This window comes from Mustelus asterias, chromosome 3 (genome assembly GCF_964213995.1).
Source record: "Mustelus asterias chromosome 3, sMusAst1.hap1.1, whole genome shotgun sequence".
NCBI lineage: Eukaryota > Metazoa > Chordata > Chondrichthyes > Carcharhiniformes > Triakidae > Mustelus > Mustelus asterias.
Window position 1 is genome coordinate 96,803,722 of NC_135803.1, and position 72,089 is coordinate 96,875,810.

At 45.9% G+C, this 72,089-nt stretch overlaps 1 pseudogene; it reads left to right on the forward strand.

Annotated features, from left to right (window-relative positions):
* The first annotated feature begins 36,601 nt into the window (after positions 1 to 36,601).
* LOC144491849 (uncharacterized) lies at positions 36,602 to 44,234 on the forward strand (annotated as a pseudogene).
* The last annotated feature ends 27,855 nt before the right edge of the window (positions 44,235 to 72,089 follow it).

The window sequence follows — 72,089 nt, forward strand, 5'->3', positions numbered from 1 at the left end:
ACTTCATAGGAGGAACAGACTTGGGAACTGCTGGATCTCTCAACCTCTGGATTTTGGGCTCAGACTAAGAAAAGCAAGTGATCGCACCATTAAAATGACAGTTAATTTGATGCAAAAATAATTGTGCTTTCTTCTGCTTTCATAGCTGCCATGGTGACAACACAGCAGAGGGATCTAATGGAAATGCCAGAGATTTAATGGAAATGAGTACATCGCAGCACTGAAGCTGCAACAGAGGAGGTCGCAGCAGGATTTGGCAGAGGCCTGTGACGTTGAAGGAAGAACACTCAACCTCCAGGTGGTGAAGAGCTTTGGCATTGGCAGAGAAAGATCCCACACCTCCTTATCAACTTCTTACAGGTAATGATGTCACTGATGAATTGTTTGAGGTTGTAACAGGGATGGCTGAACGTTGAATTCACTGCAAGGACCCAAGATACAGCTTTAAATTATGTCTCCCAGCAGCACCAGAATATCTGAAGACACATGCAGATTTTGCAGCAAGCGTTTTGAGCATGAGACAGCAAAAAATGACGTTTTGTTACAGCGCAATGAGCTTCAGCAGATCATCAATAAAGTGGTGACAGCTGCTGCTACTGCACCCTCTGACCAGGAGCCGCCCCGTTCAGGGACTGTTGCTGGTGGGCAAGATCCAGCTCCATCAGGGACGCAGGAGTATATGTCCCGTGGACGGGGAAAGGGTCGGGGGTTGACACACAAGGAATTAGTGTCCCTCTCCTCTCCCTCCAACACTGCTACCTCTACCACCACCTCCTCTTGTTCCATTTTAAGTGTTCTGTGTAATTTCTGATTTTTAAAATATTTTTTATCATTAATAAATTTGTCTTGTTTACTTCAATTATGTTATTCAGTTATAGTTAAATGTTGTTTTGATGTTGCAATAAGACATTAAACTTTAGCAGCTGTAGCATGAGATTTTGTTTGACAACTACATCAATTTTTCCAAAGCTCTTGCAATATACCTTTCCACTTTAACGCAACGGTTTTGTTGTCCTGTTTTTGTAAACAAGGTGAGGGAGGGAAGATTTGATCATATCCATTATACATTTTACGAGCTCATTGCACAAAAACAGCAGCTGCCAGGCAATCTCGAGCTGCCCTTATGTCACCTGGAGCCTGGGCTTTCCTCACCTGCATCAGGAGGTATGTCTGTGTCAGATCTTGGGTACCAGCAAACTTAGGCATACTTAAGTCGATTCTTAATAAAAACAGCACGAGACACCATGCATCCAATGCAAGCAAGGCCTTTAATTACTTGTGCACAAGGAAAACTGCCCTCCTCCATCGAAATGGCAAGAGTGGTTCTGACATTACAGAAAAACAATTTAGCAGTTACAGCCAATCAGGAAACAAGCATTTTATTCACATCCTTCATTGACATGCATATTTGCCAATTAAATCCTGGCTTTTCGCCCTCTCTCATTTAATTGAAAAATTGACTTCTGCTTATGGAAAAAATCTGGTCTTGCTCACTTCTGGTGAAGGTCAAAAAGCAGAATATTATGAGACCTATGCAAGTGAATTTTAGCCTGAAAGCAGATAGGCTCCCTTGTAGGTCTGCAACTGATGCCTTCTCTGTAACAACTAGTGAGAATGTTATGATTTTTTAAAATCAGAGCATTTTAACTTTCACATCTGCATCAGGCTCCATGTTGTCATTTTCTGGGTGAATGCTGAGTCCATGCTGGAGGGTGAAGTTGTGCAATGCACAACAATCTTTGACTATCCTAGTGCATACCATAACATGCCCCGACATGTCCAGACATTAAAACAGTGACTTCAAAACACCAACCGCCCCTGGCGTGTTGCTAATATGAGCACGGTTGTAATGTTCCTGTGGAATGGTCTAATAAGCCACTTTCTCAGTTGGTATCCCTTATCATCCAACCATCCTGTGATGGTGTTTGGGCCTGGTCAGTTTGAAAGAACAAATGTGTACCCCAGGTGCGTTTACACTGAGGATCCTCATTTATGAATCACACACTTGATGAATGAAACAATGTCATCTCTTGGTGCCTTCAATGCGATGTGTTCCATCAACAGCTTTGATTACCTTTGAGAAACCAGCGATCCTGTGGAATGCCATGGATCTCTCCATCTTCACGGGACGTGTCAAAAACAATAAGCTCCGAGGCCCTACAATAAATGGCATTAATTACCTGGTGAATACAGCTTCATAGAATCATAGAAACCCTACAGTGCAGAAAGAGGCCATTTGGCCTATCGAGTCTGCACCGACCACAATCCCACCCAGGCCCTACTCTCTTATCCCTTTCCGTAGCATTCTGTGGAAGCCCACAAAATGGACTCCACTGATGTCTCCTGGCCCGCTGTGCTGCCCCCCCCCCCCCCCCCCCATGGTGTTTGGTCCTGTTCTCAAGAAACAGCAAAATCAGGTTTTGCAATGTACTTCGCTGTTTAACAATTTCCCTGGTGTTGGGCAGCTTCAACAAATCAAACGCTGGGCATATATGATGTTTCATCATGAGTAATGCCAGAGAACTTTGGGTTGTCGAAAATGCTGTATTCCTGTATGTTATTAGGAATTGGCTTAGTCATTTAGACAATGATCCTTGCGGAAGAGTTACCTTCATTGACTGAACAACCTTGCAGGATGATAAGGAGTGTTTTGGATATGTAGGATTCTGTTCTCCTTTAGATAATTTGTGAATTCTTGCGAAATGGACTGTGGCCCATTGATGCGCCACAGGATAACAGAATCTTGTAAAAATCCCACCCAGTATTTCTATTCTCTCTGAGGGCGTTGTCTTCATAATGGCGACTTGAGGCCATTTTGAATGCGCCTCTACAACAAATAACATTAGTCTTTTGAATTGTCCGACATCATCTTTATGAATTCCTTGCCATGGCCTTTCTGGCCATTCCCATGGGTAAATTGGCACTAGTGGCAGTAGGTTTCAAGCCAAATACATACCCTACTTTCTCCTCGATTTCAATATCGAGCTGATTTCTAGAAATTAGACACTTCAACCAGTTTGTAATAAAACTTTTTACCCTGGTGCTCTTACAAGATACTGTGTCTTTGTTACAATACTTTTGGTACCAAGCTTCAATAAAACACCTTCATTAAAACTTATTTAACTTAAAGAAACACTAGCACGTTTATCTGAGACTCAAACTACCTGTGAGATTGAAGTCGCCAGGCTCGATCCATCGGGTACAAATCTTGGTCTTCGCTTCCATGTTGTGAAGATTGGTCTCGAGTCTGTGCTGATTCTTCGCTGGATCCTTGCTATGTCTCTGCCACCAACAATAAGTCTTTGCTGGGGGTGGTTTCCAGGTGTCTCTTCTTAACCTCTCTTTGTGCCCTTCTCGAAGGTTCTCTGGCTTCAGAGAACCTCAGCCAATGAGGTTACCAGGTGGGCGATATGGAAGATGCCAGGGCCGCTTAGGTGTCCATCCTCCTTTCCATATAAGGTAACAGCAGGAATCCAAGGTGCCAGAGTGGGACTGAAACTGGGGAATATACAAACACAGTCCTTATTTAGTCAGGGCTGAGTACCTCCGGTTCCAGTCTCCAGAGCAAGTCCAGGCGTTCCTTGCTTGCCTCTGAGTGGAGGGAGGAGATGCAGTGTGATGGGCGCTGGCGGAGGGGTGAAGGTGGGAGGGGGGGTGTTGTGGGAAAAATCCACTAGTAGTCAGACTTCGAGATTCAGAAAATACGATTTATTTAACGGAGCTCCGGGAGATAAGGCACAAGTTCGTAGAACACCTTTTCTCACGAGAATGTCGGGAGCGGTCCATTTTTATACCCTTTACGCAATGGGTAAACTGGTGATTCGAACATTATCACATCGTTTAAGCAAGTACAAACAGATATAGACATTTAACAGTATTGTTCTTATGAATGGGTACATTTCCTCATGTCTGTATCTATCAATGGTTAGTTTCAGCTCATTCAGGTGTTAATTGGTTTCCTCGCATTCATATTTTCCCGCTCTCCCCAAGACTAATCTATCCTCTTTGTTTCGGGTTTTCCTTATCTTAAAAGATGTCTTGACCCTTGGCTTGGCTTCCTGAGGTGTTTGTTTGCTATGAGTCACTGTCTGTGATTTGGAAATGGCTTGTCTGTTAGGTTTTGATTTAAAGTGATTTCTGATAAGTGGGAGCCAGTGTCTGCTTTTTGGCTTCTTTCCCAGTTAACTCTTTATGTGCCAAGCAGCCATTTTAAAGTGTGCTCTCCTTGTATTTTTCCCTTTACAGGGGGGGGGGCAGGGAGAGGGAGGGCAGAGGCGGGGGGGAGGGCCAAGGAGGAGGGGGGGTGAAGGCAGAGAGATGGGTACGAGGGGGAAGGGAGGGAGGGGGAGCTTTTAGTGTATAGGTGCAAATTATTACCTTATCTCTCCACAATGAAGTCACTTATATACACCATTAGTTTTCCCCTAGTCACTTAGGTAAATATTTGTTTTCCTAATTCACTTATTGTCGTTGGATTAGAGATCAGGGATAATGCTCAGGGGACCCAGGTTCGAATCCCACCACGGCAAAAGTTGTTGACTTTCTTCAAAGGAAGAAGTTGATCATTAGTTTGGAGGGTGAGAGGGGAAGGAGTTAAAAATCTAATCCCAAAAGTAGTTGTGGTCTAAAGTTGGCGATGGTGTAGAAAAATCTGCTTTCAAAAGTTTGAATTTGAACACGATCCGTCACATTCTCAAGTGCTTTCTTTCTTAGTGAGGGTCTCTTACAAAGACCCCAACAATAGCAACTTCTCAAAAAAAAGTTCAGAAACTTTTCTGAACGTTTTATTAAAAAATCCATGTATCCAAAATCCCAACTCCTATAACATTTTCTTTTAACTCAATACTAAACAAATGATTTTTATATAAACTGATTTTTCTTAAGTGTAGAAGAATCATAGAATCACTACAGTGCAAAAGGAAGCCATTCAGCCCATCAAGTCTGCACCGACAACAATCCACCTAGGCCCTATCGCTGTAACCCCACATATTTACCCTGCTAATCGCGATCAAAGAGTCACACAGCACGGAAACAGACCCTTGTCCATGCCTCAGGATTTTTTAAAAAATTCTTTCATGGGATGTGAGCTTCTCTGGCAAGGCCAGCATTTGTTGCCAATCCCCAATTGCCCTTGAACTGAACTTGTTGGGTCCTTTCAAAGAGCAGTTAGAGTCAGCCAGATCACTGCGAGTCTGGAGACCAGGTAAGGACGGCAGATTTCCTTCACTGAAAGAACATTAGTGAACCAGTCATAGTTTCACCATTGCGTAGATTTATTTTCTATTCACGAAATCCAATTTTATCAGCTGCTGTGGTAGGATTTGAACCTGTGTCCCCAGAGCATTAGTCTGGGTCTCGGGATTACTAGCCCAGTGACTAGCTCCACTACACCACTGTCATCCCACATTGTGCATCATAAACCAATCTTGAAACCTTTGCTGGGGCATACTGGAGAGCTCTAGACTGAGGCATCAAAGTCTCACATTCAATATTCCAATGGCCTGCTCATTGGTGCTCCTGGTGATGACATGGCTGCTTATTGTTCTTGCACTCTGACTCAGATTGTGGGTTCCTAAAGAGAGCGGGTGGGGATATCATTAGCCCTTAGCAGCAACCATCGTCAGATCTGCAAAGGTGGCTGAAATGGAAGTGGAAATTGCAAGCTCCTTAATATAAAGGAGTCAAAGGATTGTGAGGATAAAGCACCTGGACATTGATCAAGTGGAAGGAATTGCGATTTAGGAAGGTGTCCATATGTGGAGCTGGGATCTTTATTGCAATATGGATGTCCTGCACCTTGTGGGAAGCATGCAATTTAGGCAGAGACTATGGCTCAGTGTCTTGAGATGCAGAATTCTTGGATAAACTGCCCTAAACTTCCTTAATGGCTTCCTGTCTGCTGCTGTCTGATACACAACAGTCAGGTCTCCTGATGAGCCCCGGAAAATAAGTATAGAAGTTCAATGTGACAATTACCTCACAGCCACTGGCAAGATATTGGGGGGTTGGTAGAGGGGCAAGGGTTGTAGCTCCAGTCACTGCTGTATTGTGCACAGCTCAACCTCAGGTTTTCTCCAACACTGGTTTTTTCTGTCTTGTTGAGATATGTCATCCTGTCCTTTTGTCTCCAACAGGTAGAATCTTGTTAGACTCACTCTCCGCCAAGAAGGTTTCTTGTAGACTGTAACAACAACAAAATGGTTTGAGGAAACACTGGTAGATGCACCTGATCTTGCTCAGAATTCTGGTCCCCATTAGGGAAAAGAGGAAGCAATTCACATCGGAACCAAATATTGAACCTATTCAGAGTGCAGAGAAAAATCTAAGTGAAGATTATTTTGCAGTTCCTGGCGTAACAATACAATCAGCAAACAATTTGGAAGTATCAAATTAGAACTACGTTTGGTTTCCTCCATGATTTTCATAGTATCAAATTATGGAACGTGTGTTGGCAGTTTCAAAATCAATAGTTTTAGTGTAACTAGCCCATTTTCAAATTAATTTAGGATATATGTATTGCGATGAAAGGTTAAAATGCCATTTTCTGCAAACACAGATAAACCATTTCAGGAACTAAACCAGTTACTGCATTATTGGAAACCAGCCAGGTCAATCATATTAAAAGCTTTAAAATTGGGATAATTAAAGAATAAGCAAATAATCAATAGATGTATCAGTAAGACTGGTAATATAACATGTAATTTATGATATTACACATTGTTAATACTTGATTTTAAGTATTCTAGTCATTAGTTATGAGAATTGTAAAATGCTATATTTCCAGACTGCTTGGGAAGGAAGACGAGATGGAATTTGAGATCTTATTGGCCTTGAGTGAATTAATCAGATTGCCTTATTTATAATTGACGGACAGTTAAGTTAACCAATTGTTGTTCGACACTTAAATTATATCTCTCATCTTAAGAGGTCAAGATGATGTGTGTAATAGGCTAGCTCTGATTTCATCACTATAAGCCAATTGGCTATTTCCAACGACTTGGAAAAGGTGGGCTTACAAAATCTTATAAAAGGTACGAAATAAATAAAACAGGTTATCCCACCTTTTCAAAACCATAATTTCACACCTTGGCCTGACCAACCAAGAAGGGTGGGTGAGAAGTCTGTTGAATTATTAAAGTGGGGGAGGAGAGGGGGGATCTGGGGCCTGAACTTGGGAATCCCGGCATTGCTGGCTTTATCCCTGCCCAGCAATCAGGCTTAGACTTTGTCTACACTGCAGTCAGGATCAATGGGTTATTTGAAGTGCAGTCAACCATGAAGGGAAATCAAAATAAACACAAGTGAATGGAGGATGATAGAAATCCATTGAGCTGACATCTTTTGCCAGGCACTAAGTTGAATCTGTTACAGATCAAAGGCTTCAAGTGCAATGGAGAGGGCTTCAACAATCACTACTTGCTGGGAAGCCTCAGCAATTTCAAACCAAAGCGGTGTGCATAATACATTGGGGTTAAGTGTACAGATTTGAAATCACAAATACAGGGGGCAATTTTACCAAAGAAATTCGAAGTGTCAAAAAAGTCTGAAAATGGGTGTATTTTACACTGGTTTTTTGTGCTACAATCTTCCCACACTCGCCTGTTTTTCTGACAGCAGGGAGTCACACTGCAGCCGGGGGGGGGGGGGGGGGGGGGTGGAGAGGAGGCAGAGCTAAACTCACTGGGGAAACCGGCTTCAGAGCACCCGGGCACCACTGTGCAAGATGTTCCGATCCTTCAGTGAATTGGGAAACCTCCTCCCATCCCCCCCACATCGGAGAACGCCCTGCCCCTCCGCATCATCAGGGGCATGTACTCCCCCCACACCTACATGGGATGAACCCAATGAGTTCCCTGGCTGACCAACAATGCCCCACCTTAATCATAGCCCCACCTCCAAGCAGACCACACCCCTTGACAGGCTGGCACTGCCCAGCCATGCCCCTGACCACCCTGAGGCTTCTATGGTTTCCAATCTCGCCAGTGTGGCCACCTTGTCTGGTCTCTGCTTGTGAGGACCTCACACGGCGAGGTGGTTAAACATCCGTGAGGTAAGCACCTTTTCTGGGTGCAAAGCCCATCCCACCAGCAGAACAGGGCCAGGGACACTGCGTGTAGCGTCAAGCCAGGCGTAAACCTGATTTCTGACCTCTCACGCAATCTTACTGGCTCACCATGCCAGTTGATCAGCGCAGCGAGCTAGTAAGTCAGCTCACAACCTTCCTATCTGACAGAGACGTCAAAGGGGTCTGCGCTCACCTACAACTTCTGACAGGGAGAAAGGAAATCGCTCCTTCTTAAATGAATGCTGTAATGATTTAAAAATCTGGGGAAGGGGTTGCATGGAAGTAATGATCTGGCCACTTCAAAATTTGCACAGTTGGCAGGCAGAAACACATATTGATCAGAGTACTGTCTGAAATCACCAGGCAGGGTGATGTTCCTGTCTGCCAGGGCTAGAAGGGGCAGTCCAGCCATAACACCCCCATCCCGGTGGCAGTGGGACAAATGGCCACCGGACCTACCTCCTCGAGCCCTCACGGGGTTTAAGGCATCAGGTCAGCACGATGGTGGTGGGAGAAGCAGAGGGGGGGGGGGGGGGCGGGGAGGGTGAATTATGGTATAGAATATTAAAATGACACAAAATGGATACTAGCTCGGTTAGCCACATTCCTGAACACAATTAGCTGGGTTAATCACAAGCTTGTGTACAACAGCAGAGACAGTTACCACAGATTCTGGTAGCTGGTACCAGCATACGGTCCCTGGTCTCGGATGGAAACCAGACACAAGATTAGGGAGGGTGTTCATAGAAAATGATAAGGAGGCCCACCAGACAAGGGGTATTGGAAATTCAAGACTCCAAATGGGAGAAAGGAAGATAATATTAATGAGGTACCATGAGTTGTGTCCATGAGACCACAAACTGATCATGCACAAGGCACCTTACATAATGCCTTTTTCATTGATTATGTGACTAATGTATGTAATCTATAATCAATATTATTGGGGTCCAGCCATGATGGACTGTGTAGATGTTTGGAAAATGTATAAGAATGGCTGTTTTTCCTTTGTTCGTCAGAGAGGGGCACTGGGCTTTACCAGACACTATCTCCCTGCTGGCGAAATAAACAATTTGATGCAAGGACCAGCCCTGAGCATTGAGTGATTTCTTTTGAGACTCTCTCCCGCTAAGTTTGGTGCCAAGACTCAGATTCCTCAGTCGACCAATACTAGAGAACCAGGTGAATAGATTTACTCATTATAAGTACAGACTTATCCCGGGAAACGGGTGGTGTTCGGCGACTGACGAACTCGGAACCTGTGAACAGGGTCTGGCCAGCAGTCAAACGGCAGTGTGTAGTTCGTTATGAGACGTAGGCGTTGTCGGGTATTGTTTGAAGATTCTTAAGACTATTATAAGCTTGCGAGAATAAGGAACTGACTTGTGATCCGACAATCAGCCAAAAGACGTGTCTACTACAATTGGCGCTGACATTAAGAGCGGATCTGAGTAGATTCCCAACAGTTCTAGTTTCGCCCAATCATGACAAGAAAGCGAGCTCAAATGGGGGCCAGAAGGCTCTTTGACCCACCACCTAGCGGAGAAAAATAAGAAAGTTATTGATAAAATGATCCAATCAGGATGGAAGCCCCATGACCCCCAGAAAACCAGTGGGAGTGGTGGAAGGCAGAAAAGGATGAGAAGGCATTAGTTTTAATACTTCGTGCCCATGTAGTTCTGACAGAAAAAGTAAATGCAAACGTTAACAGTAGGAAACAACAGCTATCAGGACTGACAGGATTTGCTCTGTGAGTGCTGGCAATACTGAGGGCTCTGTCTTATGACGAGGATGTAGGTTAGACAACCAAGATGCTAGAAATGCTTAACAAAGGTTGAGGGAGGGAAGGGGGATGCCCACTTACCTTATGACCCAGAAATTATTAAAGCTGTTCCTGTGAAGATTGAATACATCCCAACTAGTATCCATTTTGCATTGTTTTAATATTCTGAACTTCTGTTAACATGGTGGAGCTGATATGCATGCCTTTTTGTGATCGTATAGCAATAAATTCATACACATTATATATCTATTTCTACAAATATAGATTGTTATACAGGCACCTAGACCAACAATACTTATTCCCTCTAAACCTATTCTTTAAATCTCCCTTCAACAGTGGCAGAGAAAGAACAAGAATGGTCAAGTCTTTACCGTTACTGGAAAACGTCAAGCAGGTTGCAGGTCTCAACCACGCAGTGGAGCGGCTGAATTTGCACTGAAGATTTACCAGGCATTGCACCACATGGGGCCTTATGGCGAAGCAGTGGCAAGCAGGTCAGTATGCTAGTTACATATATGAGTGGCTGTGCAGATGATATCCTAATCGGACAAGGAATCAATGAAGAAAAAGTTGCATATGAAGTAATTAGCTGCAAAAGAATATCATTGTTGACAGCCCAGTTAACTAATCTGTGTGGTAGGAAAAAACAAAGTGTTGCTTTCAGTTGTGGATTGCAACAAGAAGCTTCTACAGAATAAGTAAAAAGAGAAGCCTTCCAGCAGTGGTGAGATCCATTAAACAGAAGATATCAATGATATAGATGTCCTTACCTTGGGGAGGTCTAGGAACTCAGTGGAAGCTAACAGGGAGCTGATATTCTAGTAGAGGGAAACACAATGAACTTTTAGGTTAGATACAGGTGCAGCAGTTTAGGTTCTTTCTAATGTTGAACCATGGGTGTGACATTCTCAAGGACATCAAAAACATCACTGAAATATGGGATAGTAAATTATGTCCAAAGTTTGAGACAGAAACGTTTGGCAAGATGAATAGCAAGAGACACCCCCAGATGGTGTGCCACACACTCAGCAGACTGCCATGAAAAGGGAAATATTTCCTAAGGGCACCCCACTATGGAATTGGGTGTGGACAAATGCCTTGCCAGTCCAATAGTGTAGCTCGGAATTGGGAGTGCTGTCCGGAGCAAAGTCAGTGTGGAGGTGACCCACTCCAGCCAGCCCACAACTTGCGGGCAAGCGGGCTAAACAGTACCATTGTGGGACTTCCACCCTGAAATGGGGAAGTCGCCCACTCTTAGGAACTCTGAGAATTCCCCAGGTGTGCCATGGAATTTTGTACAATGGTAGAAAATCACTAAAACAAACATTAATCCATAACTTGTGTGTTCTGGCAGGAAGCTATGGGCCATCGAAAACGAGTGAAAAAAGTACACACTTGCATATGTTGAACAAATGTGATGTACCTTCTGATGCAAGTACCATTCTTGGACCTGCATTGGGACTGTCTGCGCAGGTCCCAGTGTGGCATAGATTGAGTTAAGCCATACCTAGTGAAAGTGGAACTAAGGGAACACCCAAAAAAGTAAGGGATTGAAATGTCAGCGTTGTACTGAAGACAAGAGCCAGCAACAGGTTTCACAGCTGTTTTAAAGATATGTTAACGTTTCATCGTTTTTTCTAAGGACCAGTAACAATAGCATTAACTGTTTAAATTTTAATCCTAGTTTTAGGATACTGATTATATACATCTGCAGTATGTTATTATGTATTTTTAGATGTCATATGCTTAAAATTATTCATTTGTTTTAATTTACAATGACAATTGAAGTGTGGTGGAGCAATGAGAATCCACATTCTGGGCCATGAAAAATCTAAACCACCAAAAAAGCTACTTGGAATGAAGTTTCAGACATTCACTCCACAGTGAAGTGCCTAGGTCAGAAGATCAGTGCCGACAGAGTTAATGATTTGATGCATTCCATCAGGTCAGGGTATGTAAATATTTTGATGAAAAATTAATTAAAACTTAAAATCCCTCCCCCTGCAGAACTATGTAAATCACAAGTGTCCTCAAAACCTGCAGAAGGGGTCATAAAATTTAGTTACAATGGGGATTCCATGTAAATAGCAGTCTGCTTCCAACCATGGAGAGGATCATAAAATGCAGTTACTTTGGAGCTGGTTCTGACAGGGTTGTAAGATTGGAAAAGTGCCATTCAGGGTTTTTGCTTTTAGCTAACTGTGGTAACGTGGTCCTTTAAGGGAGCAATACCTAGGGGCCAAGCAATCAGGCCAGACCATATTGATTGTCCAGGTGGGAAGCTGAGCCAATCAGGAGCAAGGGCACATATCCCGGGTTGAGGAGGTCCTACAGTCGGAGCCTGGAGGGAGAGTTATATAGTTACATAGTTGATTCTGTCTGACCTTTTGTCATCTTTGGCAATAAATCCGTTACTTTGAGCCACACCGAATCGCCCCCGATTTATTACATTAGCCACGAAGAAAAACTTTTGAAGTTGTCAGGGATCGCAGTGTGCAGCTAGAGGAGGAGGAGTGTTGAGCATCAAGAATAAGAAGCAGCAAGGTACATACAAACGTTAAAACGCCTTTGATTGGAAATTAGAAAAAGTGAACTATTTGACCCTGAAGTGGAAAACTGGGGACAGTATATAGAAAGGCTGCAGTACTTTGTAGCAAATGAAATAACAACTAGGCACGGTAGCACAGTGGTTAGCACTGCTGCTTCACAGCTCCAGGGTTCGATTCCCGGCTTGGGTCACTGTCTGTGTGGAGTTTGCACATTCTCCTCGTGTCTGCGTGGGTTTCCTCCGGGGTGCTCCGGTTTCCTCCCACAGTCCAAAGATGTGCGGGTTAGGTTGATTGGCCAGGTTGAAAATTGCCCCGTAGAGTCCTGAGATGCGTAGGTTAGAGGGATTAGTGGGTAAATATGTGGGGGTAGGGCCTGGTCGTAGACTCGATGGGCTGAATGGCCTCCTTCTGCACTGTAGTGGATGATTTCTATGAAAAGTCAAAGATTATTCATCATGACCCGAAACCAGAACTCTTTACAATGGAGAGTCATTATGGCCCGAAACCATTATGATCGTGTATTCACTAGAGATATGTACAACTAATACCCCCTTGGCCGAAAACTGGCAAACATTTGAAAAGCAGGGGGGAGGGAAGGAGATAAAAACAGCCATTTTAAAGACAAACTCCAAGAACACTCCACAAAACCTATGACCTGGGATGACGCAAAAGGGCAAGGCGGCAAGATCCACCTTCGTGCTAAGAAGACCCTGAGTTCATCCATCACCGTGAGCTCGAGTGAATTGAATTCAACAGCCCAATCAATTTCACCAGATAATATCTATTTCTCAGGCAATTAGCCTATTTTGGGGAAAGTTAACTTAATCTATTGTGTAAGAATTGTTTTTTTATCCGTGTTTTAATAAAGCCAAGTTTGAACCACAGTCCTTTGTCTCAAAGAAAGGCACTTGAGTAAGTGTAATAAAGTGGTTGAAGTGTTGGTGTAAAATATTTCACAAACATAGGAGAGCAGTGACAGGCACAGGGGATCATCAGTAACCCCTGCTGTGAATTCGAAGATGCCAGGATTGGTTACTGGGATTCTGGTTGGAAATGAGGGACCCAAGCACTGACGGTTATGGTAACTGAGGAATCAGCAGCTACAGAGGAGTTAGTCGTCGGATTGATGAGTTTACTTTTTGCATCCATCCGGGCCAATTCTTCAAATTTCAAAGAACTTACCAAAATCTAAGTCCCTAGATAACTCCATGGGATAGTCCTGGTGCCCTTTAAAATGTGTTTGTCTTGCTAATCCTGTTGTTTTCTTCATAGAATTCCAAACTTTGTTGGGGGGGGGGTGGAGCAGGGAGGAGTGTAGTTAGCAAGGCCTTTAAGGCAACGTTACCCGAGGGCCATGCAAATCAGGCCAGTCCCTATGGACCGCTGAGATGGGAAGCTGAGCTAATCAGGAACAAAGGCGCGGATCCTGGGTTGGGGAGGTCCCACAGTTGGAACCTAATAGTCCCGAAGTTGATTGTGTCTGAATTTCTGTTGTAAATACTTATTGGAAAAGTGGCCCTAGACCTATTTGTTTTTAGCTGTCACTGTCCTTCAGGTTGATGATAGCAAGATGTTTAAAAGACATTTCCATTTCTTTCTGCAGGCAACACAAGCTCATAATTCCTGAGATATTTTAAGGACCGGGGGGAGAGGGGTGCTGGTGAACATAAAGGATTGCATTCTACAGGAGGAGCACACTTGGGAACTGCTGGATCTCTCAACTACTGGAATAAGTGGTCATCGAGATTTCGGGCCGAGTCAAGACAAGAAAAACTAATTGATCATACCATTAAGATGACAGTTAATTTGATGCAAAAAGAATTCAGCAAAGTGTAGGTGAGTGTCACACAGCAGCAGAGATATCTACAAGAGATTTAATGTGAGTACATCGCAGCACTGAAGCTGCAGCAGAGGAGGGAGGCCTTGCAGCAGGACTTGTCAGTGATGTTCAGAGATTGAGTGGTTGAAGAGGGGGAGGCCTGTGATGACATGGCTATGTTGGAGGAAGAATACTCAGAGCCTTCAGGCAGTGAGGAGCCTTTGGCACTCTGACAGAGGAAGATCCCACACCTCCTGAATCTTAACTTAGTACAAGCAACAATGTCCCTGATTAATTGCTTATTTGCCATGTTTCAGGTTGTAGAGGGACTATTGAATGTTATGAGGCCAGTGCAAGTACCTGAGATACAGCCTAAATGATGTATCTCAGCAGCTCCAGAGTATCTGAAGGCAATGCTCAACACATGCAAATTTTTTTTAGCAAGTGTGACAGCAAAATTACATTTTGTTAGTTAAATGAGCTGCCCTCCCTCCAACACTGTAAACTCTACCTCAACTACTCCCTCCTCTTATACATTTTTTAAAAATTGTTGGTCATCAACTTGATAACCTGTTTTGTAACACATGATTTTTAAAAATTTGTTTTCATTAGCCTGGTTTACTTTAGTTACGTTATTCAGTTCTCATCTAAATGTGTTTTGAGGTTTCAATAAAACATGTGAATTTTGTAAAGTTTAATGGAAAACAGTAACCAAAATGTTTATAAATACAAAACTTTGATACCATGTTAACATTTAATGTTTAAACTTTGGCAGCTGCAACATGACATTTTGATCAAGAACTACTTCAACATTTCCAAATTTGTTCGGCAATACAACATTTTATTCACTTTAATAGTGTTGTCTTTTTGGAAAAGAGGGAAGGGAGTGAGGATTCGGATGAACATATCCATTGTACACTTTGCAAGTTCAATGTCCAAAAGCAGCACCTGCCAGACGATCTCAAGCTGTCCTTATGTCACCTGGACTTTCCTCATCTGCACCAGGAGGTATGTCTACATTGGGCTCCGTATTGCCCCCTTCCAGCTCCTCCATTTCTGATGCCAAGTCATCTTCTGAGGGCCAAGTTGTGTAATGCACAACACACTACAACAATCTTTGTAACTGTCCCCAGTGCATACCATAACATGCTGTCCAAACATCAAAAACTTAATTTCAAAATACCAATTGTCCTCTCCACCACCTGATGTGTTGCTACGGGAGCACAGTTGTTAATGTTCCTGTGCTTCATTGTTGGTACTGCAGAGTGGTAACCATCTTCTAAGTCCTGGTAATGTTGTCAGGGCCTGGTGTAACATTCAGTTTGCAAGAACGAATGTGTATGGACTTCCCCAGTTGTTTGCATTTACACTGAGGATGCTATGCATCTCACACTATCAACATTTAAAGACAAAAAACAAAGAGAACAAAGAACAGTACAGCAGGGCCCACCAAGTCTGTGCCAACAGATGTCTCTATGTGGTCCATATCCCTCTATTCACGTATCTATACAGATGAGTTTTGAACGTTATAGAATTTGCTTCCACCTCCTCCTCCGGCATGTTCCAGGCATTCACCATCCTGTGTGAAAAACTTGCCCCTTACATCTCTTTTGAACTTTTTCCCCTCTCACTTTCAACCTACGCCCCCCCGAGTCATTGACCCTTCGATCCTGGGAAAGACGGATTATCCACTCTACCCAAGCCTGTCATAATTTTGTTAAAGTTTGCAGACGACACAAAGATAAGTGGAAAAGTGAATCGTGTGGAGGGCGTAGAAGGTCTGCAGAGAGATTTGGACAGGCTGAGTGAGTGGGCGAGGATCTGGCAGATGGAGTATAACGTTAACAAATTGGATTATCTAAATGGAAAGAAATTACAACATGCTGCCGTGCAGAGGGACCTGGGGGTCCTTGTGCATGAGACGCAAAAACCCAGTCTGCAGGTGCAACAGGTGATCAAGGCGGCAAATGGGATGTTGGCCTATATCGCAAGGGGGATAGAATATAAAAGCAGAGATGTCTTGCTGCATCGGCCGCAGCTGGAATACTGTGTGGAGTATTGTCCCCTTATTTGCGGAAGGATATATTAGCCTTGGAGGGAGTGCAGAGAAGGTTCACCAGGTTGATACCAGATATGAGGGGTGTTGACTATGAGGAGAGACTGAGCAGATTGGGTTTGTATTCGTTGGAATTTAGAAGGCTGAGGGGGGATCTTATAGAGACCTATAAGATAATGAAGGGGCTGGATAGGGTAGAAGTGGAGAGATTCTTTCCACTTCGAAAGGAAACTAGAACTAGAGGGCACAGCCTCAAAATAAAGGGGGGTCAGTTTAGGACAGAGTTGAGGAGGAACTTCTTCTCTCAGAGGGTGGTGAATCTCTGGAATTCTCTGCCCATTGAAGTGGTGGAGGCTACCTCGTTGAATATGTTTAAATCACGGATAGATGGATTCCTGATCGGTAAGGGAATTAGGGGTTATGGGGATCAGGCGGGTAAGTGGAACTGATCCACTTCAGATCAGCCATGATCTTATTGAATGGTGGGGCAGGCTCAAGGGGCTAGATGGCCTACTCCTGCTCCTATTTCTTATGTTCTTATAACCTCTATCAGGTCCCCCCTCATCCTTTGACTCTCCAATGAAATCAATCCAAGTTTGTTCAACCTTTCTTCATAGTCCATATCCAAATCAAGCAACATCCTGGTAAATCTCCTCTTCACCCTTTCCAATGCATCAACATCCTTCGGGTAGTGTGGCAACCAGAATTCTACACAATACTCCAAATGTGGCCTAACCAAAGTCTTCTACAGTTGCAACGTGATTCTCCAATTTCTATACTCAACGCTCCGACCGATGAAGGCCAGCATGCCATACGCCTTCTTGACCATCTTGTCCACCTGAGTTGCCACCTTCAGGGAATTGTGGATCTGCACACCTAGATCTCTGTATGCTAATATTTTCTAAGGGGTCTACCATTTAGGACTACTTCCAAATCGCATCACCTCACATTTGTCCAGGTTAAATTCCATCTGCCATCTTTGAGCCCAGGTCTCCAGCTGAATCCTCTGACAATCCTCCTCACTATCCACTACCCCCCCCCCACAGTTTTTGTAATATTTGCAAATTTATCAGATCACCTACATTTTCCTCCACATATTACAAACAACAGAGGCCCCAGCACTGATCCTTGTGTAACACTACTGGTCACAGATTGAGTTAGAAAAGTCAAGATGAGCAGATGCATTCCCCTTATATCCAGTCTAATTTCCCACTGGCGTGGTATGTAATTAGGAAGGAGGGCGTGATTCTGGTGAACAGTAAGCATTCATGATATGTTAATTCATGCAAATTCCACTTTATGCATAATCTCACTGGGATTCCCTTCAGTTTTGAGGTCAGGTCTTCTGGCATGCATTTGAAACCTATGGAACTTCCCTTAATCTGGCTCTAACCATGCCCTGGGATTCCCATCCTCTTATGCTTGGTTCCAGAGATAGTGAAAAAGGGAACGGGTTAATGAACTGGGGTTAATGAATTTTGTACTCCTAAAGATTTGTGCAAAAGCATTGCAAAAACTTGTTTGTGCAGCCTTGCATGCTGGCTAAAATAACCGCAGATGTTGAAACACGATAACGACGAACTGAAAAGAGGAACAATCAACTGAGATAGCCACGACCGCACAAGTTACTCAGTGGCAGAAACTGCCGAAGCAGCAATAATCACCTGACGGATGACAAGAACTGATAGTCATGTCCACAATTCTTCAAGCTGTCCAAGGGCGGGAACAATAAATGTATAAATATCCGCTTTTACTTGTATTCGACGAGAAGTCTGGTGAACCGCTTTAGGTGCCGGGCTTCTCCCAAAAGCTTTTGCAATAAAGACGCTGTACTTTGACTCACTAACGGGTTCAGAGGTATTATTTACCTATAACAATAGTGTGGATCAAGTACATGGCCAAAACCGAGCTGCAAAGAACCTGCGTAAATTAACAGCAGGACCTCACTAGTTTCTCCTGTTTCACACCAAATTAACTGCCTGGACAATCAGCTGCACTGAGTGAATGACTGGCCCAGGCCAAAATGAGTGCAGAAGAATTAACCTCCTGAACAGATTCCACTGTCTGTTTGAGTCTCAGAATTAGGCGCTGGTTCAGGAGCCAGTGGGATCTGAAAGAATCCATGTGTCAGTTTCCTGACCTGACCCCGATTGACTGTATATTGAATGCTCATGATCTGGAACTCTGATATAAACACCTCGAAGTATAGAAAGGCTACATTCAGTGTGGAGGGCTCCAATGACTCAGACCAGTGCATTTAGGCATAAGCTAAACAAGCTACAGCTTAGGGCCTCACAAAATTTCAGAAGGTTTACAATGAAGAGAACATTTAAGAACGGATACCAGAAAAAAAAAGCACCAACTTGAAGAGCAACTCAAAAAATTACCAAAAGTTGACAGTTACTTTACTCCAGAAACAGATAAGGATCCACAAAACCCAAGGTGATCAGCAAAGTCCAAAACAACCACAGCCTAGTGCCTCTGCTACTGAGACAACAGAGTCTGGAATCTCAGGTGAGGAAAACACTGGAAGTGATGCAAATGTGAGCATTGCAGAGCCAACATCCACAGTTGAAACAACAAAATTCACGAAACTCAATGATCTAGGTCAATGGGGTGTCTTAACCGAGGATGAACTCCTCGGTAATCAGTAAATGCATTCATTTGAAAATAATTTGTATTTTTCACTTTAAATACCTTGCTAATAAATAATTAAAAGGCAGAATTATGTTTTCAATTTTTTTGTGGCGACCCAAGGTCCTGTTTTGGTACGCACCTTTGTGAGACCTTTTGGTGTAACTTTTTAACAAGGGGCCTCCAAGCTTTATATAGCTTAGGACCTCACCAAGTCTAAATCCGGCACTGACTCAGATCAGCATTCCCCAGGAATGCTCCCTCCATGACACCCTGGTCTACTCCTGTATGACACACAACACCTCATCAGCTTTGCTTGTAATCACAGAAAGTACAATAGCTACCCCTTTACCTGCTCTCCTCACCGTTCAAGGCCCCAAACAATCCTTTCAGGTTAAGCAACATTTCACTTGCACTTCCTTCAATTTGGTCTATTGTATTTGCTGCTCCCAATGCAGCCTTCTTTACATTCGGGAGACTAAACACAGACTGGGTGACCACTTTGTGGAACACCATCAGTCAGCAAATATGACCCCAACGTTCCTGTTGCTTGCCATTTTAACTCAACACCTTGCTCTCATGCCCACTTGTCTGTCCTTGGCCAGCTGCAATGTTCCAATGAAGCCCGATGTAAACTAGAGGAGTGGCATCTTATCTTTTGGTTGGGTCCGTTACAGCCCTCAGGACTCAACATTGAGTTCAACAACTGTAGATATATTTAAATATATGACCTTTCTTCTCCATCTTAAACCTACCTTCCATTGCAATCTCTTAAAATTCTCCCTTCCTTTGGTTCTGACTCTGCTTCCTCCCCTAACAGATGCTGCAAGAACTGCGGAGTTTTTCCGGCACCCTCTTCTTGTTACTGCGTAACAATCAGGGAATGATTTTTCCAGAATGAGCCGCTTGCTGCCCAAATCAACTGAAGCAACCAACGGCAGGAAATAAAAATCGTTAATATGATGAGTACTATTGGTCTCTTGGATTTGTGCACTTTTGACAAATATATTCCCCTTAAGCAGAGTACATTGTGTGCTACAAAATATTATCCAACAATTCTACGGTACCTGATTAACTGCAAAGGCACTTAGAAACAAAACAAACCGAATATCAAGACAAAGGCACAAATTTCTTAAGGAAAAAACAATTCACTTTGTAAGATGCCTCTGTTGCGTTTTCATTATTAGTCTTGGCAGGTTTGAAGTTGCACTAACGGAAGAAACCCACACGATGTGGAGATAACCCGATCAGGCCTTCAGCTAAAAGCATCATTTAGTGCACGCTGGTAAGAAAAACTTGAGGCACCACAGCAATCAAATAACGTTAACCGACAAATTCAAGATCTTGCTGCTGTCACATTGAGAACAAGCTAGTTTCTCAACTGAAGTCTTGCGATGCATATTCATTACAGCTAGATGAGTCGACTGATGTGTCGGAACTTGCATTTGCGCATTACATCTTTGATAAGTTTGAGGAGGTCCAGCAGCTGTGTGACCCTTTGCAAAGCAAAACTATTGGTGAAGAAATATTCCACTGCATTAACTTTATGAAAAGACAGCGGCCTGAATGGAGCGCTGGGGGTCAGCGTGTAACCGGTCTTCACCAACTGACTGCTATGCTCACTACCATTTTGCGCTCAATCAAGCATTGATTGGCAATAGGCAGGACTTCCATCACTCCCTGGAGGTAAGTCCCACCTGAGAGCTGTCAGCCAATCTAAGAGGCTGCTCTCAGACTACCAGTAAACCCACACTATAAGAGCCGCTTCATGTTTTAACAATGCTCAGGAAGAGAGCAATTTTGTTTTAAGTTGAAATTCAGCTGCACTGAGCTCTTTTCAGAAGATTCCACTTGGCAGAATGATCCACTCTTGATACTGTCAAAGCTGCAGCTTCCAAATAAATTCTCCTTGGGATGGAGACGACGATGAAATGCCTTAGACTGTCCCAGCGTTTATAAACCTGGTAAAGACAAAATACGTGCCGAATAGGATTTCGACAAGATTGTTGGAGCAGCATCATTACAGGTTTTTCATCCTCCTATGGCAGCCATCTTGGACATTCATCGATTTAGATGTTGTGGTTGCATTAAAACTCATGTTTTAATTAAATCCCCATTAATATTGCAATTCAGTTTGTGTGTCAAGTTAAACACAGCCAACTAATGCAGATCCCTCAGCAACAAGGATGACTTTTCAAGATCGTTACAATTGGATGTACATGGTAGAGAGGTTTCAATCCAAATTCCCTATATTCTCAACTGTCAATGTAGTACAAAATTTCCAAAAGGCTGATACTGTACAGTAAAGATTATGCTGACAGTCTGGTCCTAAGAGGACTTTAAAATCAGTGCTTGAGAAGACAATGGAAACTGACCTCTCCCCAGCCAGGTACATCCCAAAACGAACTCCAGATGATTTATATCTGTGTTTAAACAGGTTTCTGGGATGAAAGCAAAATGGACTTTGGATTCAGATATATCTATAGCGTTCCCTACCGGGAATACAGAGAAATTAGTTTAAAAATTGGATCTGAAAAACAGAATTGTGTTATGAGGTCGTTTGGTGTCGCACTAATGAGATTTTGAGATTGCATGTTAATTCTTTAACTATATAAAGATCACAACTTATTGCCATACCATGGTGCTGCGCCCATGGAGGTTCCTTCCTTCTGGACTTTAAGTCTATTACCATGTGACTCTATACATCATACCACGGGCTGTGTTATTCTCAAGTCCAAAGTTAACCTTTGCTCTGCTGAGCACCTATACATTATAATAGCTTGCAGGCACATACAAGAATGGTGAAGAAACAATAGACACCTCTTCCTCTTGCTGAAAACAAGTGTTTTAGATAAAGAGAGAAGCAAGAACTGCCGGAGAAAAGTACGATCTCTCTTGCTGGAGGCTAGTGCATTTTAGCAGAGACAGACAGCATCAGGAGTAAACAGTGTATTTGGTCAAACGTGCAGAAACAAATGTCATCTCCCTCTGAGGAGGAGCAAAAAGTCAGCTGCAGAGTTCTGCTAAAATCATCTAATAGCCATAACTTACCACCATCTACCGCTCATGAACAAGCCGAGGACTTTAGTATATTCTTTATCTGAACTCTGATCTGCATGGCATCTTTAATTTTCCTTTGTGTTTTACTGACCAAGAATCTTACTCTTCGAGCCAATAAAACCTGGTTTGATTTGCTGCTCATTAAAAAGTAAATACATTTGGACTGGAAAAGTGCAGATAGAGCTGTAGCACAAGATTGTCGTTTTTCAGCCATGCATCTGGTAGTAGATTTTCTTTTTAAAAATAATCACAATAGGTGTTTACCTTTTTCTGATCCTGCCCCTTCAGCCGAACGTCCGGTTTTCATGGACAGCAGCACCCTGGATATTGGGCAGAATCCACCCTAGTCGTACTCAAGAGGTAGTTGAGCTCGTCGTTGCAGATGGTGGGCTGCAGGATGTGGAGTATGCATGTGAGCTTGTCCTGGGTGACACTTCTTGACTGCTATTCTTGAGTACCTGATCATTAAGATCCAGGCACAGGCAAGTAGACGTGGGACTATTAGGAAGGGAGTTCCGGGATTTTGACCCAGTGACAGTGAAGGAACCCATAAACACGTTAAGACACAACCAGACATGGGGGCACTTTAACCCCTTATTTGGGAGGGAGGTGTGTGTCCTACATGCACCCAGCACCTACAGACATGGCTGTTGGGGACACACCCATGGATTGGTGTGGCAGCACCCGATTGGACTTTATCAATCAGGGTGATCAAAAATTGATCGATTGATTGGCAATGGCAAAAAGGGGCATGAAAACCAACGGGGTATAAAGGGTGCTGCGCAACTAAGAATCTCTCTGACCCCACGAACGGGTTACGACAACGGTGACCATCGCCAGCAACAACCAGCACAAGGAGAGCCACCACACCCGAGAAGGAAGGAAGACCAGAGCCACAGTGTCAGACCAGACCAAAGGACCAGACTACGCAGAAGACTACAACGAACAACGCACAGATAAAGGCCAATATCTGCCTGGGTACTTGCCAGTCACGCAAAAGGTAAGTCAAGATCTAGTATTGGACTTGAACTTTAGTATTTCTGTAACTTATTGTTGGTTGGGTGATTATTGATCATGTGTTTAAATAAATATTGTTGTGCTAACAAGAAGTCTACTCGCAATTCTTTGTCCAATGTATAAGGGTTAAAACAGACTATGCGGAAGGCACAACAAATTGGCACCCCAGGCGGGACATCAACAAGAAGTAACTTTGTTGCTCCGATATTGAATCCCACAGAACCTAATAGTCCTTGAGATTTAGCCTGAGCCTAAATTAAGACGACAAATGCCCCACGTGATGGTGAGGATTTCAAGTAATTAGAAGGGAATGAAAGGTCTATATTGAAGGATTATTTAAAACTCAGAGCCAACAGGTGTAAACTCCTTATTTGGACAAATTACTCCTTTCGGGAATTGTTATTGTGCATGTGTTGTTACTAACAAGGAGGATAGGGTAAACTCTGTAGGTTTACATTAGAATCCGGAGGGATTAGGATCGGAACATAGCCCAAAGCCGTACCCGCAGTCCGATCAACTCCTTACCCCTTGTCATCAAAAATATAGAATGGCAGGAAACAGCACAGAGACAGAGAAGTGACCCATATGGGAAACAAAAATCTGGGAATATATTAAGGGTGGCCCTAATGGGCAGAATTTTGTGCTAATACTGAGATGGAACGGGGATCCCTAGGACAGAAACATTGGGAGAAGCTGAATAAAGTTCAGGGAAAACGGTCAGTCAAATGTGAGAAAGCGACTGCCATTGTGATGCTTAGGACAGGTTCTAGGAACAGAAAAGGAATTAAACACAGTTCATAAGGAACTGGAGGAATCGAAGCAGGCACAGGAGGAAATCAAGAAACTAAAGGAACAGCAGCAGGAGAGGATAGAACAAATAAGAGCCGAAAGGAACAGAAAGGTAGATGAATTAAAGACAACCAACCAGGCAAATCTATTACATCTGGGCAATTTTCAAACCAAGTATGAGGGCCTACCAAGACGCCCAGCGCACGGTCTTGGCCAAAGGTGAAGCTGAGCGGGCGGTAACACGATTGGAAGCTAAGTGCACTGATCTGCAGGTGGTAATAAAAGCACTACATCAAGCCAGTAAAGAACAGAGACAGGCAACCCGCTGACCACTCCAAATGCCAGCGAGAAATTGAACGGCTGGAATCCCTATTATCAGTTCAAAACAAGATTTGTGTGTGCCTTTGGGACAGTAGAGGAAGAGGAGATAGAGGATGCAGATTGGGGAGAGTTGTACGATACACGAACCAAGGATTGGGGTCCACCACCATCTTTCCCAGGGGAATTCATACCCACCGCGCCCCCAGATTCACCTCCAGTACCCATGCACCCAGTGACAACTGAATGTCAGGTAGGAGTCTCAGGGCCCAGCTGTTACATACACGACCCCGTTCACAGTGGCACAATTGACTGAAATCACAAATAAAATCATAATCTTTGAGCCATCGGCTGACCTAGTTTCTTTGAGGATGTTAGCCAGCAAAAGATAATGCATGGGCTAGGTGAAAGGAAAGAAGTGAAACTGATAGTCATGTGCTTAAGTCTGTATGGTCTGCCCTGCCAGCCCCTCAAAATGTTGGGGAAGGTACCTTAAACGAGATCGAAGAAGCGATATTGACCGCGGTAGGGGATCCTGTAGATGGCTTAAATAAAATGTAGAAAGAGGGAAGGGGAACATCCGACTGCCTTTGCCAGTAGTTTCTGGATCCACTTCACAGGAGTGTATGGGGAATTAGATCGGGCTAGATTAAATGAGGTCGATTCATCCAAATGGGCAAGGACATTAGTCTCGCACACGAGAGGAAGGCAAGAAAGCCTGCACTAATTTTGACCCCGCAGAGACCACACACAATGAAGCATGGGTTCTCCGATGGTTAGCTCTAATCTGGGAACAGGATGTTCAGGGACCCCCGTCACGGTCAGAGAGGGAGGTGAGAATGCTTCCAATGAGGACTAGCCAGGGTCCAGTATGGAGAAACGAGGGTAGAGGGGATCCCAACACCAGAGGGGTACTGCTCCACCTTACGCAGCAGCCCCGGGGAGAGATAGAGGGACATGTTTCAATTGTGGGCAGCCAGAACACTTCGTCCAAGATTAGTAGGAGATCCTCACCACCATATACACGGTCTCCGAGACCACCAGGACACCAGCTCCTAGGTACAAGACACAGCACCGCCTAGCACCAATAGAAGGTCCCGGTCACCCCATGCATACTGTGAGCGCTAGCCCACCACTATATCCAACTGTCCCCGCCTATGATCGTGTCCGGCCTCCCCAACCCGGGTCTGTAGCACCAGGTGGAATAGCGTAGGGAGACCCCTAGTTAACGGCGAGGTAAGAGGCCACCTCGTAGAATTCATTTGGGATACCGGAGACTCCCGAACTTGGCCAACTACGGGCACAATTACACTCAGTGGATTCACAGGACACATGCAGGTGGGACGCATTACAGCCCCTGAACAGATTCACGTAGGCAACATGGCATGTGATCATGCGGTGGTGTCAGTTGACCTTCCCCCCCCCCCCCCCCCTCAAACGTTGAACACATCCTTGGGTCCGATTACATTTATTCGTGTAATCTTTCATTTGATCCCGCTAATCGTTGCATTTGGCAGATGGCTACAATTAGCAGAGCGCCAATCATTCCAGTTGGGACATATGCTAATAGGGTTAACATAATAGGGGAATTCTGGTTTGATCCCTTAACGATTAGTAGTGATCCGGCCATCAGGGAGGTGCTTCAAAGAAACAATGGGGTGTTTGCGCAGCATAAGCATGATTGTGGCCAGATACCCAGGGACGTGTTACTTGAAGGGCCGGACCTGAAGCTCATTGTTCAACCAGAGCAAGCAGAGAGTGAGCAATTCGAGTGAGGAGAGCTGAGGGTAAGAGAGTTTGACTTTTTACCTTACTTTTTCTTGTTTTTTTCCCCCCCAGTGCAGCAGGAAACAGGAAGTAGGCCGCGTTGAGGCCTGGGAAGGTTTTTTGCCCAATAAATTTGAACGGGGAGGAAACCCGAGACTCTACACGTGTAATGTCTCCCACTCTCCCCCCTCCTCTAACCTAAAAAAAAAGACTCTGAGTGAGAGCAGGTAAGCTTTTTTTTCCTCTCTCTTTTGTTCTTAGTAAGGGAAGTTAGCAGGGATGCAAGTGCAGACAGTGCAATGTTCCTCCTGGGGGATGTTTGGGGTGAGGGACACCATTAGTGTCCCGGCTGAGTACACCTGCAGGAAGTGCACCCAATTCTAGCTCCTTGAAGACCGTGTTAGGGATCTGGAGCTGGAACTGGATGAACTCAGGATCATTCGGGAGGCAGAGGCAGCTACAGGGAGGTAGCTACTCCTCGAAATGATGATACATGGGTGACAGCTAGAAGGGGTAAAAAACAGTCAGAGCAGCAATCCCCTGGACAACAAGTATTCCGTTTTGGATACTGTTGGGGGGGGGGGGGGGGGGGGGACTTAACAGGGGTAAGCCATGGGGTACAGGTCTCTGGCACAGAGTCTGTCCTTGTTGCTCAGAAGGAAAGGGGGGAGAGAAGTAGAGCATTAGTTATTGGGGACTCCATAGTTAGGGGGACAGATAGGAGATTCTGTGGGAGCGAGAGGGACTCGCGGTTGGTGTGTTGCCTCCCAGGTGCCAGGGTCCATGATGTCTCGGATCGTGTTTTCGGGATCCTTCAGGGGGAGGGGGACCAGCCCCAAGTCGTGGTTCACATAGGCAGGAAAACGGATGGGGATATAAGGCAGAAAATCAGGGAGTTAGGGTGGAAGCTTAGGGCTAGAACAAACAGTTATCTCTGGTTTGTTACCTGTGCCACGTGATAGTGAGGAGAGAAATAGGGAGAGAGAGAAGTTGAACACGTGGCTACAAGGATGGTGCAGGAGGGAGGGTTTCAGATACCTGGATAATTGGGGCTCATTCTGGGGTAGGTGGGACCTCTACAAATGGGATGGTCCACACCTGAACCAGAGGGGTACCAATATCCTGGGGGGTAAATTTGCTAATGCTCTTCCAGAGAGTTTAAACTAATTCAGCAGGGGGGTGGGAACCTGAATTGTAGCTTCAGTGTAGAGGAGGTTGAGAGTAGTCAGGTCATGGATAAGGTTTCAAGGTCGCAGGAGTGTACTGGCAGGCAGGAAGATGGTAGGAGCATCCGGAATAAGATGGGTGAACTTGCAGCATGGGTTGGTACCTGGAACTTCGATGTTCTGGCCATCTCGGAGACATGTATAGAGCAGGGACAGGAATGGTTGTTGCAGGTTCCAGGGTTTAGATGTTTCAGTAAGAGCAGGGAAGGTGGTAAAAGAGGTGGAGGTGTGGCATTGTTAGTCCACACTCTCTCTCACACACACTCTCTCTCACACACACACACTCTCACACTCTAAAGGTGGTAGAAAGGATGTTTGATGAGCACTCGTCTACTGAGGTAGTATGGGCTGAGGTTAGAAACAGGAAAGCAGAGGTCACACTGTTGGGAGTTTTCTATAGGCCTCCGAAAAGTTCCAGAGATGTAGAGGAAAGGATTGCAAAGATGATTCTGGATAGGAGCGAAAGTAGTCCAACGCCAGCATCTCCACATCAGGAGCGAAAGTAACAGGGTAGTTGTTATGGGGGACTTTAACTTTACAAATGTAAGGGACTGAGAAAAATGGGGATTTGTGGGGAAGACATTTACAAGTGTTCTTTGTCCCTTGTGGGTTTCAGTGTCCTGTTTGCTGAACAGGATGCTGTTTGTTGAATGATGTGGGCTGGGCCAATCGGATTGCTCTGGGGGCGAGAAACAAAAAAGGGGCCAGGGAGTGTGCAGAGAGGGATAGCCACGTTTTGAAGAGGAGCTTTTCCCAGGCAGTGAAAATTCGGTTTGGAGTGAGTAGCAACCAGGCGTTCTCCTGCCTGTTCTTTTCATTACTGCCGAGGAGGACAGCATTCAGCGCACTGGACCTACGTTGCTGCACGGATAGCTCGAGGCACCTCTGCCTCCTGCGGCATCATCTTCCACACGTGTCTCTCTTCTGGACTGTGTGTGTGTCGTGAGTAATTGGTGGGGACTATACAATCCAACTGGAACAGTATCTACAAGTGTGTTACTGAGGACGAGGTTCCCCATGTGTGCACCAACGGATGGGCCCCAACGGTTATAGATCTTGGTGATGTTTTGAACATTTTTTTTTAGGGTTGAAACTGGTGGGAAGATCTTCGATTTGGGATTCTTATATTTGTTATTAAATTTATTTTTGTTATTCCGATTACAGTACTGACATTTATGGGTAAACAGGAAATTAGCCAAATCAACATCAACCGCTAGGAATTCGGGATCCTGTTGATTGAATATTTAAATAGTAGCCCCATATAGTGGTCAGCAGGGGGTTACACAAATATTGACTGGAAAAGCTATAGTTCGAGTACTTTAGAAGGATCAGTTTTTGTCCAATGTGTGCAGGAGGGTTTCCTGACACAGTATGTAGATAGGCCAACAAGAGGCCACACTAGGTGTTAGATTTGGAGGTAGGTGAGCACTTTGGTGATAATGACCACAATTCGGCTAAGTTTACTTTAGCGATGGAAAGGGATAGGTATATACCGAAGGGCAGGAGTTATAGCTGGGGGAAAGAAATTATGATGCGATTAGGCGAGATTTAGGATTCATAGGTTGGGGAAGGAAACTGCAGGGGATGGGCACAATTGAAATGTGGAGCTTGTTCAAGGAACAGCTACTGCGTGTCCTTGATAAGTATGTACCTGTCAGGCAGGGAGGAAGTGGTCGAGCGAGGGAACTGTGGTTTACTAAAGAAGTTGAATCTCTTGTGAAGGGGAAGAAGGAGACTTATGTAAAGATGAGACGTGAAGGCTCAGTTAGGGCGCTTGAGAGTTACAAGTTAGCCAGGAAGGACCTAAAGAGAGAGTTAAGAGCTAGGAGGGGACATGAGGATTCTTTGGCAGGTAGAATCAAGGAAAACCCTAAAGCTTTCTATAGGTATGTCAGGAATAAAATAATGACTAGGGTAAGATTAGGGCCAGTCAAGGACAGTAGTGGGAAGTTGTGCGTGGAGTCTGAAGAGATAGGAGAGGCGCTAAATGAATATTTTTCATCAGTATTCACACAGGAAAAAGACAATGTTGTTGAGGAGAATACTGAAATACAGGCTATTGGACTAGACGGGATTGAGGTTAATAAGGAGGAGGTGTTAGCAATTCTGGAAAGTGTGAAAATAGATAAGTCCCCTGGGCTAGATGGGATTTATCCTAGGATTCTCTGGGAGGCTAGGGAGGAGATTGCAGAGCCTTTGGCTTTGATCTTTATGTCGTCATTGTCTACAGGAATAGTGCCAGAAGACTGGAGGATAGCAAATGTTGTCCCCTTGTTCAAGAAGGGGAGTAGGGACAACCCTGGTAATTATAGACCAGTGAGCCTTACTTCTGTTGTGGGCAAAGTTTTGGAAAGGATTATAAGAGATAGGATTTATAATCATCTAGAAAGGAATAATTTGATTAGGGATAGTCAGCACGGTTTTGTGAAGGGTAGGTCGTGCCTCACAAACCTTATTGAGTTCTTTGAGAAGGTGACCAAAGAGGTGGATGAGGGTAAAGCAGTTGATGTGGTGTATATGGATTTCAGTAAAGCGTTTGATAAGGTTCCCCATGGTAAGCTATTGCAGAAAATACAGACGCATGAGATTGAGGGTGATTTAGCGGTTTGGATCAGGAATTGGCTGGCTGTAAGAAGACAGAGGGTGGTGGTTGATGGGAAATGTTCATCCTGGAGTTCAGTTACTCGTGGTGTACCGCAAGGATCTGTTTTGGGGCCACTGCTGTTTGTCATTTTTATAAATGACCTGGATGAGGGCATAGAAGGATAGGTTAGTAAATTTGCGGATGACACTAAAGTCAGTGGAGTTGTGGACAGTGCGGAAGGATGTTGCAGGTTACAGAGGGATATAGATAAGCTGCAGAGCTGAGCTGAGAGGTGGCAAATGGAGTTTAATGCGGAAAAGTGTGAGGTGATTCACTTTGGAAGGAGTAACAGGAATGCTAAGATACTTGGTAGTGTGGATGAGCAGAGAGATCTTGGTGTCCATGTGCATAGATTCCTGAAAGTTGGCACCCAGGTTGATAGGGTTGTTAAGAAGGCGTACAGAGTGTTAGCTTTTATTGGTAGAGGGATTGGGTTTCAGAGCCAGGAGGTCATGTTGCAGCTGTACAAAACTCTGGTGCGGCCGCACTTGGGAGTATTCCATACAATTCTGGTCGCCGCATTATAGGAAGGATGTGGAAGCATTGGAAAGGGTGCAGAGGAGATTTACCAGGATGTTGCCGGTTATGGTGGGAAGGTCTTATGAAGAAAGGCTGAGGGACTTGAGGTTGTTTTCGTTAGAGAGAAGGTTAAGAGGTGACTTAATAGAGGCATGCAAGATGATCAGAGGATTAGATAGGGTGGATAGTGAGAGCCTTTTTCCTCGGATGCTGATGGCTAGCGCGAGGGGACATAGCTTTAAATTGAGGTGATAGATATAGGACAGATGTCAGAGGTAGGTCCTTCACTCATAAGCGCGTGGAATGCCCTGCCTGCAGCAGTAGTGGACTCGCCAACATTAAGGGCATTTAAATGGTCATTGGGTAAACATATGGATGATATTGGAATAGTGTAGGTTAGTTGGGCTTTAGATTGGTTTCACTGGTCGGCACAACATCGAGGGTTGAAGGGCCTGTACTGCGCTGTAATGTTCTATGTTCTAAACCAGAGACACAATACGGTTTCCCCCGACAGACAGAGGGGGAGGTGGCCATAGTAATTGATGGTGTTGAGACAGGTGTCATCCACAAACAATGCATCGATATGGCCTGTGAAAAAGGCAGATGGATCATGGAGGTTAATGATCAATCAGCAATTAAATAAGGTTACCCCACTCACGGCTCCCACTGTAGCCACAAACCCCGTCACCATGTGAGACAGGGAGCCCAGGCAAAGTTTTTCACGGTACTGGATATCAGTAACGGTTTCTGGTCAATCCCTTTAAATCTGTCTTGCCAGTACAAGTTCGCCTTCACCTTCCAGGGACAGCAATACACTTGGACTTGCCTACCACAGGGTTTCCATAATTCCCTGTCCATCTTCCACAGGCGACGACTGGCTACCAGACTAGAAAAGTTTTCCCAACCCGAGTGCTTGGTCCAATATGTAGATGATTTATTGTTACAGACTAACACCAAAGAGGAGCATATAACATTGCTGGATGAATTACTCGCACTGCTCCACTCATTAGGCGGCAAAGTCAACCCGAAAAAGACCCAAGCTTTGTAACCCAAGGTTATATACCTAGGTAGTGATTACCCATGGAAAGAGGGAGATCGGACAAAAAAAGTATAGACTCCATAGTGCACCTCCCACTGCCCCGAGATGCGAGTGCCCTCTCATCTTTCCTAGGTCTAGTAGGGTACTGTCGGAACCATATAGACGGCTTCGCCACCAAAGGAGCCCCACTGTCCAAATTGCTAAAGAAAAACGCAACATGGAAGTGGACTGCGCAGCACACAGCTGCAGTAACCGATTTAAAGCGCGCCCTCGCCACAGCACCAGCCTTACTAGTCCCCGACCCAGATCTACCATGCGCCTTAGAGGTTGTAGCCACTGACCAATGTGGCAGAATTATTACAAGACAGACATGGTAGACCGCATGAGTATCAGGTTATAGCCACAAAGGACCCCACAGGTCAGTTTATCCCGAAACAACAGGAGACATGATCAGGGACAAAACAGGGTAATCACTTAATGGACAGACTCAGCCATGACAATTCATGTAGACGGTTCATCCACCATAGAGGATGGGACCAGAATCACAAGATGTGGAATGTCAGCAGGGACAGCCACTAATAGAACTCACTCTCAAACTACCAGCCATTTGAGTGCTCAAGCTGCCGAACTAGCAGCAGTCGCATACGTAGTGAGTCACCCAGACCTATTTCCAACCCCCACCAACATACACTCCGATAGCATGTACGTGCACAACAGCCTGACTGAGTTCCTACCATTATGGAAAGCCAGAGGCTTCGTCTCTGCAGACGGAAAGCCCCTACCGTCAGCCCCCTTAGAATACGTTCTGCAGGCCACTGAAGGGCATACATATGGAATTATTAAAGTTAGAAGCCACCACAGGACCTCCCCACCTGGCAACTGTAAGGCAGATGCATTAGCTAAGGCCGGTGCCCGTACAGGACAGTTTTGGCAGCCACCTGTAGGAGAGCAAGTAAACGCTGTGGCCATCTGCCAAACTAACAGCCGACCCGGTCCAAGCGCAGCGCACTGATAGTTCCCTAAAACAATTTTTAGAAGGAGTCTACCCAGCCCTATATGAGAAATGGAAGGACAAAATACAGATTCAAGATGGTTTGATATTAAAGGCAGGCACATACGTAGTCCCTACCCAGGACAGAAATCAGCTCATCTACCAGTACCATGACAGACATGGCCATCAGGGCATAGAGACAACAATCGAGCAATTAAAAGAATTATGTTGGTGGCCCGAACTGCACGATGACGTCGCCCATTATATCGACAATTGTTTAATTTGTGCCCAGAACAACCCCGATAGGTATGTCTAAAAAGCAAAGCTAAGGCACACATGCCTAGTAGAAGGCCCCTGGACCAACCTCCAAATTGATTATATTGGCCCACTACTGCCATGTAGGACTGGATTTAAATACGTCCTGGTAATAATAGACACTTTCACCAAATGGGTTGAGGCATTCCCCACTAGATCCAACACAGCTAAGGTAAGGCCACCGCAAAGATATTAGCCCAGCAGGTGTTTACACGATGGGGTTTTCCCCGCAGCACAGAGTCCGACCAAGGGACACATTTCACCAGGCGGATGATGCATAATATTCCACAATCCAGTGGAATCGCAGAGTGCATGAACCAAACTCTAAAAGGGATCATTAGGAAGACGGTGCAGCAAAACAACACAACATGGGATTACTTCCCTTTGCCCTCATGATGGTACTACAACACCGTTTCCAGTTCTACTGGGTTCACCCCCCACACATTAATGACTGGCCAACCTATGAGGGGAATTGAATATTTATTGGGGTTTGATTTAACTGAGCCTGCTATTACAGCGCTCACCCACGAGAAAGCCGTCCAGCAAATAACTGAAAACATTAAAGCAGCCCAGTTAGCCGCAGTTGTCCGATTAGGAGTTAAAAAACTGAGCAAGGCATATTTCGATGAATGGGTAAGCCACGTACAATATACAGTTGGCCAGCAGGTAATGATTTCCCTCTACAGCCCCAATCCTTTATGTCCCCAAGCTATGCTGGCCTGCACACCGTCACCGACAAAATAAACTCCTCAGTGTATAAGGTCCTGACCACCAACGGGAAAACCGGTTGGTTCTACGTCCATCAACTGAAAGCTTACGGGACTCACAATGATCGTTTCTACCATCTCACATTGGAGATAGGGGAGGATGACACTAGGAGAATGGCCTCACCCAGGAAACGTATTTCCTCAGACACCTTCTCATCCACTTTCGGGTTCAGACCAGACCCTTACCCTTACCACACTACAACCCAGAGCCTCATCCACACCTGAAGTGCCCCTAGGGGTTGCTGATCAACTCAGACATAATGGAGACTTGCGCACTCTAGAAGACTGGCGCGGCTCACTAGATATCGGCCCTCGCAGCATTATGGATTCCCCCATAAACCTTACTAGCCCCAGACCCAACAGTGAGGCCCTGACTAAACGACACCGGGTTATTGATGGAGACACCCAATGCTGCATCCCCCACCTGGGTAAGGGACCGGATAGATTGATTAGAATGGGAGCTGAGGATAAAGGACCCCCGAAGCTAGATCCAAACACAGATCCCACAGTGCAGTCCAACCAACAGACACTGGTATGGAGGCCAGGTGAGGAGGTAATGATGGAGTTCCATGAGACAAATGATTCAGAGGATGAGTCTCTGTTGAGCAATTTGTTAGTTAACGGAAATGCTGATTGAAGGAATCTAAGGTGTTCCAAATGATGAAATTCAGCCTACAATGCAGACAATGCAAGGTACAAGAATCTCTGATGGAAACACCCACTTAAAATCCCTCAACCTGCAGGTCCACCATGACAGACAGACAGAATGTCCACAGTTAAGTACAACCATCTCATTCCCATATCTGTATACTACTAGTACAATTAACCAGGTTATCTACACAGTCCGAAGCCGTGCTCTTTGGTCATCTTTCTTCAATTAAGACAAATCATGAAGACAACTGTGCCAAACTTTAAAATCTAGGCACACCTCGATGCGTTCTGCCTTCAAACTCCAAGACACTCATGGAACGGACACCTCTTCAGGTCATTACTGACCGACTGTTCGAATCCCTAGGGCTAATGGTGACTGCTGCTAGAATAAAACAGGCCGCCTTGATTTTGCTGGCCAGTTTAAACAAACTCATTTCCGACCACTCTACGACTCTTCCATTTATCGGTCTGAACAAAAATTTGCTCGGCAGTGGTTCACAATTAGAATGTTTTAAAGAACTACAACCCGCAAGCAACAATCGATATATCCAGGTCCTCCTGACCACACTGTCGATAGTGTTGAAAAAAAAAAGTGGGGGGCATGGACAGTTTAAATACATGTATATACATCAGATATTAGACGCGATAACAGCAGAAATTACATTAATCTCCTCAGTACAACGACGGACGACGACAAAAGATGCAACCTACGATCTAACTCATTGGACTCATCATCGGGATACAGAAGGATATAGATAGGCTGGAAATTTGGGCAAAGAAATGGCAGATGGAGTTCAATCCTGATAAATGCGAAGTGATGCATTTTGGTGGGAATAATGTAGGGAGGAGCTACACGATAAATGGAAGAACCATAAAGGGTGTAGAGACGCAGAGGGACCTGGGTGTGCAAGTCCACAGATCTTTGAAGGTGGCGTCACAGGTGGAGAAGGTGGTGAAGAAGGCATATGGCATGCTTGCCTTTATAGGACGGGGCATAAGAGTATAAAAGTTGGGGTCTGATGTTGCAGATGTATAGAACGTTGGTTCGGCCGCATTTGGAATACTGCGTCCAGTTCTGGTTGCCACACTACCAGAAGGACGTGGAGGCTTTGGAGAGAGTACAGAGGAGGTTTACCAGGATGTTGCCTGGTATGGAGGGGCTTGGTTATGAGGAGAGATTGGGGAAACTGGGGTTGTTCTCCTTGGAAAGACGGAGGATGAGGGGAGACTTAATAGAGGTGTATAAAATTATGAAAGGCATAGATAGGGTGAACGGTGGGAAGCTTTTCCCCGGGTCGGTGGTGACGTTCACGAGGGGTCATAGGTTCAAGGTGAAGGGGGGGAGGTTTAACACAGATATCAGAAGGACATATTTTACACAGAGGGTCGTGGGGGCCTGGAATGTGTTGCCGGGCAAGGTGGTGGAAGCGGACACACTGGGAATGTTTAAGACTTATCTAGACAGCTATATGAACGGAGTGGGAATGGAGGGATACAAAAGAGTGGTCTAGTTTGGACCAGGGAGCGGCGCGGGCTAATTGTTCTTTGTTTCTCGTTTCAAGGCTTCATTCTATGATCATCTTGCTGGTGCCAGTACAGAGCGAGACTGCGGATAGTTGGGAACTTGTCTCGGGGGCAGGGAATTCAGATGGTGTTCGTAAAGCAGAAGTGGAAATGAATAGGGTTGGGAAGCATTTTCTGATCAGGGCCAGTGTGATCTCCTGGACTCGTTTCAATTGCCTCAGGGGGTCGGAGAGGAATTTCCCAGATTATGTTTCCCCCATATTGGCCCTGGGGTTTTCACTCTGGGTTTTCGCCTCTCCCTGGAGATCACATGGTCTGGAATGGGGGGGGGTGGGGGTGAGTTAATAGGTTATGAACAAAGCATCGTAGCTGTGAGGGACAGCTCGGTGGATAGGATATTAGGATGTAGATAGGCTGGAAAATTGGGCGGGGATCCTGGATTCAGGATTTAATCCTGGACCGGGGAGCGGCGCGGGCTTGGAGGGCCGAAGGGCCTGTTCCTGTGCTGTATTGTTCTTTGTTCTTTGAGCATGCAGGACATTCCAAGCAAGATGAACTTTTGGTATTCCGGTTATTTATTGTTTGCCCCACCTGACGCAGGGGAATGTGAGGATGGTGTGTTATGGTTGCATCCTGATAAGAGTATAATGTTTGGGTGCAACAACCAGCGGCTGATATACAAAAAACCAAATGGCAGTTCAGCTGAATGTTATCAGAGTGTCACGGTGGCAGGGGATTGATGGGGTTTTCAAATAAGGGGTGTCCCGAAATTGGATGTTTGGCCAACAGCCCAGAAAAAGGATTAGAGCTCAGACAGCGGTGTTTGCCTTGTATGAAATAAGCCGAAGCCAACCCCAAAACCATCCTACTTGATTTGTCCTGAAGCCACCCCCGGACCACAGAACAGATTGATACTGAAACACACAGGGAAAACCCTGTACGACAACATCCTCCACGAATTCGTACCTGTGGTGGTGGATATAGCTAGGACCCAACTGCTAGAGTGGTGCTCTCCCCAATCTGAGAGGTTATACCTCCACCTGACTCAGACTGTTAGGACGGAAGATAGGAATGGACGAAAGACAAGAAAGACCCAAGAAAGAGTTAGTCAATGACATGGCCTCAGCTTACGGGGCAGAGGTAGCAACCATCAATGCCCTTGGTTTAGCCGACCTGGACAATAAACTTAGGATTCTGACCCAACAGGTTAAACAGACACTAAGTTCCATCAATGAGGACAATCAGCAAGATGCTGAAGGGGAGCTGACTGGGAACGCAGCCACATGGTCACTGTATCAGAAGGACACGCCAATACAATCAAATTATCAAGAGGACGATGACCAACAACAGAACCTGACTTTATGTAGTGCATGTGGACAGTGGATGATAGAGCAGCTAAGGGAAAACCTAGAGCAGGTACGCAGTGGACAGGTTCCGTCTTGGATTAGTGACGAACAGATGGAACACCTGTTTACGGGTAAGAAACACCGGGTTATCTGGCTGCCAGATGTGACAGTTGACCAAAGTCTGGTTCAATGACGACTACAAAGTGACTCCAGGGAAAGCCCTGGGAATGATATTAGGGCTCCCCATAATCACTGACGACCGGGTCGGACTGAGGATCTTTGAAGTGGAAAATATAGGGACTATCCATAAGGATATCTGGATAGGGTACAACGGCACTTTACCGTAAGCAGTGGAGAAAGAAGGGAGACTCATAGGCACTACTCTGGACAGATGTCAGCAAACTGATGAAATAATCACATGCCCATATCCAGTTTACTTAAATGAGCATGCACTGTGTGGCTTCAGAACAAACACCAGCCTAAATTGCTCAGTAGAAGCTCGTAACCTGGACACAGACATAACTCGGGTGGCTTACAAGGGAGCAGGGAAATATTGTTTCAGGGAGGTGGTGAGACTGTATCAGTATGGTGTGCGACATTACTAACACTACATTCTGCATCAAATCAGATACACCAGCCAGGGTAGGTCTCATTCAACTAATAGACATTCACAAGAGAGGGTAGATTTAAACGCCACTGACAAGCTCCGACAGACTCTAGGGGAATACCATAGAAATATGACACAAGCCTAAACCTCTACCGGAGGAATTGAACCAGATTCGGATAAAATTGGCTACAGCCCACAGAACCTTCACCAAAGTAATACAGCAGACCCAAGGAGAAAAGGTGAATTAAAGAAAGTAAAGTTACCTCATGGTGGAATGATCTTTGGAACTGGGGCTCAAACATCCAAATCCACCCATTCATCTGGTCCGAAGTACGTTTGCTCAAGGAAGGGATCATTCAGGCCAGCACCAGCCCCTGGAGGGCGCAGGTGGTCGTAGTTAAATCAGAGGAGAAACACCGCATGGTGATCGACTATAGCCAGACCGTAAACAGGTATACGCAACTAGATGCATACCCTCTTCCCCGCATCTCTGACATGGTCAACCGCATCGCACACTAAAAGGTTTTCTCCACGATTGCTTGAAAATCGGCATACCACCAGCTCCCTATCCGCTCGGAGGATCGCCCATATACTGCCTTTGAGGCGGATGGTCGCCTCTACCAGTTCCTCCGAGTCCCTTTTGGTGTTACCAATGGGGTCTCAGTTTTCCAGCGGGCCATGGATCAAATGGTGGACCAGCAGGGGCTACGGGCCACCTTTCCGTATCTGGATAATGTCACCATCTGCGACCATGACCTGCAGGACCATGATGCCAACTTACAAAAATTCCTCCGTACTGCCACTCTCCTAAATTTGACTATAATGAGGCGAAGTGTGTCTTTCGGACACGGCGCCTCGCTATCCTTGGGTACGTGGTGGAAAATGGTGTCCTTGGTCCCGATCCAGCCTGTATGTGATAACCTTATGCAGCTTCCCCTCCCTACTACTCTCAAAGCACTGAGGAGATGCCTGGGCTTCTTCTCCTACTATGCCCAGTGGGTTCCCCATTACGCGGATAAAGCCCATCCGCTTCTCAAATCAACCTCTTTTCCCCTGGCGGAGGAGAGCCCGTCTGACCTTCGACAACATCAAAGCAGACATCATGAAGGCCGCGATGCATGCTGTGGATGAATCCATCCCATTCCAAGTGGAAAGTGATGCGTCTGACTTTGCCCTAGCCGCCACCCTTAACCAAAGGGGCCGGCCGGTGGCCTTTTTCTCCTGGACTCTACAAGGCCCTGAGATTCGACACTCCTCGGTTGAGGAGGCCCAGGCCATCGTGTAAGCCATGTAGTGCCGGCACTGGCACCATTACCTTGCGGGCCAACGGTTCACTTTACTTACGAACCAGGACCTGTTCAACACCAGGCAGAGGGGCAAGATCAAAAATGATAAGATCTTGCGGTGGATGATTGAGCTCTCCACCTATAGATATGATATCATGTACCGGCCTGGGAAACTCAATGAGCCCCCAGACGCCCTGTCCTGTGGAACATGTCCCAGCGCCCAACTGATTCAGCTACAGTCTCCATAATGATGTCACCCGGGTGTCACCAGATTTGTCCACTTTGTCAAAGCCCGTAACCTGCCCTACTCCCTCGTGGAAGTCCAGTCAGTTACCAGGCAATGCAGGGTCTGCGCAGAGTGCAAACCGCAGTTCTATCGGCAAGGTAGGGCGCACCTTATGAAGGCCACTCGCGCGTTTGAGCGCCTTAGCATTGAATTTAAAGGCCCCCTCCCTTCCTCTAACAGCAGTATTTATTTTCTGAATGTCATTGACGAGTATTTGCGTTTCCCTTTTGCCTTCCCCTGCCCGGACATGACCTCGGCCACGGTGATTTGGACCCTGAACACGCTCTTCACCCTGTTTGGTTTTCCATCCTATATTCATAGCGACTGTGGGTCCTCATTCATGAGCGACAAGCTGAGGCAGTACCTGCTCGCCAAAGGCATTGCCTCCAGCCGCACCACTAGCTATAACCCCAGGGGTAATGGTCAAGTAGAGCGGGAGAACGCAACTGTAGCACTACAGTCTAGGGGCCTTCCAGTCAGCCGTTGGCAAGATGTCCTCCCGGATGCACTACATTCAATTAGGTCACTCGGGTACAACGACAAATACGACCCCTCACGAGCGGATGTTCACTTTCCCCAGAAAGTCCTCCTCGGGTACCTCGCTCTCAGCTTGGCTGATGTACCCTGGGCCCTTTCTGCTTCGGAAGCATGTCCAGACCCATAAGGCAGACCCCTTGGTCGAGTGGGTCCAATTGCTACATGCTAATTCTCAATACGCTTATGTGGCGTACCCTGATGGGTGGGAGGATACAGTCTCTGTCCGTGACTTGGCACCCGCAGGTGCCCGAGGCCACCACGTCCCTCCGCCCCACTGTCCCAGTCGCTTGTGTTGCGCGCTCAGAGACCGCTACACCCCTCCCCCCTTCAGTCCCAGTCTCCTATATTGTGAGCCCACTATGTCCCTTCACCCCCCCAGCCCCAGTTCCCTCTGTTCTCCATACACCACCAGGGCCACAGCTCACTTCTCTCACCCCTATGTACAGCTCGCTTGAGTCGCCGGTGCCGTGGCCACGCAGTACCCGACTACTGGACGGGACGAGGGATGGTTCCGCCTCACACCATCTGGTGCCTCCTCTCGACGATCAGTGCCTGGAGCCTGAGCTGACACTGCTCCCTGCTTGGACGACTCTGCAACCTGCACTACGACGATCGCGACGGCGGATCAAGCCACCAGATTGTCTGAACTTGTGACATCGTTTCCGCTTCACCCCGTTTTTTTTTAAAGGAGGGGTGAATGTGGTGGACTACAGTTGCGCCTTTGTCCTGTCTGGACCACCGTTGTGTTTGTCATGCCTGGACACATCCCCTGCCGGCTCCTCCCCTTGTCACCTAGTATAAAGGTGGCTGTTTCCTCCCCCGTTGTTCAGTTCGGGTCGGTTCTCTGTTGGGATGTGCTCCTAGTTCTGTAATGAATAAAAGCCTACAGTTGTATTGGCACACAAGTAGTCTTTTGCCTAATTGATAGCGCTTCAGATGTATTACTGTACATGCCAATTCCTGGGCCTTGCTTGACTGAGTGACTGGGGAATTCCTGATAGATATTGGTCCTGAGTTTGTGATCCATCACGCTTTGCGTTCAGGATCAACAGGAGGGACTGTGTTCAAACGGGCCACCTAAAATGGCATTTATAAAGCACTCTGGGACAATTGGGCAAGTATTAAAACAGCAGGCTGCAGCCTAAAAGACAGAGATAAACAGGCTGCAGCTCAGACAACTGAATACACAGGATATGAGCCTTCTCCAGGACAAAGGGGACTTTCTGGTCAAACTGGGTTGTGGCACTGTGGTGAACCATCGTTGGTTACCACTGTGGGGTTATTCCAATGTTACTGTTGGGTTAGGGTGTTGCCACTGTGGGGGTTGTTATAATGTTGTTGGGTTAGGGTGTTTACACTGTGGGATTAATATACCTGTGGTGGATGTTGTTATGGCACATCCCGGTCGGGCCCCGCCTCCTGGGGAGAGGTATAAGACCCTCTGCTCAGGCGGGACCCCTCCAGTCTGGATTGGTGTACTCGTGTTAGATAGTTCCATTGTTTGTCAATAAAAGTCTTCAATCGCTGAAGCCTTGTACCTCGTGCTTGATTGTCGCGCATCAGGCACCTTAACCCCTTATTTGTGAGGTGTGTGTCCTACATGCACCCAACACCGACAGACATGGCCATTGGGTACACACCCAGAGATTGGTGTGGTAGCACCCGATTGGACTTTATCGATCAGGGTGATCAAGTCCTGATCGATTGATTGACAATGGCCAAAAGGGGCGTGAAAACCAACAAGGTATAAAGGGTGCTGCGCAACCAAGAATCTCTCTTTCTCACCCCACGAACGAGCTACGACAACGGTGACCATTGCCGGCAACAACCAGCTCAAGGACAGCCACCAACGTGAGAAGAAAGACCAGAGCCAGAGTGTCAGACTAGACCACACAGAGGACTACAGAGACCAGCGCACAGATAAAGGCCAATATCTGCCTGGGTACTTGCCAGTCACGCAAAAGTTAAGTCAAAGGTCTAGTATTGGACTTGAACTTTAGTACTTCTGTAAGATAACTTATTGTTGGTTGGGTGGGTGATTATTGATTGTGTGTTTAAATAAATATTGTTGTACCAATACGAAGTCTACTTGCAATTCTTTGTCCATCATATAAGGGTTAAAACAGCTGCAGGCACAACAGAGGAAATCACGAACTGTGTCATGTGCATGAGATTTGACTGTTTACAAACCAATTAAATTATTCAACCAACCATCAACACATTTGAATATTATAGTAATGTAGCTGATGGTTTAATGATAATGCTATTTTGAACACACTAATTAATGTCATAGGTCAATACTTGCAGAAACCTTGTTGTGGGCAGGAGGAAACTGAGCAATGTTGGTTTCTCACCAAGAGGAACAAGGACATATGATGAAATGGGCACATCACACCTGGACAGTTGCTTCCAACACACACCATCCCAACTTGGAAATACATGTGGTCATGATTTAGACTGGTCTAATTTTCTACTGGCATGGCACAGAGGCCAGCAGGCAATGGAGAAAAACATCGGGGTCCAATTGGTGGAGACCACAGAGCAGGAAAACACTTGTTTGTCCCAGCTGAGAGGTAGTGGTGCTGAGAGCAATTCGGACAGATCTCCTAATTGTCTGGTCTGAAGCTTTTTGCCATTAGCGAAGCAGCAACTAGATTCCCGACTGGTCCGACAGCCTGAGGCAACAGTAAAGTTGCTGACCTTACACATCGGGCGTGAGTCTCCGAAGCCTTCAGTGAGGACCGAGGCAACAGGACAAAACTCCACAGGCTGCCTCCACCCCTGCTGTGAATGTCGGAAGACCGCATAGAATCACCAAATTGACAAGTGGCTGCATGGGTGAACAGTCACTGTATTATCTGCAATTATATTGATTGACACTAATTAGTATCTCGTGTTGCCTTGCCTTTCAGCATTATTATATAGGCATTCTGAGCACCCCCCCACCGCCCCAGACAACATTCACTGCCCAGTCCACCAATACCACCACATCCTCCCCTCCCAGCTCCCTCTGCCACCTGTTACAGCAGCAACAACAATCCATCCCAAGAAGGCATTTTAGGATGCAAGTGTGACCAGGGTAATTCTCATCAATTTCCATTAGATCACCAATCTAATTGGTTGTCTCCAGATTAGAAAGGTGAAATCTGCCTGAACAGAGGCACAGGGAAACAGCTCAATATAACAAGAAAAAATCACCATTAAGGGAGATGGAAAGGGCAGTAAGTCCAAGCAGCAGCTGGGGGCAAAAATTTTTCTATAAGGAGAAGCCCAATGTGTGGTGAACCATAGATGGTTACCACTATGAGTACTGAACCATAGATGGTCAGCACTATGGGTACTTGTAGATATGTTACTGTTGTCACTGTTGGGCTGTTCTACCTGTTGATATTGTTCTGTGGTACACTCCAGTTGGCTCCGCCTACCTGGAGGAGTATAAAGGTCACTGCACTGCCTGGTGACCCTTTAGTCTGGGATTGTATTGTATATAGTATGCTCCATTCTTGTTAGTAATAAAAGCTTTTATTTCCCGGGTACGATCCAGCCTCCCGAGTGATTTAATCGCGCATCACAATGCAGCCTGTAGCTTCTCTGACCCAATGAGAGAAAAATAATGAAAAGACTCTAAAAAGAGGGCAGCCCTCCAGCAGCTATAGAAGGAAATTGTAGAACTGTCAAAAATAGGTGAAATTTGACTGCTGTATAATGTTACAAAGTCTGCCTCATTTTGTAACTAATATTGCTGTCTGATCAGAAAATGATAAGAGCAAATCAGAGTTGAGCAAATGAATGACGCCAGTTGTTCTTTAGTTAAGCAAGAGTGTTGGACATGCCAAGGTGAGACAAGGCACCCCTGGAAAGCAAGCATGCTGGGCATGCCTGCACCCCCAAAGCAGCACCCAGGCAGAATGAGCAAGCCTCAGTGGATCACCAAGAGACCAGCAAGCAGTTATACACTGCAAATGATGGCAATGTTTCTTGTAATTAATTTTCAAAACATTTGAATAGTATTGTTGATTTCAGATCAGGGTAATGACTTGCCTCCATCACTAATGACTTGTTGTTCATCCGGCTGTTATGGAGGGAAATTGGGTTTGGATGCAACCGCACCCCCCCCCCCCCCCCCCAAAAACTGGCTGGAATCTGACTCACAGTCATTCCATCCTGAAGCCCGAACACACTTAAGGGTTGGCTAACTTAGTGAAATGTGAGACTTCTGCCCCTCACTGGAGAAGAAGTTCCACACTCGGGTGCTGCTGGCCAATTGGACACTTCTAGAAATGCAACCAAGCCAGGACAGACTAATGGAGCCGGAATGAGTTAAGTCTAAGTATTGGGAGGGGAGAATTCAGTCAGCTTGCGGAGTGGGGGGGTTTTGGTGGCTATGTTACTGTCTGCCCGTCAAATCATTACCTAGCTTTTAAGTCTACTCTTTCTAGAGGCGAGAGAAATAATTCTCTAACAATTCTATGTCCTAAGCGCAACCATTTTCAGCTGCTTCATCAATTATCTTCCTTCTATCATATCAGAAGTGGCGATGTTCACTGAAGACTGCACAATGTTCATTATCATTCGCGACTCCTCAGAGGCTGAAGAAGTCCATGTCCTAATGCAGCAAGACCTGGACAATATCCAAGCTTAGACTGGCAAATGGCAATTAACACTTGCGACACACAAATACTAGGCAATGACCATCTGCAACAGGAGATAATCTAACCATTGCCCCTTGACATTAAATGGCAAGATCACCACCCTGGGTGTTACTACTGACTGGAAAATTAACTGGACTTAGTGACTACAAGAACAGATCTGACGCTAGGAATCCTGTGGCAAGTAACTCACTGTCTGACTCACCAATGCCTGTCTACCATGTACAAGACACAAGTCACGAGTGTAATGGAATACTCTCCACTTGCCTGGATGAGTTCAGCTCCAACAACACTCAAGAAGCTTCACACCATCCAGGACAAAGCAGCCCGCTTGATTGTTACTTGTTCCACAAACATTCACTCTTTCCTCCACTGATGCACAGCGGAAATAGAGTGTACCATCTTCAAAGTGAGTTGTGACTCAAGAGTTGGTGTAAAAAGGGTTGTGGTGTTCCAAAGATCGTCTAACTTAGGCGCCAAAAAGTGCACTATGCTAAATGTAGCCAAACCCCACTGCCTCAATTTTTAACTCCATTGGAAATTACATTTATGAGACATACAGGGGATGGATAGAGTGAAGCACTGAGACCATCAGATGCGCATCTCAAGCAGAAGTGGAGATTTAACATCTTCTGATTGGAGAAGCCAACTTCTGTGCAGCAAGAATTGAAATAAACATAGTTAATAAGTCTCCGACCTTAAGAAACGACGAGATCAGTGCACTCTAAACGTACACTTGGCACCAAGCACCTTGTACGTATGTGCTTTTGGCATGAATTCATTTGGAAGTAAGCTTCTTTAACTTGCGAACAAGACAAGAGGACTGAGAACATGAATCATTTTGTGACAAGAAAAAGATAGCCAGACACTAATAGGCAGCGTACCTACTCTACTGGCCAGTAATCTGCTGGAGAGTGTCCACAACAGGATAGGCAGTGGTACTGTCAGCACTGTTCAGAGTGCCAGGGCCTCTGGTGAACAGTCTACAAAGAAGAAACTAAAATCAGGAACAAAGCAGTAGAAGGATGATTTCTTGAGGTATGATTTTGTTCATTGTTCCAACGCAAATCAGGATGCAAAGTCCATGTGTGACATATGCGGAGAAATACTGGCAAAAACTCTCAACTGCAAAGACATCTGACGACTAATCATGGCGATCTCGAGAACAAACCTTTGGAATCTTTTCAAAGGATGCAGCAAGAACTGAAATCATCAGCTCAAGTTCTTGGCAGAAATTTAACACTGAATGACAAAACATAATTAGCCTCTTACATGGTAGTTTACCCTGTAGCTAAAGAGACAATGCCCCATACTGTTGCAGACCAAATCTTTCCTGCAGCATTAGATATGGCTTGCATGGTCAGAGATAAGGATGATGTGGAGATGCCGGCGTTGGACTGGGGTAAACACAGTAAGGAGTCTAACAACACCAGGTTAAAGTCCAACAGGTTTATTTGGTAGCAAATGCCACTAGCTTTCAGAGCGCTGCTCCTTCGTCAGGTGAGTGGGAGTTCTGTTCACAGAGCGTATAAAGACACAAACTCAATTTACAGCTAACCAAGTCTTAAAGGTACAGACAATGTGAGTGGAGAGAGCATTAGCACAGGTTAAAGAGATGTGTATTGTCTCCAGACAAGAGATGATGGCATCCGTGTCGATGATCCGGCACACCATCCACCAGGTACACGGTACATACTCTTGCAACTCGGCCAACATTGTCTACCTGATACGCTGCAGGAAATGATGTCCCGAGGCATGGTACATTGGGGAAACCATGCAGACACTACGACAAGGATGAATGAACACCGCTCGACAATCACCAGGCAAGTCTGTTCTCTTCCTGTTGGGGAGCGCTTCAGCGGTCATGGGCATTCAGCCTTTGATATTCGGGTAAGCATTCTCCAAGGCGGCCTTTACAACACACGACAGCGCAGAGTCACTGAGCAGAAACTGATAGCCAGGTTCCGTACACAAGGACGGCCTCAACCGGGATCTTGGGTTCATGTCACACTATCTATAACTCCCACAACTTGCCTGGACTTGCAAAGTCTCACTGGCTGTCCTGTCTGGAGACAATACACATCTCTTTAACCTGTGCTAATGCTCTCTCCACTCACATTGTCTGTACCTTTAAAGCTTGATTAGCTGTAAGTTGAGTTTGTGTCTTTATATGCCCTGTTTGTGAACAGAACTCCCACTCACCTGACGAAGGAGCAGCGCTCCGAAAGCTAGTGGCATTTGCTACCAAATAAACCTGTTGGACTTTAACCTGGTGCTATTAAGACTCCTAGATAAGGAGTCAGGTGAAAAGCTGAAATGTACCCCCACTGAATGATAACAGTGGCTCACCGAATTAGTGACATTGCTGGGAATTTGGAAGTACAGCTTACTTCTCGTTTAAAGTTAGTACAGGAGTGGTCAATGCCTCTGGATGAAAGTACAGACATTACAGATTATGCAAGCTTGCTAGTTTACATTAGATATGTTTGGTACGATGAATTGTTTGAGGATATGCTGTGTTGTTTGACATTACCACTACAACTGCCGCACGAATCTTTGAAGCCTTGAATAGTTACGTGGTTGGAAAGTGCAGGCTCGACTGGGTTAATTGCAGAGGAATCCCAAGTTACGGGGCAGCCAACATGACTGGAAAATACAGCGGAGTTATAATATGGATTAAGGAGACAGCTGGTCAAGACATTGTCTGGAATCATTGCTTCGTTCACTGAGGCATTGGCATCAAAAGGAATTCCATCCGATCTTGAAGGGGTGTTAAAAGAAACTGTTAAAGTTGTGAATTTCATTAAATGCAGTGCTTTTGAGTCTTGTGTTCCAAAATAGGTCGAGCACACACATTTATTGCTCCACACAGAGGTAGGCTGGCTGTCAAGGGGTCAGATACTTGGCAGAGTTCATGAATCGAGGTGTGAAATCCACGCTTTCCTCCTTGAGAAATCCTTCTGACTGATTTGTTTGGTGATGCAAGTTGGATGCTAACTCAGTCTTATCTTGCAGACATATTTTCTTCTAAATGATCTGATAACATTGGAAGGAAAGCACGATGATTGATTTTGGCACTGGGAACATACAAATGCTTTTCAAGTCATTGAAAGTTTGGCAAGTGCGAGTAAAAAGCCAGGACCAACACATTTTCCCCACACTGCTACGGCACATAAGAAAACAATGTTAGTCACATATGGCTGCACTGATCAACAGTTTTCGTTGCGATTTTCCAAAATTCCAGGTTTTGAAGAAAAGACAGGTGAAAAATCCCTGAGTTTAAGAGCCCAAGGTCAGTTATTAACTTACAGCTGACTCCAATGAGGAAACTGAGCTGCTGCACCTGACCTGTAACAGCATGTTAAAAACATACCACAAATCCATGAGGTTGTCATTATTTTGGATTAGTCTCTCTCAGGAGTATCCAATGCGGGGTAAAACAAGCATCTTGTTGCTCTTGCTCTTCATGATGATCTACATGTACGAGGTGGGATTTTCCATTCTCACAAAGATGAAAAAAAGCACAAAGGAACCAGCTGAACTCTTGATATGCATGTTGCCCACTCATCCTGTGAATCTGATTGGAGTGAGATCGTGAGGACCAAGCAGGCTCACCTGTCACATTAAATGGTAGGAGAATGTGGCATGGATCCCGAAGGTTGGCCAGTTGGCAAAAGTGGGTCCCAGGAAAAATGTTTGAAAAAAAAAACTGATCTATAAGAGACACTTCAGGAATTCAAGGTTTAATAAGCAGTACCTTCCAAACCAACGATCTTTTTTAAGGGCAGCAGATACCTGGGAACACCATCAGCTGGAAATTTCCCAGCAAGCCACTCACCATCCTGACTTGGAAATACATCGACATTCCTCTCGGTTTGTGGTAAACCACTGTTAAGTTTATTGCTTGTATGTGTGACATGCCTGGACATGCCCCTGCCGGCCCTGCCTGAGACTCCTCCCCCCTTGGTCCAGGTATAAAGGTGACTGCTCCCAACCCCCCTGCCTCAGTCGCCGGACCAGTTCATCAGCATGGGTGTGCTCCAAGTCTTTTGTGAATAAAAGCCTATTTGTTTTTGTGTACTAACTAGTCTTCGCTTAATTGATAGTGCATCATGGTTACTGGAAGAAAATCCTGCAATCCTCTTCCTAACAGCATGCTGGGTGTACCTACACCACATGGACTACAGCGGTTCAAGGCGGCAGCTCACCACCTTCTCAAAGGCAATTAGGGATGGACAATAAATGCTGGCCTAGCCAACGATGTCCACATCCCACAAATACATTTTAAAAATTTCTAAGTCACTTAGTAACTTTGCTCTATACAAGGGAACAAGTTCATAAATCCCATGAACACCCCCATTAATAGAATTTCTTCAAACCATTGCCAATGTTTTCACACTCATTTCATTTACTGTCTTTTCCATAGAATCCTCAAATGTCCCTATTACTTTTACCAATTCAAATTCCAGGATCCAACAATTTGCTTTTATACGTCCTGTCTTACAGCAATAAAAGGATATAGATTTCTTTACATCACTTTATCCTCTAAAACAAGGGTTCCCAAACTGCGACTGCGGTCCATGGCTGTGACGTGGACGACTGCCCATGCGATGGGCAAAGGCCAGTCCAAATGCTCAGGAATTTAAAAATAATCAGAGGCCTCTCAGATGCTTTAACTGGAGTGCAGAGGTATACAACATTTTTGCAGCACTATGGCAGAAGCAGAACGGTTGGGGTGGGGGGGCAGACATTTGTGTGCGCGCATGCGCCCACGGGTAAGACTCCCAGGGGTGGCAGTCAGAATGGGGAGTTGTCTAGGGGTTCTCCTGGGAGGTTGAGAGTGTACAGGATGTCCATCTGGGTCTTTATAATAGCTAGTCTCGAGTTAATAGTGTTTTCAACCCCCCTAAATCTTTCAGTGCAACTAGTAGAACGATCACAAGTTAGCGATTTAAAATCACTGTCAGATAATTCCTAGCCCGGCACAATTATCCAGGGGAAGTTAACACTTCTGGACAATTCCCTTATGTGGGAAGCTCCATGAGAGATTCCCCAGTGCATTGTTTGGATACCCCACCCAAATGTGACTTTGGGGAACCAAAGTTACAGGCCAACATGTGGGTTCACAACCCACCTGTACTTACAGCCAGGAGGCTGATCTGTGCAAGATTATTAGAGCCTGATTGACATTACTTCTGATTCCACACTAAAACAATGCTTCAGTATGCTGTTAGTGAATTTCTTGCTATCAGCGATTCGGAACCCACAACATTTACCAGTGTGAACCCACTCGTCTTTGAAGAAAATATTGCGGATAGTTAGGAAAGGTTCAAGGAGTGGCTTATTTATGTGCTGTTGCATTATCTGTCAAATCAAAAAAGGTTCAGGCTTATACTCTAGTAAATTTAGCAGGCCCCGAGACGGTCAGAAAGTGTGAATGGAGTAGTTTGTTTTCCAAATGAAGAAAAAATAAGAGAACCCTGAAATAATCTTGAGAGTTTGATAGACATGTGTTCATTTCAAATCAATGAGAGGATGTATCAATATTACATAGCCACCCTGAAAATACTGGCAAAGCAATTTGCCATATCCAGAGATGCCATCCCAAAGACGCATCCATCAAGATCAGTCTGCAGCTTAAGGCAGGTGAGTGATTTATAATCCTCTAATGAACTGGTGCTAGACAGGGAAGTGCATTGTACTGTCTATAAAAAGACAAGGCAAATAAAAACAAGTTATTTGAAAAACTTATTACTTGCATGTAGAAAAGAAGATGGTAAGGGAAAAAGGCAGATGAGAGGAAAAAATGTCATAACTTCAGTGTCGAGACTGAAAATGAGAGCCCATTCAATTCAATAGATGTTGCTTGAAGTTGGCACCATTGTGACAAAATTGCAGGGTGAAGAAGTAATTAATGGACTTCATCATTCTTCTCGAACGATACCCAATTCCCAGGGAAAATATTCCATTTTTGGAAGAGGTAACAAGGCATGTTAAGGCAAGGCATTTTCGTGATCAACTCACCCATACAGCCAGTGAGAAAGCTATACAATCACCTACAGAGAGTTAAATAAGGTAACGTATAAGTGTACATCCATTGTTAGAGAAGTGCTGTGTGAAGATGCTGAATCTACTGAGTGACACACTGACTTTTAAAACCAAGCTACAAGTGTGCAGTAGCCCGCCTACTGCAGTCACAAGCCACAGACACAAATTGCAGACATAAACTGCAGAGATGGGTATGGCCAATCAGAAGGTTGCAGCTTTGTGTTGCGGAGCCAATGGGGGACAGAAAAAGTGTTACCGAAAAGTATATGTATATAAGGCCTGATCTTTTAGACCTCTTTCTCTTTCACCTTTTGGAATGTAGCCATCTTGTGTGAAGCAATAAAACTCTATCTGAACTTACTACCGGACTTCATCTCTTATTAGAAATGAGACCCAACAAGCACCCTTTTTTTCAGAAACACCAGCAAGAGCGTAAGTATTTCTTATGCTGGGAATTGCAAATGGATTCTGGTGCACATCAGCAACATAAGATCAGTACAAGTTTGCATTTCCATCTAGGGATCATGGTTTCAATTGGACACTGATCCCACAGGGGTTTCACAATACTCGTAACCGAATGGCAGCAGTTCTGTGGGCCTCTCTGCAGCCAAATTGTGTTTGGCAATGTATGGAAGATTTACTCTTTTAGCCAGTGAAAAATTTGATGGAGCACCTTCAATTCTTAAGTGAGTTGTTACTGAAGGTGGCCACGAAGGTTAATCCCAAGATGTTTCAATTGTTGCAGGAAGAAGTCATTTTTCTGGGAGTATCAATATCATCCCGTGGTCTGAATCAGGACAAGTCTCAAGATACGAAGGAGGTGAAAGCATTTCACAGTTCATGGTGACTTTACGAAGGCTAGCTAAATAGTGAATTTGGTGTGACACTTGATGTTACGCGATAGGTTGGTATGTGGTGTGATTATGCAAGTGCAATTAATATTTTTTTTGTTTAGGGGAATGTTTAAAATTTCAGATTTATTCTGCCGACAACCAGAGTATGTGGAAAACATTTAGCTCAAGCGTGTGAAAGTTAACTCACTTAGATAGAGCTAATGGACTTTTGTTTGTACAGTATCTTTTTTGATTAAAATTGATTGACAGGGTCAAGTGACAAATTGGGACTGTAGTGGAAAGGAGCTTTTGCAGTTTGAGTTGTAGTTCCAGCTGGATGTCTGCTGAACACAGAGGTCTGCAACCTGCTTGAAAATTCAGTTTCTCTCTGAAAGCTTCAAGACTGCTAACACAATTTATAGCAAGTATATTTATGGTTAAAGTGCCAATTAAGTCTTGAAGAAGAATGTTGCTTATTTGGAATTGAAATAGTCATAAGCTATAAAGTTGCTTCCGTTTATTTTTATATATTGGTCAATTTTTAATAGTGATAATTAAACTGTGTTCTTCAATAGAAGTATCCTTTCCTCACATTTATGCCCAAATTGAAATATTGTCAGTGTCTAGTCTGGGGTCCTGGTCTAGCACCCCAATAGCGGACTCCAGAATGAAGCTATCCAGAGAAGGCTGCTCACTGAAAGGACACTGACTCTTAAATCAGCAGTATTGCAGTGTCAATGGAGCTGGTTACAAAGCTGGGCCAAAGGTTCACAAAATGGAAGTCGCTAGAAATAAATCTGCAAAACTATAAGCATGTCATCGATGTGCTCAAATCACACACTCAGCATTCTGATAACTCAACATTTTTGGATATTCCCAAAACTCAATAGTAAACTAGTCAAAATGGAGGTGGATACTGGGGTTGCATTATCATTGATATCCGAGACAATCAGAAGCTAAACAGCTGCCAGTGAAACCATCAAATGTTATTCTATGGACGTACACAGAAGTCATACCACTAAAAGAATATAGAGTAATAGTGGAAGTGAATGGATAAACAGTGGAGCTGTCTCTCCACATTGTCCATGGAAACTTTCCTGCTTATTTCAGTAGAGCAAGGTTGGGAAAAATTAAACTCAACTAGGGAGTTGTAAACCAACTGGCCGATAGCAGGACTGACCTCGCAAATCTCCGATATTCATCGCTCCTTTCTGGCGATGTAATCAGGATCATGCCCATAACAGCGTGAACCTGATTTCAATACATTTGGATACATGAACATAGTGTCCCCCTCACCATATATCTCTGAGCCTGGCACTTATTTTCAAAACTCGCCAACATCACATCATGTCGCCGTGGTTACAGCCGGTTTACCCGGATGTAAATTTGCCATGGAATTCCCCCAGGTGGTAAGGATTGAGCCCTCAGGGGAGAAGGACATGCCATGCAGTGCCCTGGTTATCCCCCAGGCACAGTTTAATACTGCCAAGTTGGCACCATGTCAATGCCAACCTGCGTCCATGGGCAAATCCCAGTGAGAGACTCATGGGGGAGGAATAATTTATTTGTTGGTGGTGGAGGGCAGGGGAGAGAGAGAAGAGGAACGGAGGATGCCGGCAATGGCTGTTTGGCTGGAGGATTTAAGGCATTGACTGTTTAGGTGGGGAGGGGGGGAAATGATGTTGGCTGATCTCAGAGGAGCCAAATTTGCCGGCTTCATCAGGCTGCGTCCTTCTACATGATAGCATGAAACACATCCTGTTTTTTTATGTCGTAAGATCTGGAGAGAAAAGCAACACCGTTTTTCTCGCAAGAACCAAACTGCCATTTTTTGGTAAATTGTTGCCCATTATAACCAAAGAAAGCACTTCACCCTGTGGGGTGATCACTCACTCCCATTGATCCCTCAAGTCAGGTGACCACTTCTGCTGTACTATCTTAAAGAGGCAGACACCACATACACAACACCTTCCATAGCAGCTTGTAGGTTAGAGATGGTCTTCAATATTTTCCACACACATCCACAATATTAGTTATGTCAGAGGAATATGCGAATGTTGATGCTTTGTCACCAGTGCCACTACAAATCAAGCAAGAATCTGAAAAGTTTGTAAAACATCCTATATTTCTCAAAAGTGGATAGTGTACCTGTGACTTCATATGAAGTTCAGAGAAACACAAGAACGGATCCAGTGATGGGGAAGGTTGTGACAGAAGTAATTGTAAAATTCCAAACCTCAAGTCTTACATCATTAGAAGATTTGAGTTGACAGTCCAGAGTTGGGTTTTATGATGGAGAATCCGAGTGATTATTCCTCTGTGCTTGTTGGAAGAATCCTTGAACAGCTACATATAGTGAGAATGAAGGAACGGACATGCAGTTATTTTTGGTGACCAGGATTAGGTGCTCAAATTGAAGAGAAAGTGGGACAATGTCAGTCCTGTGCGAAACTAATACAAACTCCACCACTGCAATCCTTACATCCATAGGAATGGCCAAAACAACGATGACAGCAAGTACACAGACTACACTGGTCCAGTCGAGGGACAGGTGTTCCTAGTAATTGTTGTTGCATAGTCAAAATGGTTGAAAGTAAAGTAGAGATCATTAAATCCACAACAGCAGAAGACTATTGAGAAGCTGGACAAAATATTTGCTAGATTTGGTGGACCTGAGCGATTCATAAGTAACAATGGGAAACAATTCATTTCCAAGGAATTCAAAGACTACTTGCAAGGAAATGGTATACAACACATCAAGTTGGCTCCGTACCATCCATCTATAAATGGCTTGGCCGAACAATTCATTCAGTTATTCAAATAACCAATCAAGGCATCAAAGGACCAAGGTACATTGTCAAGAGAAGTAAACAACTTCTTGATATCATACAGGAACACTGCACATGCAACAGTTCACCAGTGAGATTGCTTTTAAAATGAAAGCAAAGAACAAAGTTTGACCTTTTGATACCACCTGAAACTAGGAGGGAGCAGAAACTCTAAAGAGAGTATTCACTCAGGGAGAACGAGTACTAGCAAGAAGCTACACTACTGATGAAAATGGGCACCTGCCGTTAACTTAGCAAAAACAGATCCAATATCTTGCATCGTACAGATGGTGAGTTTGGCGATGTCATACCAACCAGATACTAGTCTCACAAACTAAAATCACTGCAACTTCACAGTACTTACATTGGAAATTCTAAACAATGATACCTTTGAACAGAGATAAATCAGAGCCAAATCCAGATTCTGTTTCCGAAGAATCTTCAACATCAACTGGAACCAACACTGAAGTAGTTGTGAAATAGTACGCTCAAAATTCTCTTCTTGGTTTGCTTCAGGTTAGATTTTCTTCTCCTGTATCCTTGGGCCTGCACTAGTGGATTTTCAATTATAACTAAATCCTCAATTTCAAAGCCGATAGAAAGCCCCCTTTACATATTCTTCTCTCCCCCGGAAGCTACGTTGAATAAGTAAATTGGACAATCTCGGATTGTGGAAGTAAAAGTATACCTTTCTGTTCCAATGTAGTTTATTATTTTAAGTTCTGGATCTTCATTTTCTGCATATTCTTTAGCAAAGTTGAGTTGGTGTCTCACTGTGGGAGTGCTGCTCGGGCTGCAGTAGAGTGTGACAGTTGGTGTCTCACTGTGGGAGTGCTGCTCGGGCTGCAGTGGAGAGTGACAGTTGGTGTCTCACTGTGGGAGTGCTGCTCGGGCTGCAGTAGAGTGTGACAGTTGGTGTCTCACTGTGGGAGTGCTGCTCGGGCTGCAGTAGAGTGTGACAGTTGGTGTCTCAGTGAGGGAGTGCTGCTCGGGCTGCAGTGGAGAGTGACAGTTGGGGAAGTGTGGGGAAGTTTTTTTTTGTTGTTTTTTTTTTTGTTGTTTTCTTTTTTTCTTGCTGGTAATGGCTTCAGGGATGGCAGTTCAGGCAGTATGCTGCATCTCCTGTGGGATGTATGTGGTGAGGAAATCCAGTAGTGTTTCAGGAGATTTTAGTTGTAAGAAGTGCATTAGATTGCAGCTTCTGGAGGAGCGTGTAAAGGAGCTGGAGGGGGAGGTAGAGGAACTCCGCATAATTCGGGAGGCGGAGGTGGAAGTTGATAGGAGTTATAGAGAAATAGTAACTCCTAGAAATGAGGCTTGGGTCAATGCCAGGAGGAGGGGTAAGAAGCAATCGGGAAGACAATCCCCTGGGGCGGTTCCCCTCCATAATAGGTTTTCGGTGCTGGAGGCTACAGTTGAGGAGGAATCAACTGAGCATAGAGAGCAGATCTCTGGGGGTGAGCCGAGTGAGAAAGCTCAGGTGGTTAGGGGCTGTAAAAGACTGGGCCTTGTGATTGGGGACTCCACAATTAAGGGGACAGATAGGAGGGTCGGAACTAAAGGTAGGGACTCAGGGTTGGTGTGTTGCCTACCAGGGGCTGGGGTCCGGGATGTGTCTGACAGGGTATTCAGGATTCTTAGGGGGGAGGGAGATAAACCACAAGTTATTGTACATGTGGGGACACACGACATAGGGAGGATAGGGGAAGGGGATATTAGGCAGGGATTTATGGAGTTGGGGTGGAAACTAAAGGCCAAGACTGACAGAGTGGTTATCTCTGGACTCTTGCCTGTACCACGGGATAGTTTAGAGAGGAATAGGGAGAGGGAAGGTTTGAATTCATGGCTGAGGGGATGGTGCAGGAGGGAGGGGTTCAGGTACTTAAGCAATTGGGGCTCGTACTGGGGAAGGTGTGACCTCTATGAGAAGGATGGTCTACACCTTAATCAGAAGGGGACCAATATCCTGGGGGGTAAATTTGCTAAGGCCATGCAAGGAGGTTTAAACTGATTCGGGGGGGGGGGGAGGGATCCTGAGTAGTGGGGCTGAAAGTGAGGGATGCATGGATGGGGACTGCAATGCACGGCATTGCAGAGGTGGGGTGGAGCAGGGTTTGAAATGTGTATACTTCAATGCCAGGAGTATTCGCAATAAAGTGGGTGAACTTGCAGCGTGGATCAGTACCTGGGACTTCGATGTTGTGGCTATTTCAGAGACATGGATAGAGCAGGGGCAGGAATGGATGCTGCAGGTCCCGGGGTTCAAATGTTTTAGTCGAAGTAGGGAAGGAGGTAGAAGAGGAGGAGGGGTAGCATTATTGGTCAGAGATTGTATCACAGTGTCAGAGAGGAGGTTTGATGAGGACTTATCTGTTGAGGTAGTATGGGCGGAGATTAGAAATAGGAGAGGAGAGGTCACCCTGTTGGGAGTCTTTTATAGACCTCCTAAAAGTTCTAGAGAGGTTGAGGAAAGGATTGCGGAGTCAATCCTGCTTAGGAGTGAAAGTAATAGGGCAATTGTTATGGGGGATTTTAACTTGACTAATATTGACTGGAATTGTTATAGCTCTAGCTCGTTAGAGGGGTCAGTTTTTGTTCAAAGCGTGCAGGAAGGTTTTTTGACTCAGTATGTAGACAGGCCAACTAGAGGTGAGGCTATATTGGATCTGGTGCTGGGAAATGAGCCAGACCAGGTGCTAGACTTGGAAGTTGGTGTGCATTTTGGTGATAGTGACCACAATTCGGTTACGTTCACCTTAGTGATGGAAAGGGATAGGCATGAACCTCGGGCCAGTGGTTTTAGCTGGGGGAAGGGTAATTATGAGGCTATTAGGAGAGAATTAGGAAACATAGGTTGGACTAGGAGATTACAGGGACTGGGAACGTCCGACATGTGGAGTTTTTTCAAGGAGCAGCTACTGCGAGTCTGTGATAGGTATGTCCCTGTCAGGCAAGGAGGAATTGGTAGGGCTAGGGAACCGTGGTGCACCAAAAAAGTTTCTTTGTTGGTTAAAAAGAAAAAGGAGGCTTATGTTCGGATGAGACGTGAGCACTCGGGTAGTGCACTAGAAAGCTTTAGATTGGCTAAGAGGGAGTTGAAGAGCGAGCTTAGAAGGGCTAAAAGGGGACATGAGAAGACTTTGGCGGATAGGGTTAAAGAGAATCCTAAGGCGTTCTATAGGTATGTCAAGAACAGAAGGTTGGTTAGGGCAAGTTTAGGGCCAGTTATAGATGGCAGAGGGAAGTTATGTGTGGAACCGGAGGAGATTGGTGAAGCATTGAACCAATATTTCTCTTCGGTGTTCACGCAAGGGGACATGAATATAGCTGAGGAGGACACTGGGTTGCAAGGGAGTAGAATAGACAGTATTACAGTTGATAAGGAGGATGTGCAGGATATTCTGGAGGGTCTGAAAATAGATAAATCCCCTGGTCCGGATGGGATTTATCCAAGGATTCTCTGGGAGGCAAGAGAAGTGATTGCAGAGCCTCTGGCTCTGATCTTCAGGTCGTCGTTGGCCTCTGGTATAGTACCAGAAGATTGGAGGTTAGCGAATGTTGTCCCATTGTTTAAGAAGGGGAACAGAGACTTCCCCGGGAATTATAGACCGGTGAGTCTCACTTCTGTTGTCGGCAAGATGTTGGAAAAAATTATAAGGGATAGGATTTATAGTTATTTGGAGAGTAATGAATTGATAGGTGATAGTCAGCATGGTTTTGTGGCAGGTAGGTCGTGCCTTACTAACCTTATTGAGTTTTTTGAGAAAGTGACCAAGGAGGTGGATGGGGGCAAGGCAGTGGACGTGGTATATATGGATTTTAGTAAGGCGTTTGATAAGGTTCACCATGGTAGGCTTCTGCAGAAAATGCAGATGTATGGGATTGGGGGTGATCTAGGAAATTGGATCAGGAATTGGCTAGCGGATAGGAAACAGAGGGTGGTGGTTGATAGTAAATATTCATCATGGAGTGCGGTTACAAGTGGTGTACCTCAGGGATCTGTTTTGGGGCCACTGCTGTTTGTAATATTTATTAATGATCTGGATGAGGGTATAGTTGGGTGGATTAGCAAATTTGCTGATGACACCAAAGTCGGTGGTGTGGTAGACAGTGAGGAAGGGTGTCGTAGTTTGCAGGAAGACTTAGACAGGTTGCAAAGTTGGGCCGAGAGGTGGCGGATGGAGTTTAATGCGGAGAAGTGTGAGGTAATTCACTTTGGTAGGAATAACAGATGTGTTGAGTATAGGGCTAACGGGAGGACTTTGAATAGTGTGGAGGAGCAGAGGGATCTAGGTGTATGTGTGCATAGATCCCTGAAAGTTGGGAATCAAGTAGATAAGGTTGTTAAGAAGGCATATGGTGTCTTGGCGTTTATTGGTAGGGGGATTGAATTTAGGAGTCGTAGCGTTATGTTGCAACTGTACACAACTCTGGTGCGGCCGCACTTGGAGTACTGTGTGCAGTTCTGGTCCCCACATTACAGGAAGGATGTGGAGGCTTTGGAGAGGGTGCAGAGGAGGTTTACCAGGATGTTGCCTGGTATGGAGGGGAGATCCTATGAGGAGAGGCTGAGGGATTTGGGATTGTTTTCGCTGGAAAGGCGGCGGCTAAGAGGGGATCTTATTGAAACATATAAGATGATTAGAGGTTTAGATAGGGTGGATAGTGATAGCCTTTTTCCTCTGATGGAGAAATCCAGCACGAGGGGGCATGGCTTTAAATTGAGGGGGGGTAGTTATAGAACCGATGTCAGGGGTAGGTTCTTTACCCAGAGGGTGGTGAGGGATTGGAATGCCCTGCCAGCATCAGTAGTAAATGCGCCTAGTTTGGGGGCGTTTAAGAGATCCGTAGATAGGTTCATGGACGAAAAGAAATTCGTTTAGGTTGGAGGGTCACAGTTTTTTTTTTAACTGGTCGGTGCAACATCGTGGGCCGAAGGGCCTGTTCTGCGCTGTAATGTTCTATGTTCTATGTTCTAAGTTATGTAGCAGATTGATTTCTTTGGTGTCAGGATTTTTTGTAATTATGGTTTTAGCGATCATTGTGGCAACCATGCTGTTGCAAAAACCATCGTAATTTACTCAAACATCAGCTGTGAACAGTACAGGATCCCTGGATATCCATATCTGTGCAAGCTGTATAGATTCATTATCCCAGCAGCTCATTAGGAATGATGGTATAGTTTCATCAAACAACCTTACTTCACATTGTTGTCCTTTTCTTTTGTCTGCAGAAGTAAAATGCCTACTGTTCCCAACATAATTGTTTCCTTTCTGCAGCTTATCTACCAGTTCCCTCAACTGCAGTTTTTAACTCCATTGTAAAGCACCCATATGCACTATAGGCTAACATATTCCAGGCCTTTTCCAACAAGTTTCCTTTCTGAATCTCTTTAGAAAACCTATATGCTCAATATCATAATCTGTCACATTCTTCTTGCTCCCAGGGCATAGTTTGCTCCTGTCTCCACTGTTAAACAATTAGTCGCATTCTAGCATATGCCAAAGCCATTGTTATTTTTGTTTTTACTACTCTCCTGGGGTGTTGTTTTGCTGTAAACCTCGTGATGGATCTTCAGCTCCCCAATCGAAATTCATGGTACTATGTTCCTCTTTTCCTGACAAAACATAAGAGTTGGGCTTGCAGGTTTGGTGGGATGGGTAAAAAGAGTCCTGTACCACTGTGGGTCGGGCCCACATAGAGCTCAGTCTGGGTGTTTAAAATAGTTGCACTCTGGAGTTAGAAGAATGGTTTAATTCCTTCTAATTCTTTTAGAACCATCCGCAACATTGGGCAGCTGCCAGTGATATAATGACTGATCATGTAAATTTTAATATAGAGCCATGAGAACAATGCGCTCCACACCCCTTGCCATCCAGATCAGGTCACTTTTTTTCTGCCTTTGCCTCATCGTCTTAAATATTTGTTTGTTTCCATGAACTTACTAATTAGTTAATACACCTTAACTCTGACAGAGGAGTCAATTAAACCCCCAAGCTCTGATGTATGTTACTGGCACTGGATTGTCACTCACGAGTTAACCCTTTGCACGATGAGCTTCCCCCATTCAGTTAATTCCAAGGCTTGCATACAGCATTTGCTGAAAGGGCAGGGCAAACAGATTTACTGCATCAATGCAAGAGCCAAAGATTTCAGAGCTCAGCAAGCGGCCCAGCTCAGACAGGTGTCATTGAAGGGACATCCTCACAGGCTGGGAGATTGTAAGGGTGTAGAACTCAATGAAAAGACGAGCACAGCAGTCACTGATGATCAGTAAGGGTTGAATGAGCAATGGGTCAGGGCAAAGACTGGAGTCCTCAATGTCTTTTTCATACAGTTAGTATGGAGATACACACGAGATAGAGTTGGCAGTAATTCTTCTTTCCGTGAGGCAAGTGAGACCACGTCTGCGTCTGGCTTCCCAGAGGCAGGAGTAAAACCCCAAAGAGGAAAAGGGCCTGTGCTCTGCGGCCAGAGGCTGGGCCATAGAGAGTAGCTGCTCGGAGGCAACATCATCAGGCCCAGAGTTTACAGACTGCAACTTATAATCTTGGAAATGTACAAGAACCTGTACAGGAGTAGACTCTGAATGTCCGGGGACATGGTTGCTCACTTGTCAGGTTCTCCAAGAGTGAGATCTGCCGATTTACGGCAGACGTCATCTCCTTGGCCCTGCACTCAACCCTGGAAATTCTGGATAAGGACACTCACATCAGACTCCTGTTTAATGACTATAGCTCTGCCTTCAACACCATAATTCCAACCAAGCTCATCTCCAAGACCCAGAACTTGGCTCCTCCCTCTGCAATTGGATCCTCAACTTCCTAACCCACAGACCACAATCAGTAAGGATAGGCAACAAACAGCTCCTCCATGATCATCCTCAACAACCCTGGTGCCCCACAAGGCTGCATACTCAACCTATGACTGTGTGGCCAAATTTGGCTCGAACACCATTTGTAAGTTTGTTGATAAAACAACGATGAGATAGAGTATAGGAAAGAGACAGGAAACTTAGTGGCATGGTGCCAAGGCAACAATCTCTCCCTTAATGTCAGCAAGACGAAGCAGCTGATCAGACTTAAGGATCACCAACATTTTGTCGTGGTCCACCCACATAGGTGCTACAGTTAAGAAAGCACACCAACACCTTTACTTTCTCAGAAGACTAAGGAAATTCGGCATAACTACAATGACTTACCAACTTTTATAGATGTACCATAGAAAGCATCCTATCTGGATGTTATGGCAACTGCTCTGCCCAAGACCGGAAGAAATTACAGTGGTGTGAAGGCAGCCCAGTCCATCCCACAAACCAGCTTTCCATCCGTTGACTGAGTCTATACTTGTCGCTGCCTCGGGAAAGCAGCCAACATAATCAAAGACTCCTCCCACCCTCTTCCGTCAGGCAGAAGATACAAAAATTTGAAAATACATAACAGATTCACGAACAATTTCTCGCTGTTATCAGATTTTGAATTGATCTTTCATATTGAACTGATCTTCTCTGCAGCTCTCACACTACATTCTGTTCCATTATCCTGATGTACTTATGCATATGATTTGGATGGCTAGCACACAAACGACATTTTTCTCTTAATAGATCAAATTAGATTTGGTGTTTTTCAAAAGGTTTAATTTAGGGTTAAGTCATGGCAGGAGAGCTCCAAGCCAAGGTGTGCTCCTCCTGCTGTATGCGGAAAGCCAGGAACATTTCCAGTGCCCAGGGCCAGCATGCGTGCAGGAAGTTATCTCCAGCTGCAGCTCCTGGAAGCCCAAGTTTCAGAGCTGGAACGGTGGATGAGGCCACTGTGGAGCACTGCGAGGCAGAAAGTATCATGGATAGCATGTAGAGAGGTGTGGTCACACTATAGGCTAAGACTCAAAAGGTAGGAAGGTAATGGGTGACCATCAGGCAGAGCAAGAGGACTAGGGAGGCAGGGAAGGAATCTCCTGTGGCCATTCTCCCCCCAAAAAACCCCCACTTTAGATGCTGTTTATGATCTCAGGGGAAAGCAGCAGCAGCCAAATTCATTGTACCGCGATTGGCTTTAGAGGAGTAAAAACTGCAAAAAGTAGTTATAGGTGATTCACTGCATTCGTAATCATCGTCCTGTAAGTGGACACAAATTTCTGTGATCCCTTAGATTAAATATTTCTTAGAATAAAATCAAATGAATGAAACAGGACAAAGCAGCACCCAGGCACAAAGTGTGAACAGACAAGCAGGTCTTTTAAAACGCAGAAACAAGGTTGACAAAAGGACTCAGGAACTCAGATTAGCATACCCTTCCATTTAATTAAATTGGCTCCAAGGATATCAGGAAGCCCTTATCAAACACTTCAGAAGGTCTCCTAGACTTGGAAGACTTCCTGATATCCAATTAAACACCTATTGTTTAAGAAACTCCAGAGATCTCAGACAATTCTCACCTCCCTAGACTGGGCAATCACCAGACTTAACACATCAACTCCACACCTAAAAACCCATTAAACAGGATGACCACAGCAGAAAACCATAAACAAACCCTTTACACATCAACTACAGAATATGACTATAACTATAACCCGTTTTGGCAGGCCTTCAGAGTACCTTCGGGACTGTTATTGCATGTATGTCCTGATTGTACCTCCGTCAACGTAAAGCAATAAAGCTGTGCCATTGTTGAACCTGACTGTGGGTCCGTAGTGGTCGTATTTGCTCACTCGCGCCAACAGTCCTAAATTCTATAGATTCAGCAAGTGTTACCCCACTATTTAAGGGAGTGAGAAAACATGGAACTACAGACCTATTAGCCTTACATTATACTATATTCTAGCATTTTCCCGATTAAAAGGACGTGATAAATGAACACTTGGATAATCGTGATCTGATTGGGCAAGTCAACACGGATTTACAAATGGGAAATCATGTTCAACGACCTTGGGAGATCTTGCAAGGATGTTCCTAACAAAATTGACCAAGAAAAGTCGATTGATGTAGTACACTTGGATTTTCAGAGGCTTTTGATAGCTACTCTCAGGAGTTTAATTAGCAAAATGAAAGCACATGGGAAACGAGTCTTTACACCGGCATGGACGGAGGCTTGGTTAACAGGCCATTCTCACCATTTGCAGGCTGAGTACCGCAAGGATCAGTACTTGGGCCCCAGCTGTTCACAATATTTATCAATGACTTGGATGTGGGGGACGAAATGTAACATTTGTAAATTCATGGATGATACAAAACTAGGTGGGAATGTGAATTGCGAGTAAGATGTAAAGTGGCTACAGGAGGATTTTGACAAACTTAGTGAGTGGGGTGGTGTAATCCATTTTGGTAGAAGGAACAGATGTGCAATTCCCTAAATGGTAAGAAATTAGAAAGTGTCGATGTACAAAAGGACCTGGCCTTCCTTAAAAGTCACTGAAGACCAACAGGCTGGTGCAGCAAACTGTTAGCCTTTATCACAGGAGGATTTGAGTACAGGGGTAGTAAAGTTCCTGCTTCAATTGTATAAAAGCTTGGTTAGATCACACTATTGCATACAGTTTTGGTCTCCTTATCTCAAAAAGGATATTATTGCCATAGAGGGAGTGCAACAAAGGTTCACTAGATTTGTTCCAGGGATGGCGGGACTGTCTTATGAAGACAGATTGGGCAAACTGGGCCCTAGAGCAGGGGTTCCCAGTGATCCGTGGAATTCTGGTGTTCTATGAGGCCTCTACGGGATCCATGGAAGTTCCGGCAGACACACGGCAAAAAGACAGTACTTCTTTTTAAAAATCTGAACAAGTAGATAAAATGCATGGACGTCAGCTGAAGCAGCAAAGATTAAAAATCAAACAAGAACAAACAAAATTGACAGAGCTCCTGTCTCTCCGAGCATTGGCTACAATGCTCAGAGAGGCAGGAATCTGGTTGGCCAATTTGATTAATTTTCTGTTGCTGGGCAGAAAAGCAGCTGAGCAAGCAGGGCAGTGGCCTATGTGGTGAAGGAGCAGCAAAGGCAAGTACTCTTACACAGCAAGAGAAATTGTTATCTGTGTCAACCACATACTGAGAATGCATTTTTAAAAATATAAATCCTAGCAAATAAACTTGTCTCAGCAGGCCATTCATGGATTCATTGGGGGGTGGGAGGGGAGCTTTGGCAGGGGATTCATGTAAGGGGGCTGAAACAGGTCAACATGATAAGAATGTTAATTTTGGGAAACCGTGCTCTAGAGCTTTGAAGAATGAGGTGATCTCATTGAAACCTACAAATTACTTAAAAGAACAGACAGGGTAGATGCAGGTAAGATGTTTCTCTTAGCTGGGGAGTCTGAGTGGTGAACCATAGATGGTTACCACTATGGGTACTGAACCATAGATGGTTAGCACTATGGGTACTTGTACATATGTTACTGTTGTCACTGTTGGGGTTAGGGTTGGGGTGTTCTACCTGTTGGTATTGTTCTGTGGTACACTCCGGTTGGCTCCGCCCACCTGTAGGAGTATAAAGGTCACTGCATTGCCGGGTGACCCTTTAGTCTGGGATTGTATTGTTATATAGTATGCTCCATTCTTGTTACTAATAAAAGCCTTGATTTCCCGGGTACGATCCAGCCTCCCGAGTGATTTAATCGCGCATCAATTTTATTAGTAACAATTTTGGTAAAAAAAAACCATGGAGCAAATGTTAAAACCCGATCGGCTTACCTTAGATCCGCGTGCAGCTGGAGCGTCGAACACTTTCGACCATTGGTTGAAGTGTTTTCAAGACTATATCGATGCCTCAACAGCCATTCAAAACGACGCCGAAAGACTGCGCGTCCTCCACGCAAGGGTAAGCGACACTGCATATTCATCAATCCGCGATGCCCAAGACTACAAAGGGGCCATCGAACTACTTAAGAAACTGTACAACAAACTGCCAAACGAGATCCATGCTCGACACCACCTAGCCACTCGACGGCGGCAGCCCGGTGAAACGACGGGACAGTACCTGCGCGAACTTCAGCAGCTAGCCAGAGCCTGCAATTGCAAGCCAGTGTCGGCGACCCAGTATACTAACGATTTGATCCGAGATGCGTTTGTGGCGGGAATCGGCTCATCCTATATTCGCCTGCGGCTGCTAGAGCAAGGTAACTTAGACCTAGCTAAGACGGTGGAATTGGCTGACACGATGGAACGGCCTCCAGAAGTCTAGAAACTTACCCCACCGACCACGTGGGAACATCGTGGCAAGTACAGCCACCAACTCAACTCTACCCAGCGGCTCCAAGAAACTGCACGATCGTGCTTTCAACCTCGGGCCTGACGACGGCTGCAGCTCCAGGAGGCCCACGGTGCTATTTCTGTGGATTGGCGAAACACCCTCGGCAGCGATGTCCGGCAAGAACGGTATTTTGCTCCGCGTGTGGGACGAAAGGGCACTATGCCAAAGTGTGCAGAGCTAAACCACCCTCGAAGCATAGCAGTGCGGCATGTGATTCTCCAGAATCTGTCTCCTTGTCTCCGGCTTCATCGACGTCTTCCACCACGTGCGATTCACGAGCGCCGCCATTCCTCACGACGACGACGCAAGACACGTGCGACCTGCGGTTGCCGCCACTTTCAGCGCCACCGACCACGTGTGATCCACGGGCGCAGCCATTTTGGTCAGCACCGACCGCAGACGGCCAGCAGGGGTCATCATCATCAACCATCTCAGCTGCCTGCAGTTACATTCAAGACTCAACGGTGGCGTCAATCATCCTGGACCAGGCCAAGCCTCACAGACTCGACAAGTCCATGATGGGCATAGAGGTAAATGGACGCCTAATACATTGTCTGTTTGACAGCGGGAGCATGGAGAGTTTCATTCATCCTGACACGGTGAAACGGTGCGGTCTCAGAGTACAGACTGTCAGACAGACAATTTCTATGGCGTCGAGGTCCCGATCTGTTACCGTTCTTGGGAGCTGCGTGGTCAACCTAACGGTGCGGGGCACAGTTTATGAAAACTTCAGGCTCCTCGTGTTACCGCACCTTTTCCGATACTCCTGGGACTAGACTTTATGGTCCACCTGAGGAGTGTGACCCTGCAGTACGATGGGCCACTCCCTCCACTTTCAGTGGGAGAACAGCACCTCCAAATTGTCCAGCGCACTCCACGTGCAGTCTCTCGACACTCAATCACCCCGCCATCTTTATTCGAGAATCTCGTGCCAGGCTGCAAGCCCATCGCAACTAAGAGCAGGCGTTACAGCGCTGAGGATCGGATCTTTATTCGATCTGAGGTTCAGCGGCTCCTCAGGGAAGGGATCATTCAACCTAGCACTAGCCCATGGAGAGCACAAGTCGTGGTGGTTAAAACTGGAGACAAACCCTGGATGGTCATAGACTATAGTCAGACCATTGATAGATACACGCAGCTGGACGCGTATCCTCTCCCGCGCATACCTGACATGGTCAACCAGATTGCGCAGTACTGGGTGTTCTCCACCATTGACTTGAAGTCAGCTTATCACCAGCTCCCCATTCGCCCAGAGGACCGAAAATATACGGCCTTTGAGGCGGATGGTCGTCTCTACCACTTCTTAAGGGTCCCCTTTGGCGTCACGAATGGGGTCTCGGTCTTCCAGCGTGCAATGGACCGAATGGTGGACCAAAACGGGCTACCTTCCTGTACCTGGACAACGTCACTATCTGCGGCCATGACCAGCAGGACCACGATGCCAATCTCCTAAAGTTTTTACGCACTGCGTCTCGCCTGAATCTGACCTATAACAGGGAGAAGTGTGTATTTAGCAAACGCCGCCGAGCAATTCTCGGATACGTGGTGGAAAACGGGGTCCTTGGCCCTGATCCAGACCGTATGCGTCCCCTCCTTGAACTTCCCCTACCCCCTAGCATCAAAGCACTGAGAAGATGCTTAGGCTTCTTCTCGTATTATGCACAGTGGGTTCCCAATTATGCAGACAAAGCCCGTCCGCTCATAAAGTCTACCTCTTTTCCCCTGACAGCAGAGGCTCGCTTAGCCTTTGAAGGGATAAAAGCTGACATCGCGAAAGCCATGATGCACGCTGTCGATGAGTCCATCCCCTTTCAGGTGGAGAGTGATGCATCTGATTTCGCCCTGGCCGCCACACTTAACCAGGCGGGCAGGCCCGTCACCTTTATCTCTCGCACCCTCCAAGGCCCTGAAATTTGGCACTCCGCGGTGGAAAAAGAGGCTCAGGCCATTGTGGAGGCCGTCCGGCATTGGCGCCATTGCTTGGCTGGTAAACGATTCACCTTGCTCACGGACCAGCGGTCCGTGGCGTTCATGTTCAACAACACGTTACGGAGTAAGATCAAAAATGATAATATCTTGAGGTGGAGAATCAAACTCTCCACCTACAACTATGATATCATGTACTGTCCGGGGAAGCTCAATGAGCCCTCAGGAGACGCCCTGTGGCGTGGAACATGTGCCAGTGTGCAGGAGGATCGGTTACAGGCCCTCCACAATGATCTCTGCCATCCGGGGATCACTCGGCTCTTCCATATCGTAAAGGCCCGGAATCTGCCCTACTCAGTAGAGGATGTCAGGTCAATAACCTGAAGCTGCCAGGTATGTGCTGAATGCAAGCCGCACTTCTACCGACCTGACAGGGCACACCTCATTAAGGCCACTCGCCCTTTTGATTTCAAGGGCCCCCTTCCTTCGACAGATCGGAATCTGTACTTCCTCAACGTGATTGACGAGTACTCCCGATTCCATTTTGCCATTCCCTGTTCAGACATGACCGCTGCCACGGTTATCAAAGCATTGCGGGATCTTTTCACCGTTTGGTTACCCCAGCTGTATCCACAGTGATAGGGGCTCGTCGTTTATGAGCGACGACTTGAGGCAATACCTGCTCTCAAAAGGGATTGCCTCAAGTAGAACTACGAGTTACAACCCCAGGGGTAACGGGCAGGTTGAAAGAGAAAATGCTACAGTCTGGAAGGCTGTCTTACTGGCGTTGAGGTCTAAGGGTCTTCCAGTCTCCCATTGGCAAGACGTGCTCCCTGATGCGCTCCACTCCATACGCTCACTCCTGTGTACGGCAACCAACGCTACCCCACATGAGCGGATGTTAACCTTCCCTAGGAAGTCTTCCTCTGGGACCTCACTGCCGTCTTGGTTGATGTACTCAGGACCTGTCCTCCTGCGGCGGCATGTTAGGACCCGCAAGTCCGACCCTTTGGTTGAACAGGTCCATCTCCTCCACGCCAACCCTCAATATGCCTATGTGGCATATCCTGACGGGCGAGAGGACACGGTCTCTATTCGAGATCTGGCGCCTGTCGCTCCCGCACCCCTGATTAGGGACCCCCTTGACCTTTATCTCCCCTCCTGACACGGCGCAGGCAGTATCGGGACCACCACTTAATCCTCTTACTCCCGTGTACAGCTTGCCTGAGATTGTCGCCACCTCGGGGCGTGCTCGAGTCCAGGAGATTGTCGCCACCTCGTGGTCCACCTGTCCGTGAGGAACTGGAGGAGTCACTGGACACTGCCTTGGAGAGAGGGTCATCACGGTCATCAGAACCGGCGCTACCGCCAGTGTTGAGGAGGTTGCAGAGACGGTGCGGCCCTCCGATACGACTGATCTTGTGAATATATGGATAGTTCATACTATTTTTTTTTGCCCCACTGGCCTTTGTTTTAAAGGAGGGGTGAATGTGGTGAAACATAGATGGTTAGCACTATGGGTACTTGTATATATGTTACTGTTGAGGTTAGGGTTGGGGTGTTCTACCTGTTGGTATTGTTCTGTGGTACACTCCGGTTGGCTCCGCCTACCTGTAGGAGTATAAAGGTCACTGCACTGCTGGGTGACCCTTTAGTCTGGGATTGTATTGTTATATAGTATGCTCCATTCTTGTTACTAATAAAAGCCTTTATTTCCCGGGTGATTTAATCACGCATCAGTCTGGAACTGTGGTGAACCATCGTTGGTTCCCACTGGATAGTGCTGAGCCAGGGGCTGGCCAGGACTACAAGGATGTACATAGGCTACTGTTGGATTGTACTATTGTTGCTGTTGGGTTAGGGTGGGGTTGTTACACCTTTGTATGATAGTGTTGTGGCACATCCCAGTCGGGCTCCGCCTCCTGGGAGAGGTATAAGAGTCCCTGCTCTGGCCGGGACCCCTTCAGTCTGGGATAGTGTACATAAGTTCTGATAGCTTCATTAATAGTAAATAAAAGCCTTCATTTACTGAGCTTCGAGCCTCGTGTCTAAATTGATGTGCATCAATTTTATTTACTATTATTAAACTCTCGACGGAGAAAAAAAGAAGAGAGAGTATGGAGCAAATTCTCAAGCCAGAACGTCTGACGCTGTGCGGTGGGCGCTTCTAACACCTTCGACCACTGGCTGAAGTGTTTAGAAGATTACCTGGCAGCCTCCGCAGCGGTCACTACAGATGAGGACAGACTCCGGGTCCTCCATGCGAGGGTAAGCGACAGTCTACCTCGCGATCCGTGCGGCCACTAATTACCCTAAGGCCCTCGAGCTTCTAAAGAAGCGCTATACAAAACCACCTAACGAGATACACGCTCGTTACCTCCTAGCCACTTGACGACGGCAGTCTGGCGAAACGATGGAGGACTATGCCAATGAACTCTAGCCAGGGGCTGTGACTGCAAAGCTGTGTCGGCTGAGCAGAGCATGTACGATCTCGCCTTAGATGCGTTTGTGGCCGGGGTCGGATCGTCATACATTCGACTTAAACTGTTGTAAAAGGGTAATCTTAATCTTACCCAGGCCATCGAGTTAGCAGAGATGCTCGAGTCGGCTTCAAAGAGCTTAGTCTTATATCCAGAGGACCACGTGGAGACAACGTGGCAGGAGCAGTCGCAAATCCCTCCTCGCCCCTCGGGTTCGAAATGCTGCGTAATGGCGTGCTCCCATTCGGGCCAGACGACGGCTGCTGCCCCATGGGGCCCGCGGTGCTACTTCTGTGGAGGAGCAAAACATACCCGGCAAAAGTGTCCCGCTAAAGCGGTATTGTGCACCGCATGCGGTAAAAAAGGGCATTATGCAAAAGTCTGCCGATCGAAACCCAGGAGCGGCGGTGCGGCCTGCGATTCTTCGGAGCTTGGATCATCATCATCGTCGAAGTCGTCGCGGGGTTCGGCCACGTGCGAGGCCAGGACGACGCCATTACTGTCAACGGAGTCGGAGGAGTATGACCACCAGGGGTCGCGGAGTTTGGCGCCCTCACCCACCTGCGATTCATGGGGGCAGCCATGTAGGTCGACACTGACCTCAAACGACCAGCAGGGGTCCTCCGCATCGATTTCAGCTGCCTGCAGTGGCGTTCATGAACCAACGGTGGCGTCGATCATCCTGGATCGGGCCAGGCCTCATAGACTCGATCGTTCAATGATGAATATCCAGGTAAACAATCATGTGCTTTATTGTCTGTTTGACAGCGGGAGCACAGAGCTTTATCCACCCAGACACTGTAAAGAGGTGTGGACTCCAGATTCAACCTGCCAAACAGACAATCTCTATGGCATCAAGGTCCCGGTCTGTTGCCGTGCTAGGGAGTTGCGTGGTAACCTTGAAAGTACAAGGCACAGTTTACGAGCACTTCAAGCTCCTTGTGTTGCTGTATCTTTGCGCGCCAATACTTCTCGGACTAAACTTCATGGTCCACATGAGGAGTGTAATCCTACAGTATGGTGGGCCACTCCCTTCACTGGCAGTGGGAAAGCAGCAGCAGCCTCCAAATTGCCCAACGCCTGCAACCTCTCGACGTTAAAGATCACCACTCCCCTCCTTGTTTCAGAATCTGGTACCAGGCTGCAAGCCCATCGCTACTAAAAGTAGGCGTTACAGCACTGAGGATTGGATCTTCATTAGATCTGAGGTCCAGCGGCTCCTCAAAGAAGGGATCATACAACCCAGGTGTTAGTCCGTGGAGAGCACAGGTTGTGGTGGTCAAGAGCGGGAACAAACCCCGGATGGTCATTGACTGGTCTGACCATTAACCGATATACGCAGCTGGATGCGTATCCTCCCCCGCGCATATCTGATATGGTCAATCAGATTGCGCAGTACCAGGTGTTCTCCACCATAGACCTCAAGTCCGCCTACCACCAACTCCCCATTCGCCCAGAGGACCGACAATACATGGCTTTTGAGGCGGATGGTCGCTTGTATCATTTTCTTAGGGTTCCCTTTGGTGTCACCAATGGGGTCTCAGTCTTCCAGCATGCTATGGACCGAATGGTGGACCAGAACAGGCTGCGGGCTACCTTCCTGTACCTGGATAATGTCACCATCTGCAGCCATGACCAGCAGGACCACGACACAAACCTCCAGAACTTCTTACGCACTGCATCTCGCCTGAACTTGACCTACAACAGAGAGAAGTGTGTTTCGTACGCGCCGTTTAGCCATCCTAGGATACGTGGTGGAAAACGGAGTCATTGGCCCTGATCCAGACCGTATGCGCCCCCTTGCTGAACTTCCCTTGCCTGCTAGTGCAAAAGCACTGAGAAGATGCTTAGGCTTCTCTTATTATGCGCAGTGGATTCCCAACTACGCGGACAAAGCCCGTCCGCTTATTAAGTCCACGACTTTTCCCCTAACGCCAGAGGCCCAATTGGCCTTCAAGAAATTGAAAGACGACATCGCGAAAGCTACGATGCACGCGGTAGACGAGTCCATCCCCTTTCAGGTGGAAAGCGATGCATCTGATTTCGCCCTGGCCGCCACACTTAACCAGGCGGGCAGGCCCGTCGCATTTTTTTCCCGCACCCTCCAAGGCCCCGAAATTCGGCATTCAGCAGCGGAAAAGGAGGCCCAGGCCATTGTGGAGGCCGTCAGACACTGGCGCCATTACTTGGCGGGAAAACGGTTCACCCTGATCACGGACCAGCGGTCCGTGGCGTTCATGTTTAACAACACGCAGAGGGGCAAGATCAAGAATGACAAGATCTTGTGGTGGAGAATTGAACTCTCCACCTATAACTATGATATCATGTATCGTCCAGGGAAACTCAATGAGCCCTCGGATGCCCTCTCACGTGGAACATGCGCTGGTATTCAGGAGGATCGTTTGAACGCCCTCCATAGTGATCTGTGCCATCCTGGGGTCACTCGGCTCTACCACTTTGTAAAAGCCCGCAACCTGCCTTACTCGGTGGAGG